This window comes from Lactuca sativa, chromosome 5, assembly GCF_002870075.4.
Source record: "Lactuca sativa cultivar Salinas chromosome 5, Lsat_Salinas_v11, whole genome shotgun sequence".
NCBI lineage: Eukaryota > Viridiplantae > Streptophyta > Magnoliopsida > Asterales > Asteraceae > Lactuca > Lactuca sativa.
The window spans coordinates 11,209,130-11,281,218 of NC_056627.2; positions in this window are offsets into that span (position 1 = coordinate 11,209,130).

A 72,089-nucleotide genomic window follows, 5' to 3' on the forward strand; every position below is an offset into this window, starting at 1 on the left:
AATATATTTGCGTTTTATGATATGATTTGGGAAGTGATATTAACAAGTGATAACGGGCAATCTGAGTCTGTGTAAAGTACAAAAACTGGATTGTCTAGGCTCTGTGTTTGATGCGTCGGTAGGCACGAAAGATTCTAAATGGACATGACTAGGCAAAGTTGAACTTATGAAATTTATAGACTTGACAAATCTTAACCTAGTTAGATCCGTTTAGCCTGATAATATGATGCTTGGATAGATTGAGCAGGGAGATATATATGGGAATCTACTTGTCACATTAAATGAACCCGTATCTGAAAACGTGGTTTAACTTTTCCTCGATGTGCGGATTTTGTCCTTAATTCCGGTATTGATGGGGCGACTGGTAAATTCTGATGAATTAGGTCTGTAGAAAATTATTTTCTTTCTTTCTTACTGTTAGTCATATGTTGCCTCCTTTGCGTGATTGGAAGAGATCCGACCTGGACTGTAACATATGCAAATCTATTTCTCTGTATATTATATCTATGAAATTCTTCTTATCTGTTAGCCATATGTTGTCTCCTTTGCGTTGTTAACAGTCCGACTTAGTACACAACATATCCATCCTTCTACTTCTCAATCCCTCTAAAACTATAAGTGATAATAATCTAAATCTATCTTCTCTCCTAATGATTTTCTGCTTACCCGATGTAAGGAGTACTCTGGAAGTCTTTGATTACTGGGGCATATCAGGAAGCGGGAAACATGTTCCAGTACAATTAAAATTGAACACTCAAAGATTGTCTATAGATCTCACTGCTCAATTTAGGTGGACAACAATATCCTTGGTTGTCGTCAGATAGATGGTCCTTAGGAATTTTATCTAGTAACATAGGGTCAATCTGTCTTGTCACTTATAGCATGTCCCTTTGTCACAAGATTTTTCGTGTTTAAGTGGACCACAATACCGGCGATTGACCAGATCTATTCATGAAGGAGAAGGAACTGATAAATGAACAACGATTGTCTAACAACTTTGATCCGTCATCTCAAAAGGTTAAAATAATTTATAGGATTAAAATTAAAATTTAATTTTTGTCGTTAATAGTATTTCCATTTTATTTTATTTTAGTCTATTCTATTTTTATCTTAGTTGTAAGTTTACTTTTAGTTTTATTTTCAAAATTCTTAGGAATAATAAATTTTAGTCCTTTAATCCTCAAAATGGTTTGTTTTTTTATAAATGCTTGAGTATGGGTATCGGTTTTTAATTATTAAAAGGTTGAGGGGGAGAAAATGAAAATTCTTTGTGTATATAAAGGTTGTGTGCGGTGAGATAATTCACCGGCACTGTTTCCATTTTTTTCTCTCAACCGCACACACAGCCCTCTCTCTCTCTCTCTAAAACTTTTAATATTCCATCATTTTTCTTGAAATCAAAGCACATTTCTGGTAATTCTCATGAACACGACTCTCATAACGAAGTTTTTATTAAAAATGGATCATCGTTTGTTGTTTAATCGAAGTAACTAATGTTTCGTCTACAAGTGCGACCGCACACGGTGTGTGTGGCTGAACCGTGTGTGGCTGAGCGTGTGTGGCTACGGCTGCACACTTGCACGTGTGCGGCTGTGTGCACTTTCATGTGCGGTTGCACCATCTCCGCCATAATCAAAATTAGTTTTGCCCTAATGATACTTGTGTTTCTTTTCAGATTAAGATGGAAGACATGGAATTTGCTAAGTTTCACAACTCTGCCATTTTTCTTGAAGATCCTCCTGCCGCTGACAATGACTTAAAGTTCATTGTTGATGGTTTGAAGAAGTCTTGCATGGTCCATGCATTAACAACATGCCCTGCAATTTACCAGAATCTGATCAAGGACTTCTGGAGAAGCACAGTTGTAAAGAAGGATAACAAGGGTGAAAAGTTCATTGAAGCGACAATTGAAGGAAAGAAAGTTCAAGTATCAGAGAGTATCATTTGGGAATCTCTCCAAATAGATGACAAATCTGAATACTCTATGGAGATTAACATTCATCAAACCCAGGATATTTTAGACCACATGGGGTATGAGGGAACTTTTCCCCCTACCATCAAGAAATTGCTTCCTCCTTGTTGGAAATATCTGGCTCACGTGTTTGTGAGCTGTATTTCTGGCAGGAGATCCGGTGCAAATGAAATCTCCTTGGCTAACACTGGTGCAATCACAGCCTTGGCTGCAGGAATCGAGTTCAACTTCTCGAAGTTTATAATGCATGAACTAGTTCTAAATCTTGAGGGAAATAAGAGACATAAATTCTTGATTTACCCATGATTTCTGCAAATCATCTTCAAAGTTATGCATCCCAAACTGCAAATAGGAAACGAAACTTTGGATCTTAAATCCGTTGGTCCAAGTGCTTTCGGACTTATGAAACAGAAGAGAGGCAGAAAATTCTGGTTTGAAGGAAAGTTCCTTTGATAAAATTTGGAATCTTTGAAGAGAGTCATCGATCATAATCAGAAGAGCAATCCATATCTATGGAATCTGAAGACATTGTACATTCAACCTCCGAGACAGAAATTGAGGAGGTTCATGATTCTCCTACAGTCGCTGTGGCTGAGGAACATGACTATCAGAAAGAAGATGAAACACCATCTGCTCAAGAGGAAGATGATGATGATCCATATGGTGACGTAGAGTTTTTGAAGGAAATTGACTTTACAGGGATTAGTGATGACATTCCGACAAAATAGGAATTTGATCTAGATGATGAAGAATTTGGTCCTTTTCCTGGAATCCCTAGCAGCTGCCTTAATAAAGTCGATGAAGTTGCTTCTTCAGCAACCAAGACTAGGGAAGAAGGAAACATTCTCAAAATTTTGCTCTCCACATTAAAGCCCATGGAGGTCGCATCAAGTCAAGGAGATGTGATATCAGAGATTCCTCCCTCTGTATCATCTATCTCAACATTTGCTCATTTTGTTCCTAAATCAATTCAGTCCCAGACCTCCCAGTCCTCTATGGAAACGAGTCAATCAATTGCGAGTCTGGAGGTTCCTATTGTGAGTAGTGCACCTCAAGTTTTCTCCACGGTCACTGCTACTACTGCTTACACTCCACCAAAACAACCTGATGAAGGCCCGAGAACCATGTTTGAAATAGGCGGGTCATTATCCATCCCATAATATTCTCCAACTAGACCTTCAATAGATGAAGTTTCAATTAGATTGGCGAAACACCTGGCCCAACATAGTCCAACCTCCTCTCGTGGCAAAGGAATATCATTTAGAGAGGAGCACACAGGTGATGACAAATCTTCCTCGTCTGATCTTCGTGAAGAAATTGGGATTCTCCGTCAAGAACTCATTGAAAAGACCATTCAGATGGATCAAATCACTTCTTACATTGAAGAGCTCAGAGCAAAGGATGAGGAAAAGAGAAAGCAGATTAAAGACCTACAAACGAGTCTTGGTTCAGTGACAGCTAGCCACTTCAATCTCAAGAACATTTTGTATGGCGCATTTGGAGACAGAGTTAAGGCCCTTTTCCAACAGCCTACTTATAGTCTGTTTCTGATGACCTTCCTGTCGATCCACCTACTCCTAGAACAACCATTATTGTCAATAGATTTGAAAAGGAGCCAGAAGGAAGCAGAGCCCGAATAACGATCAAACAGGGAAAAAGAACCGTAACAGCCAACAAGAGCGAAGGTTTACTATTCATGAAAAAATCAAATGAGAATCGAAAGGAAAAAGAACCTGTTTTGACCGTGACGGATCTAAAGAAAAGAAAATTTGGTGACGAGTTTGGAGACAGGTCCGGAATCCGAATGTGGGCCTTTGATCCAGAGACAAATTTATGGGTTGTAAAACAAAACTCAGGAACCTCTGAGTTTTACAAAAACACTCATGGCTTTAACTCTTGGACCAAACTTGATCTAGCTGAATTATCCAGAGCCCCATTCTACAATCCCTCGGAAGATCCAAGTGCTTCTAACTTCAAAAGGTTTCTTGACAGGCAAGTAAAAGAAATTTTTCCAAAGATGAAGACTGCAAGAGCCTTGTATCGAAAAGACAAAGAAATTCTTGATCCAGAATCAGGTGAACCCATGAAGATCATTCTTTGGCCTGCTACAAAACAGCAGAAGGAAATTCCTATCCCTCAACACTTCGTGGAGGGATATCTTGATAAAATGAAATTTTGGGCTTATGATGATGAAACAGCAACTGCTGCTATTAAATTCAAGGATCAAGAACAAGTTCTGAGGTTGATAAGTGCCAAAGATCTTCTTCGATTCAGCGAGAAGGATATCCACACTCTGGCTTGTCACCAGATTATTTGCAGAAAAGATGTTATGGAGGCTACTGCCAAAGAGTTTACTGCAATGGTGGCTACAATCATTAATGGAAGGATGTGGATGGGATCGATGGGAAAATTAGATCTAAAGCTGGATGAGAAGCTAAATGAATGAAGATCAAGACTATGCTAGCCTCAAACCAAGGGGGAGATTGAAAGTCCATAATATTGTGGTTTGAGCTAGGCATTAATTTTGTATAGTTCTTATTAGGGTGGCAATGTAGTGATTTAGACTTGATATATGTGTGCAGCCTCACTCGTGTGTGCAACTACACATGTGTGTGCGGCCACACAGTGTGTGCGGCCGCACACGCGTGTATGGCGAGTGTGCTGGTGAGGGTACTATTTATAGGGACTGATTTGTGTCAGATTATACAAGTGGCTGAATAGTGCAGTGGGTGTACTTTCTCAAGGTGTACTTGACATTTATGATATAGATGTGTGCATGCTTGATGTTATCTTTCTTCTACTCCTTCTACACTTCATTTTGATTTCTATTTGCTTCATTTATTACTGAATTGGATCCATATTTGGGGAGTAACAAAAAGAATTACACGATAACCTCATATTATTCATGTAACAAAAGAGATGCTATTAATAAAAATATGAATACATACCTTTATAAAAGAGACGAACTTAAGCATAAAATATTTGTCTTCTATTTTAAGACCTAGTTTTCATTAGATGCTGTCAAATGACCATAATCGATGGGCATCTTGGGCGTTGAACCAAATTATTAATAACGAAATTAAGGGCTGTTTCCCACCAAACCATCAAAAAGATTCTTTTGGGGACATACCTGATGCGATTTCAACTAACGTTGTCCCTTAACCTTAGAACCTAAAGTACAACTTATAGGAAATCAAATTAACAGAATTTTTGGGATAGAAATTTGAACCAATAATACAACTTAACATAAATCAAGTTAATATCAAACAATAAAACTCCCTAATGACTAAACCTATGATTATTACCTTAAAGAGGGCCAAAATCTTATTCGATGATTTTGGGTTGTCTTTTTGAGATATTAGTTGCATTTGACCTCTGTAAAATGTTAGAAAGATAACCAATAAAATTTGCAGTGTCATTACCACAAATATTTATAGATTTATACACAAAGAGCCAAAGCAGCTTACATATTTCCAGCAGCTAACAGCCAGCTAAACCTGGATACAAACATTCAAATGTATGGAGCCCTGAATGATGTAACTCCTGGATGGGTATTCACCACAAAATTCAGCCTGTCGTCAAATGCACTCCAATACTATTTCTTAATGATCCACTGATACATGCAACACATACTACCTCACAAATAATAATAATAAAAAACTTAATTGTCCCATAAACACAAACCGAGTGATAAAACCTCGAATACATATATGAGAACAGAGAAAGATATCCAGATAATGAAATTTCAAAATAGTTGAAATAAAAACTTTATTCCTCGATTAAAATGGAAAATGACAATAGGAAACATCGATCATAGATAGAAGCCCCGGATCTTAGATTCTTGTTGATCTCAAATTTTCGTAAAGCAATTCCAACAAACTCTATAAGCCATTAGTGGAAGAAAATCTATTAGAACTTTTTCATTATCATATCATATGGTATCAAAATTTGAGTTCGTTTTTTAAACAAACTTACATTGACATACTTGGACGTGTGTGTGCGTGATAAGGTGATAAGAAGTTAATGAGCGTAACTTTGATCCCACCTCACACATAAAGACAAATAAACCATGATCATCAATTAATTTGGCATTTAATAAGAATCAATTTTAACAATTTCTAATTTTTAGTGTTCTGATTATAATACTATGCAAAACACATAAAATCATATACACATAAGAGAACCATAAACAAATATCAGACTGGTAGCATGTCTGAAGGTGACATTTTTTCCATTTGCATAAAAATACATAAGACAAAGAAGCACACTATGAGAAATTGACCATCCATTTCTGTTTGGAACAAATCCGAGATAAAATAAAACAAAAACCTATTTTTTTTAGCAAATCAAAGATGAACAGAAAAAAAAGCAAATACGTTTTGAGCGAATATGAGATAACAAAAAGCAAAAAATTAAATCTATGAATGCCTACCCAACAAAATGTTGCTTAATCTCGACAATAAGTTCATGTATGCACTGAAACCTGCAAAAATTACAAAAAAAGAAAACACAAGAGTTGGGGATTTGTAACTCATTGATAAAAATGAAAGTTTCTTTGGGTTGTTCTGTGATGCTAAGCGGTGATGGGTGTGTATCAATGTGCTTTTATCGTGGTTTTAGGGTTTTTTAGACCAGTATGGAGAAGAACGGTTCGGCAGACGAGGAGGGTGACTTTCGCATATGTCTCCAGACGGGTTTTCACGAAGGAATAAGGGGCTTCGTCCTGTTGGAGGTATTTAATTGAGATGGTGGCGATTGGGTGGTGGTGCTCCAATGGTGTCAGGCGTAAATTGATTCATGTATACACAATCAAACACGCACATTGTTCAAGAGAGAGAAAGTGATGTAACTTTAAGGTTATGATTGGCCGACAAGAGGAGTGGAAGATATTGGGGAATGGAGCAGTTGATGCTTGGTAGTGGGCTTTTAGTAGGTGAGGGAACAAACGGACGTAGACTTTAAATTTTGAAAATTGAATTAACATGTGACATTTAGAATACACCCGGATATCAGGGAAAGAGATCAGATTTGTTGAATATTATAAGGACTTAAATTCGGATAAAAGTTAAATTTATATTTAATATTATTTTATTGATGGTTAGTTGTACTATTAGCTTAATTGTTTGGACGTCTTAAAAAATAATATTATTATATTCAATCTATTTTTAGAAATAGTAAGATTTCTTTTATAAGATAGTATATATATATATATATATATATATATATATATATATATACTTTAAAATTACGTGTTTAGTCCTCATCCCATACAAGACACTATCATACCATTATTTATTTTTTTAAACGTATTTTGTCGTTAGCTTTTATTTTTTATACCAATAATATCAAAATAAGAAATCCCAAAAATGATGAATGTTAAATCTGGAACTTATACCCCTTTGGTGCTAATAAAAATAATGCCCGGTAAAAAAATCCAAATTGTAACATCCAAAAAATACTAACTAAAACTTTTATTTTTAAAACACCTAAATCACATATAAATTTGTTCAAAAACCAATCATACTAAAATGTATCTCTTAAGCATCATAATAAAATCGTAATAATTAATGCGAAATAAGCTTTCAGAGGATGCAGTGCGATTAAGTTGGACCATCCCCTTCGGAACTAGAAGTACCTAAAACATTTAAACATAAACCGCAAGCATAAAGCTTAGTGAGTTCCCCAAAATATCAAATACCATACATACATTTGTCATGGGCTACCCCTATGGTCTCACATCCAAGTGTCATAGGCTACCACCATGGTCTTTCATATAGTTGCCATGGGCTACCCCTTTGGTCTTATATGCAAGTGCCATGGGCTACCCCTATGGTCTTTCATACAATTGTCAGGGGCTATCTATATGGTCTTCCATACAAGTATCACAAAGACAACTATCATCCTACATAGTATAGCGAGAAGACTCACCTCTCTTATGAATTCAGATAAACCACAACTGAACATCACGAAACAGGTCCTACAAACCACTTATCAAATCACAAAAGGTCACACCTTAGTCTACACTCTAGAATTAACAATTTAACTAAAATTTAACAAGGTAAAAAAGTCAAAGATCAAGGTTCAAGTCACACAGTCAAAATCATCATCAACTGGTTTCCATGTTATGGTCTGCCCATGGCCACGTCAAGGCTAACGAACCCAACCCCGATCCAAAACTTCAGTTACGAACAACTAAGTCACGAACAATTCGATCTCCACGTCGTGGCTTACTCCAGACAAAAGACTCATGGGACCCTGATCTACCATCTCTAGCACCCAAGTGGCCACATTGTGGGTACTGGATGAAGAAAACTTATTTATATAAGCTCTTAATCTGTTAATCCGTTAGCTTAAAGTTTTCCACGAGGCTTTTAGGGACCCTAGTGGTTCATAAAAATGACAACTTTATGGATATACAGGACCCATGTATGTGCTTCACTTAACTACGTCATAATGAAGAGAAAAGACCTAAAATCCCAAGCAAGATCAACAAATCTCAACCAAATCCTACATTTAAAATATCTAAGGCTCAAGGGACATAGGTGAGCCATAAAGTTGCAAACTTTATCTCAATTGACCAATCAAAACTCATTAAAGGACCTAAACATGCAAAACAACCCTATATCTACTAAGAAGGAATCAACAAGATTAGATCATGAAACCTTACAAAGGGTCTAAAAGGTGATTTGAAAGATGAAAAGATTTTTCTTTCTTGATTCTTGCACCGAATCTCATTCTTCTTCCTTCAATGAGTACCAATACACCAAAGATGAGCTTAAATATGGGAGGTAAATGATTAGGGTTTCTTTTAGGCTCTTGGAGGTGATGTAGGCTGAGGGTAGAGGAAACCGTAGTCATCACTTCCTTTAAATCCTAGGCTGATGGTGGATGAAATCCTAGATTTGAAATATATAAGGCTCAAGGGACATAGATGTGCCATACACTTGCAAACTTTATCTCAATTGACCAATCAAAACTCATTAAAGGACCTAAACATGAAAAACAACCCTAGATCTACTAAGAAGGAACCAACAAGATTAGATCATGAAATGCTACAAAGGGTCCAAAAGGTGATCTCAAAGATGAAAAGATTTTTCTTTCTTGATTCTTGCACCGAATCTCTTTCTTCTTCCTTCAGTGAGTACCAATACACCAAAGATGAGCTTAAATATGGGAGGTAAATAATTAGGGTTTCTTTTAGGCTCTTGGAGGTGATGTAAGCTAAGGGTGGAGGAATCCCTAGTCATCACTTCCTTTAAATATGGATTTAAGCTCGAAATTTAGGGTTTGCTAAAAAGAGTCACCACATTGTGGCCAATATATTGCCACGTCGTGGCGGCCAATTGAGATGAGCGATTTATGTGGCCATGCCACATCATGAGGATACCCCTACCACATTGTGGCTAACACAAAACTCATATATTACTTTAGTTTCATACCTTGAAGGTCTGGATGTTACAACTCTCCTCCATTTGAATCAGACTTCGCCCTTGAAGTCCGCTACTGCAAACAACTCGGGGTAATGCTCCCTCATATCTTCCTCAGGTTTCCAACTCCACTTGCAACCATTCCGGTACTGCCATTGCACCTTCACCAAGCCCACCACCTTATTGCCCAGTGTGTTCGTCTTCCTGGCAAGGATCACACTCTATCTATCTACATAATTCAGGCGCTCCTTAACCTGAATGTCATCCATGGGCACCACTATGGAATAATTAGCTACACACTTCCGCAACTGAGAGACATGAAATGTGTTGTGGATCTTGCTAAGCTCTTCTGTTAGATCCAATCAGTATGCAACTTCGCCCACTTGGGCGATAAGCATGAAAGCACCAATAAATCTAGGGCCCCACTTGCTCTGCTTCCTAAATTAGATGACACCCTTCCAAGGTAAAACATTCAGAAGCACCAAATATCCGAACTAGTACTCAAGGTCTGAACGTCACCGATCAACATAACGCTTATGACGAATCTTTGCGGTATGCAACCGATTATGCACCTGCTATATCAACTAAGTCTTCTTAAGTACTACCTACGTACTCCCCATAACTCGATGTCCGACCTCGCCCCAACAAAGCGGGGCTCGACAGTTCCTCCCGTAAAGCATCTCAAAGGGAGGTTGATCAATACTGGCAAGATAACTATTGTTGGAGGAGAACTTGGCCAATGGAGGATAGGTACCCCAACTCCCGTCAAAATCTAGCACATCCTTGAGCGTCTAAACAGTCTGTTCACTTTGACTATCGATTTGGGGCTGATATATTATGCTGAAATGCAACTGAGTACCTAACTTCTCATGAAACTTCCTTTAGAACCTGGAGGTGAAACGAACATCGCGATCGGAAAATAGAACTCCGTAACGAGCGACTTCCTCTCTAATGTTGATGCCGACCAACTTCTCGGCGGAAACACTCACTAAAATAGGGATGAAATGATCACTTTTGTTCAATCTATCGACATTGACCTATAGAGAATCAACCCCACGTGTTGTCCTTGGAAACTTCGCTATAAAGTCCATGGTGATCTCCTCCCATTTCCACATGGGAATGGGTAACGACTACAACTTTCTGTGAGGTCTCTGATGTTTGACCTTGACTTTCTTGTCAGTCAAGCACCGTTCTACGTACCATGCTATCTCTCTCTTCATACAATGCCACCAATCGCTCAGTCTTAAATCTCTATACATATTTGTGGCCCCCGGATGGATTGAGAAGTTCAACTTCTGTGCTTTCCTCCAACAATGTCTGTCTTGTTGGATTAGCTGTTTAAGCACATAACTATTATTGGTATGTACTTGACCTGAGAGTAGCATGGTCAATTTGGGTTGCATGGCATCAGAACAATTTGGATAGAATTTTGTGAGAAGAGGATATTTATGATTTATTAATATATTATAAGTTCTAATATATTAATATGAAATCATATTATTTAATTAGTATTGATCAAGAATTAGTTTGGAATTAATTTTGTGATCAAAAGAGACTAATTAAATAAATGAGGATTGATTTGGTAAATCATTCATTCTTATAAAGTGGGCTTATAATCCATAGTTCTTCTTGTTGGGCTAAACCCATGTGGTGACCCATGGATACTCCATGGAGGTTAAAACCCATGGATCATGAGGAATGTGGAAAGTCATGAGTTACATCTTGTAACCCTAATGTACACACTATATAAGAAGCCTCATAGTTCATGAAATGTGACCTAAGGGTCTTGGCAAGGAGGGCTAGCCGATTTCATGTAGTGCAAGTGTTCTTCTCTCAAGTTATTCCAATTGTTAGTGGTGTTGTGTGATTCGATTTGAGGTGCAACACTTGGGGCACTAAGCTCTTAAAGTTCCAAGCAACCAACTACAAGAAAAGGTATGTCTTCTAACTTGTTTTATTACCCTAGTATCATAGTTTTGTATGCTAGTTACGGTAATACCTTGGAATGTTCAAGTTTGCATGTATAACAGAGAAAACATAGATCCAAGGTCTTTAGGGTTCCATGTACACCTTAGGAGTGTTAGAATTCTCAAAACCCAACAGTTGTATCAGAGCCTAAGCTTCTTTTCAATTATACTTGATGCTACTAGCTTGGAAATGCTTTAAAATCGATTTTATGCTGTTCTGGATAGTGGACTCATCGAGTCCAAGTACAAATTCATCCAATTCGTTGAGTTAGTTCATACACTCAACGAGTTGGTGCCCCAGAATGTAGTTTTTCGAGTTTTTTTTGGCTGGAATTGGACTAGGATCATTACCCTAAGCTGTTATTGAACTTATAAACCTGTTTTTGATGCGGTAATGATCATGCTAATCCAATTTAAAAGATAATTGTCAAAGTTTCATGTTTTGTATTAGTTTATATGGTTAGGCTAATTACATGAAATTTGTTTGATATGAATTGTCTTGTTCTTATGAGTTTAATTTAGATCATAGACAAATTGTTTGTTTTTCTTGTTAGAATTTTTTTTGATATAAATGATTTTGATGAATTCCATAACTTGTCCTAAAGTTATGGAAAATGAAAAGTTTTCTTTTAAAGAAATCATTAAAGTCATAGGTTATGAACTTGAAGAGTCTTTTTCTCATAAATGTTTTCTTATGAACTCCGTAACTTGTCCTCATGTTATGGAATGTCAAGAGTCTTTTCACAAAACCTATATTAAACTCATAAGTTATGGATTCCCTAAGTTTTTGAATAGTTCAAAACTTGCCATCAAGTTTTGGAATTTGTAAATGTGAAAGTCTAACTTTTGAAACATTTAGTTCCAAACCCTAGAATTTTAAAAGTTTAAAATTCAATCCTTATACTATTATAATATTATAGGTTTAATATATATATATATATATATATATATATATATATATATATATATATATATATATATATATATATATATATATATATGTATGCATAAGAGTAAACTCAGTCTTACCGTTAGTAGGCCTAATTCACGAAGCTGGTCTATAAGGGGAGTATAAGGTTATTACCTATAAAATGACAGTTTAATAGGTGTCCACTCTTACCCACCGCTTCCTTAACTGGTGGAGGGTCGTTAGCTGAACGAGTAGGATATGACTCTAATTCTCCCTTCATTAAAAGTATAATGATAAATGAAAAGTAACTAAACACTTAGAAATTCACAATCTTAGTTACTTTAGGAAAATGTGAATATGGTGCTAACCCATGGAATTGCACTTTGCACCTTGTTAAGTCGTTAGTGTAGCGTATGTGGTTAACCGACACACTAATCGGGACCGATAGTGCGTGGCAAAGGGTAGATTGATGTTAATATTAGATCAATGGAGCGTGTGTGGTTAATCGACACATTGATTAGGTGGTTGTAACATTGGGTGTACGAAGCAAATTAGCATGGTTATTCACACCTTGTTTGTGATCCTTGGCATCCCAGTCACAAACTTGAAAGGCATAATCGAGATTTAAACATGCTATTGAAAGTCTCAATGAATCTCAAAGGATCTAGGAGTTTCAATTCACTTAAAACCTAAAATTCTTTTTTGTTTTTCGTGTTGGAAATTGGTAAATCGTCATTTACCTTCCTTCAAATATTTTACCGTTTGGATTACTGTCACACCCCCAAACCAGAACGGCGGAATCGTTCTAGGGCGGATGACTTCATGTAGTATCAAAACAATTGAATACATAGTAAAGAAAGTAAACACAACCAACATATATATAATTGAAAAAGTTACATCATTTCTAGGTATTACATGTTCCAAAATATCAATTACAATATGTTGTCAAAAGATTTGTTTAGAAGCCTAAGCATCCCTTCTGCAAAAGCTGAAGTTTACCTGTATTACTGAATCCCTGAGAAATACAAGTAGATTTGAAAGAGTAGATCAGCATTTAAGCTGGTGAGTTCATAAGTATTTAATGTCACTGTTTGAATAAAATCAAATGAAATTTGTTTGTAGATGTTTGAAAAACTCCTAGAAAATCCAATATTTCCTACTAGTATAAAAGTAGTCTTCTACAAAGACTCGACTGTTTTGAATGTTTTCTTTTAGAAATCCAATATCCGTTCATAAGTGTGTGGTAGTTTAAAAGTTCCAAAACTGAATGCAATCGTATTTTTCATGCCTAGAGTAGTAGATTTGTGTTAGTATAAAATCACCAAGGCATTTGATAACCCTGTAAATCAATGAGTTCTTAATACTCCATGTGATTTTTATAACCATACTAATGACCCAGACTGCCTGTAATAACGTTCTTTAGGCGTTGGAATGTTATGACGTTTGTCACCCCAGGCCTGCCGACCTAGCTGTAGCTAACAACTTAGGTGCGGGATTGTCTATCTCGTATAGATCTATACACATGTATCACGCTCCCCCTACAAGGGATTATGGTATATAATACATGACTTAAAATGCATACTAGAAAGTACGTGAAATGTCTCACAAAACTTAGTATAAAACAGATTTATGTATGAAAATGCCCATTTGTTCTTGTATATGAAAGTATCTCTTTGATATAGTGTTTCTAGTATGTAAATGTTCATGATTTCCTCATCAACTATACCTATTATAGTTATTCAAAGTGTGTGTTTTGTTCGTATAGTAAATCCTAGTGTAATGCTCAAGTATAACATTTAAAGTGGCATAAATGATCACATATACTTAAAGTATAAATAAAGGGTTTGATTCGCATATATATATATATATATATATATATATATATATATATATATATATATATATATATATATATATATATTGCATACAAAAGTTCCCATGTAGTAGTTATGAATCACATTTGATTCACTTGATAGAAAAGGGTATATAGTGAAACTTTATGTTACACACGATAATAACCGTGTGTTTACTTGTATTCCCCCCCTTCCTTAAAAGTGTATAAAAAGCATTGATAAACATTTGAAAGTGTAGTTTATCGGGGTATGAACTCACTTGATTGATTGGAGAAAACGAGATGATAATCGAGCAGAACTTCGACTTGGAAGAGTTGATTTTCTCGGGATTCTCAGGAATCTCAGGAATCTAGGGAGTGTAGAATCTTCCTTCGGAACTTGAGTGTGAAAACCGGGGCTTCGGGGGCTTAACCGCAGAGTTTCGGCACGAGAGATAGAAGAATGGAGCACCTAAACCCGACACCCCAAGAGTTCTATTTATATTGCTCATTTTTGGATGCCACGTCGTGGAAAAGGGTTGTCCACGTCGTGGTGGTCAAGTCTTATCTCCTTTCGTTGATTGGACGCCCTCAGTCACATGCCGGGTCGCGGCAAACTGTGCCACGTCGTAGCAGACCTGACAGCCTCGAATTTTGGACCTCGAACTTTTAAAATCCGTAACTTTCGCTTAAAAGCTCCCTTTTCAACGTTCTTTATATGCACACGTAACTGAAAATATACTCTACAACTCTGGTTTAGACTTCATCGGCAAATTTTGAATTTATTTTGAATTATTTATTTTTAACGGGCTGGGACATGAAAAGTCCGTTAAAAATCCATAACTTCTGCAATCGATGTCCGTTTTCATCAGACTTTTCGCCGTTGTGATACTATTGTTGAGACCTTCGATTCTCATTTAGGTTGTTTCGGTCAAAAGTCTCTTGAGCTCTGTTTCGAGTTTTTAGCTGTCTACTGCTATATCCGGATCTTGGAAAAATCATAACTTCCTCATACGAAGTCAGATTTGGACGTTCTTTTTGTGTACGCTCACGGTTTAATGTTATCAACAACTTTCATTTAGATACTTAAGGCTAAAAACTATTTTATTGAAACTTCGCGTTTTTCATTTAATCGGTGTTGCTGGTTTTGTCGGAAATCATAGAATGGTCATAACTTCTTCGTTATAACTCGGATTTTAGTGTTCTTAGTATTTCTATAAACCTTGACACATTATCTAGCGTAATAGATATCCCTATAGAGACTTTTTCACATTTTATTTTCTAAGTGAATTTCATTATTTCAAAAGTAGTTACAATACTTGACTTTTTAGGTCATTACATAGAGTCGAAATATCGGGTTGTCACAATTACAACATCCCTCTTCCAAATTTTAAAATATTGTATTGGGTCCCAGCCTTAATATTTCGTTTGGGTGTTATATTAAGGACTTAAATCAACTAACTTGAATTTCTCCTATTGTAGATGTCTAGTTCAGACAACTATGGTCTTCGTAAATCCTTTGGAACAAGCTTTCCTCTTGAAGATGATGTCCCGCGGTTGGATCGCGGATGTCATAATTCACTTCGTCCGTCTCCTCCAACAATTCTCCCTAACCCAAAAATTCAAAGACTTGAAAAATTCAAGGTCACTTGAGCCCTACTTGCAATGAAACTCAAGATGGAAGGCCTGTGTGTACTCAAGGCTTTGGATATGAAGTCACATATTGACGGACTGAGAGTATTGGGTTTCGAAGTCTCAAGGAAGTTAGCTTTTGACTAGGTTCTTGAGTCGCTTCCTAAGTCATATAGTGAGTTCATTAAGGACTACTATGTGACAGACCACGACATGACTCTTATTGATCTTTGCTATTTGCTTGTTGCTGCTGAATCAACAATGATGTGGCGCACTGGAAAAGCAAATTTGATGGGAAGATCTACTTTCCAAAATTCCAAGGACATTGAAAATAGAAACACTGGAAGTCCAGAAAAGATTTCTCTTTCCAAAGGAAAGAGAAAGACTAAGTCTGAGATTGTCTCGTGTACTATACCCAAAGAGTCCATATGTTTCTATTGCCAAGAGAAAGAGCATTGGTTGCGAAGCTTCCCTGACTACCTGAAAGATCTAAGAAAAGGTAGAATCGAAAAGTTTGACTCTGCTTTAGGTAACTCTACTGTCTAACTTTATTAAGTTCCTAATTGTTGATTCTTAATACATGATGTGACAAGGTTGCATTTTGATGTTTTGTAGGATCATGCAAAGGGAAGGAAGCTTAAAGAAAGAGTATGTTGAATCTGATCGCGAAGATGGATTTCAATCGCATGGTTTGAAGATCAGATTTTTAAGCTGCTGCTTTGGAGTTATGATAAATTGCTATGAATTATGTAATAGCATAGTTTTCATTTATAACTGCATTGTAAGGAAAAGTTTTTTCCGCATTTTATAAATAAATAAAATTATTGTTTTTATTTTATTATATCTCCTTACAATGGCATTTATGAAAAATTGATGTTTGTATGTTTCCATGTTAGCAATATGAATTTGATTCTTTCGTTTGTGGTAGTGTCTAAATTTACCAAATAAGGAAAGATTCTGAGCACCCAAGTTTCAATTGGACAGAAACTTGGAATCATGCAAGTTGTATTGTATGATGATTGAGAACTTTCATCTTTGGTAAATTAAGACTAATTCCTTGTTCACATGTATATGTGATTCAAGTGAAGGACTAGGGGATTAGGTACACTAGGTGTGCACTGACCAAGACCCACTACAAAGATCGATAAGACTATTCGTCATGATTTACTAAAGTTTAGTAAACATGGTTAGGCTTACAAGTTTAAGTATAAATCTGGAACATTGGAAAAGTTTCAATGTATGGCAGAATGAATGAGAATAATCAAATTAGGAAAAAAGATAAAAGTTTCTTCAATATGAAAAGATGGGAGAGTACTTTAGTATCGTGTTTTATGATCATCTTAATGATTATGGAAAACCATATCACAATTAATCCTCTAAGGACATCTTAGTGCATTTGTATGGCTAAGAAGAGGAATTGTGAACTGTTGAAATAGTTTAAATCAAGAAAATGAGTCATACTTTGTTCCCAAAACAAGTCTTAGAGTCATACTCCAAGATTGTAATCTTGAGTGACATAGTCTTAAGAAAGGTTTAAAACACTTATCAAATGTATAGTAAAAGTTTTCTACTCATGTACATTTGAAATTGGTAAGTTGTGATGTTTTGGATAAAACAAAGACTAACTAAGGCCAATTGTGTGAAGTGTTTGTCTTGATGAGAATCCGCACTAACTATTGAATATTTATTTGTCAAGAATGTTCCTTGACAATGTGAATCTTATATGTCAAGAGGTCAGTGGGAGTCTTAAAGATCTTGACAAGTTTCAAGAACTAATCAAGAATAAACATACCATTTATCACTATCACACGACTTGAGGTTTATAACCTATCGTGTTGACATATTCATATTTCTGTGCCTATTCCAGTTAAAGTTGACTATGTATGTGAGTTCTATGAGTTCTCAGTTGTTTGCATAACTACTTGGAAGCAATGGTAGGCCCTTGAGCTGCCAAGTGGCAAGAAATTATGATTGAACAAGTTCAGTCCATATGAGTTTGGATTTGTCACTAACCTTGTCTTATGATTATGGTTATAACAAATTCACATGGATAGGAACAAATACACCATAAAATCTAAGTGTCATAAGGTTTCTCTCAAATTCATGAAAATGATTGTGAGGAAATGCTTTCACTAAGTAGATTTTAAGGAGATAGCAATTATGATATTTGCATTTTCAAATTCGATTATGATTACGACATCCCTTTTCATAATTCGAATTGTGAGAAATGTCAAAACGTCTAAACATTTGAGACTTATTGTTGCAAGTTCTTAAATTGTTTAGACACACATGTGAGCTATCAGAGGAAAGGAGTATAAGTTTGAGATGCCTAGATAAAGTCTTATCAAAGCGTCTTACATCAGAAATCTAAACTGTGGTAAGAAAGTCAACAAAGTGTTGATTTCTAGAAGCCCACCTGATTTCTAAGTACATGTCAAAGCTAGTGGGAGCATATGTGTTATACAATTAAGGATGTAATTATTATGCTAGTGGGAGCATAATCAATTATGGTGAATGTTGCAAGTTAGCAATGTTAATTATAGAAAACAAAAGTTTCAATTTGCAAGTTGCAGAGTTTGAAAAATTGTTTTTCTATAATTAAGGGAGAGGAAATTATACTTCATTTCAATTCTTAAAGCTTAGATAGAGATTTTAATCACATTTAGTCAAATATATATATATATATATATATATATATATATATATATATATATATATATATATATATATATATATATATGAATGTTATGTTGGAATGGTTCAACATACGGAAATTCTGTATATGGAAATGTTAATTGCATTATGAAAAAATTCGATTATGATTACAGCATCCCACTTAATAATCTAAACTACGAGAACATGGCAAATAGATATATTATACCAAAAGATTGATCAAGTATCATGTCTTTATGTTAGACATTATGAATCATGTTATTGGGTTTTGTATACTACAACATCCTATGGTGCACATACAACCCTAAATACCTTGGATCTATGTTTTCACTAATTATACATGCAAATGGTTTCTAAGGCATTAAACCTATAACTAGCATGCATTTGACATAAACCATATAAGATACTAATTAGGGTAACATACCTTTTATGTCGCTTGAAGTCTTGATGTATTTGGCCTTAAGAGATTAGCCCCAATAGTGTGGAAGCCTCAAATGATGTCACAAAACATCATGGAAAAATTTAGACATTTGAGAGAGAATCTTAATACACCAAAAACCATCCATATGAACTCCAAGAACATCAGTCCCGTTTTTGGCTATCTACTCACCTATTTATATATAGGATTCCAAAGGTCATGGGTATAACCCAAATCCATACCCATTGGTTTTATGATTCATGGTTTATGTGGCCCAACTCTTTATATATCCATACATAAGCTTGGTACAACATGGATCATAAGCCCAACACATATAAATATAACTAATTACCATAATTAGTCCCCAGAGATTTAATTAGTCTCTTTTGATCACTAAATTTAATTCCAAATTAATTATTGATCAATACTAATTAAAACATATGATTTCATATTAATATATTAGAACTTATAATATATTAATAAATCATATATAACCTTCTCTCAAGAGTCTATCCTAACAAATTGTCCTGATGATATGCAACCTAAATGGACCATGCTACTCTTGGGTCGAGTATATACCAATAATAGTTATGGGCTTAGACATCTAATCCAACAGTCTCCCACTTGGATAAGTCTAAAACTATTATTGCAAATATGATTGCAAGACCCGACTAGCAATCTTAGCTCTTAAAAGCCGTTTTCGAACTCTGACCTAGTCAATAACTTGTCCATTAGATAAGGGATCATATATTCCTCCATTCTAGATATCATATGGATTGAGGCATGGATTATAATCATTATCTCTGTCCATATGTTGATTCCTGATTTCTGATTTATGATGACTGACTAATTGAACAAATCAAATCAGTCTAGGCCCGGCCGAGCACTTACGTTTATCATCACTAAATCATCGAGGCGCCCACATATATCACTTTTATCCCTATAAGGGTAAAAGGAACGGATAAACTTCAAATCATATGCTCGATCTATATACTTATCAAATCAAACACAAAAATGTGTTTTATAACACCAAGTTACTGGTGCGTTTTCACATAATCAACGTGTAACCGACTGGTAGACTACAACTCATATCTGTTGGTTTGAAGAATATAAGATATTATCGTATCATGATCACTTGTGATAAAATCCATGAAGTGAGTAAAATGAGCGTGGGTTTAATCCCATACCCGAATCTCATTCCAAGAGCACTCATGAACAATGAAAATATATCTAGGCCACCTAGACAACCTACAGACCCATTCATAAAAGTCTTTCCTCAATACCTACTTCCAAAGTATGTTTGACTGTGGATGGTTTAAATAACCTAGTTATTCGGGAAGTCAAAACATGCAAAGTGAAACACAATAATAATACTAATTCTATATGGCCCAAACACCTTTAAGTCATATTGATTACTCATTATTCATTGTATAATGTTTTGGATAATCAACTTAATAATCGAATTAAAACAATAGTTATGCCATGCTCCAAGCACACACACTATGTTTACCGATGGTCCTTTCTTGGTGGAATAGATCAATTGAAAAATTTCAATGATGCTCATTTCACAATTCCAAATCCTTATTGTAAATGTAAGAATACCAAATTCTTGCCATTTACCAAAATTTGTTAGATTCTAAACTTGTATGCATTGATCCTCTTGTGATGACTATGCACAAAAGTCACAAAGACTTGGCAACAGACATTAAAAAGTATTCCAATGTAGAGAAATTTCATGGAAACAATGTCTCACATTCAAAGTACATTCCTTTGAACATCCTTCTTGCATTACTTTTTCTAATCTTACACATATTTAAAGAATAATTTCTACTTATGGAAACATTTCCATATTCCTATTTTGACTATCACTTCTAAAAAAGTGTTGCCTCTTTTCAGAATATGTTAATATGTGTTAGATAAGGTGTCTCAGTCCATAACTATTTCTGGTAAATACTTGACCCGACCCGACATGGTCCATTTGGGTTGCATGGCACCATGCAATTGAATAAACTATATGAGAGAAATAACACATATGGTTTATTAATATATTATAAGTTCTAATAAATTAATAATATTATTTAATTAGTTTTGATCAAGAATTAATTAAGTGATCAAAAGATAACTAATTAGATATATGGGTAGATTATGTAAATCTTCCATATCCTATATAGTGGGCTAAGAGGCTCCATGGATTGTCAAGTTGGGTTCCACCCATAGGATGCTCCATGGATGCGCCATGGAGTTAACCCATGGATCAAGAAATGAAGAGTCGTGGAACATTAGGGTTTACCTAATGTAACACACTATATAAGCAACGTAACTCTCCCCAAAATCGGCTACACTAAGAAATAAGATGGCTTGGCTGATTTTGCATGTGTTAGAGTATTCTATCAAGTTTATTCTTTGCATTTGGTGTTGTGTGAAGCATTTGAGGCATCACACTTGAGGTGCTAGGCTCACAAGGTTTCAAGGAACACTTACAACAACAAGATATGTAGTTCTATCTATTATTCAAGTTAAAATTGTTCCCCATGTATACTAAATAGGATCATAGCCTTGGAAATCAACTTTGCATGATAATTAAACAAACATAGATCCAAGGTTATTAGGGTTGCATGTACACTTAGGAAGTGTTAGAATGCTCAAAACCCAACAGTGGTATCAGAGACTAGGCTTGTTTGTTTGTTATTTGTGCTAAATAGTTGAAAAAAGTCGATTTTGTGCAATCTGCCTGATGAACTCGCCGAGTCCATGGGGGGACTCGCCGAGTTTATGTGAATCTTCAACCTACTCGCCGAGTAGGTTAATGCACTCGGCGAGTAGGAGCCTCAGAATGCAGATTTTTGACTTTAGTTGCTGGAAATGGACTAGAAACATTACCCTAAGCTGTTTTGGTACTTGAAAACTTGTTTTAGATGGTGTAATGTCTTTGCTAATCCATTTACAACAACAAGTTATCAAAATTACAAAGTTTTAAGTGTAAGTTTTGATTCATGATAGTGTTCATGTTCATGTTCTTGATCTTATGATGTTTAGATGATCATAGGAATTGTTTGTAACCTATGTGGTAGATATTAATTCTTGATCATTATGTGTTTTAATGGAGTCCATAACTTGTCCTCAAGTTATGGAAAAACAAAAGTCACTTTGCTTTAAAACCATTAAAAGAACACATGGGTTATAAAAATGAAGAGTCTTCATTTTTAATACCCTAATAAACTCATAAGTTACAACAAATGAAAAGTTTTGAAAGTTTACAAAACTCGCCCTCAAGTTTTGGAACAAGTAAAGTCTTGATTAAAACTTTAGTTCCAACCCTTGGAATTTAAAAATTAAAATTCAACCTTATTCTTATAATACTATAAGTTAATAATAATATATATATGTATAAGATCAAAGTCGTCTTACCTCTAGTACACCTCATTCACGAAGCCAGTCTATAAGGTGGGTATAAGGTTGTTGCCTATCAAATGGCAACTTAATGGGTGTCCACTCTCACCCACCGCTTGCTTGACTGGTGGAAGGTCGTTAGCCGAACGGGTAAGATAAGGACTTATAAATTCTCATTAAAAGTATGATAAATATTATAAAGTAACTAAATGTTTTATTAAAGTCCCAAACTTAGTTACTTTAGGAAAAATAGGAATAAGGTGCTAATCCATGAAATTGCACTTTACACTTTGTCTAAGTCGTTAGTGGAGCGTGTGTGGTTAGCCGGCACACTAACTTGGACTTAACAAGGTAGGTAAAGGGTGACTTAATATTTATCATAGTATCGATGGAGCGTGTGTGGTTAACTGGCACATCGATTGAGGGGTAATACATTAAGGGTACCAAGTAATTTGCATGGTTACTTCACACCTCGTTTTGTGATCCTCGACATCTCAGTAACAAAACTTGGAGGGAACACTCGAGATTGAAACATGCCTTTGAAAAGTTCATTGAATCTCAAAAGAATCTAGGAGTTTCTAAGAACCAAATTAAATATTTTTAATATTTCGACTTTGGTGGAAATTGGTGAATCGTCATTCACCTACCTTTCAAATATGTTATTACTTAGATTACGGCATACCTCTTCTAAGTATAATATATTGTGATTGGTTCCTAGCCTTAATACTACATTTAGGTGTTTTATTAAGGACTATCTCTATTTCTAAACTAAACTTTTCTTCTTTTCAGATGTCTGCAAACACTGCTGCTTCTGGCTCTAATCCTAATGGCTCCTTTTCTCTAATGAACTTCTGTGGGAAAGTCTCTTTTGATGGATCCAACTTTAATGAATGGATCAGAAACATTCGAATGATTACCCGCTACGAGGACAAACAATATGTCCTCAATAAGGAGCTTAAGGAGATTGATGAGACAGTTGCTACTCCTCAAGAGATCGCTGACTTTAGGGCACATGAAAGGGTTGCCACCAAGGTGGCATGCATCATGATGGCCACTATGACAGCCGACCTCCAAAAGTCCTACGAGGACTACTACCCTTTTGAAATGCACCAAGATTTGATGGAAAGATACCATCAAAGTGCACGGCAAGAGAGGTATGAAATCATCTCCTCCATGATAACAACCCGAATGAAGGATGGAGAACCCATCACGGGCCACATGCAGAAAATGCAAAGATTTGTGGACCGCTTGCTGAAGCTTAATGTGAACTTCCCCAAGGAGCTAGCTATAGATATTATTTTGCACTCCTTTCCTTCATGTTATGATCAATTCTGCATGACATACCACATGAACAAGGAAGAGGTCACTCTCAGAAAACTTCAAGGACTCTTAAAGACCGCAGAAAGTGGTCTTAAGGGTAAGGTGGTTGTTACTACTCCTACTCCTACCAACTCCGCCCCTGTCTTGGCAATCGGGAAAGGACGAGGGACGAAGAGAAAGAGTTCTTCGAAGGGTATCAAGGTTAGGACCTTTGATGGCTCTTCTTCAAGTGGAACCAAGAAAGGTTTCATCACTCCTTCTTCTGACCCAAAAGAGGCTGAATGATTCTATTTCCATGAAAAGGCACATTGGAAGCGGAACTGCCCAAAGTACCAGCAAGATGTGAAGGATGGGAAAGTTAAACCCAACCATGTAGGTACTTACACTATCTTATCTAATAACTCACCCCATTCTAACTCATGGGTCCTTGATACCGGTTGTGGTATTCATATCTATTCTAATTTGCAAGGACTAAGAAGAAGTGAGAATGTGGAGCAAGGAAGAATAAACTTGATCATGGGAAATAGGAAAGCTTCACCTGTCACCAATATTGGAGTTTATACTTTATCTCTAAGTAGTGGGTTTAGTTTAGATTTTAATAAATGTTGTTATTCGCCAAAAATGGCAAGAAATATTATTTCCTTTCATGCATTGTATAAACAAGGTTTCACCTTTTCATTTGATAATGAAGTTGGTTCGATTAATGCTTTCTTTAATAATGTTCTTTATTTTAAAGCAATACCTTGTGATGGCGTGTATGAAACTGTTTCTATGGTTGATAACCTAGGAAATAATGTATTGTTTGTTGATTCTGTTAATAATAATAACTTGGATAAAGCATCACTATGGCATTGTCGTCTTGGACATATAAGCAAGAAACACATAGGCCAACTCCAAAAGGATGGAGTCTTGGAGTCATTTGACCTAAAGTCTGATGATAGTTGCGGATCATGCTTACTTGGAAAAATGACAAAGTCAACCTTCACAGGTTCTTGTGAGAGGGGTGAAGGTTTGTTGGATCTTGTGCACACGGATGTGTGTGGACCATTCAAACATGCCACAAGGGATGCTAATCGTTATTATTTGACTTTAACTGATGATTATAGTAGGTATGGATATGTCTACTTAATCAAGCATAAGTCAGAGACTTTCGAAAGGTTTAAGGAATTTAAACAGGAAGTCGAGAATCAATTGGGCAGGAACATGAAGATGCTTCGATCCGATCGAGGTGGTGAGTATCTTAGTTCAGAGTTCCTCGACTATCTTAGGGAATGTGGGATTTTCTCACAATTGACACCTCCCAGGACACCGCAGTTGAATGGTGTGGCTGAGAGGTGTAATCGAACCTTGTTGGATATGGTTCGTTCCATGATGAGTCGAGCTTCGCTACCAATCTCATTCTGGGGGTATGCCTTAGAGACTGCCACCCATATTCTTAATCTATTCCCTACAAAGAAAGTTGCCAAAACTCCTCACGAGATGTGGACTGGTAAAGTACCTAAACTAGACCACATCAAGCTTTGGGGTTGCGAGGCTTTTGTGAGGCGCGAGTCTCATGATAAGCTAGAACCCCGAAGCGAGAGGTGTATTTTCATCGGCTACCCACAAAGATCCTTTGGTTACCTCTTCTACAAACCTAGTGATAATGTTGTCTTTGTAGCAAGAAGAGGACTCTTGAGAGAGAGAGAGAGAGAGAGAGAGAGAGAGAGAGAGTTTATAAGACAAGGAGACAGTGGGAGGCAAATTGACCTTGAAGAACTTCAAGAGTCAAGTGGTGATGGAACTTCAAACCCTAGCCCTCAACTTGAGGAGGAAACTCCTGTTGAGCCAATTGATGAGTCTGTACCTCTGAGGCGTTCCACGAGAGTTAGGAATGCACCTGAGCATTACTATGGTTTCCATATTACTGCGGAAGGTGAGACACTTATTAGTGATGAGACACTAGTAGGTCTGGATGAACCTAACAGCTACACGGAAGCCATGGTAGGCCCTGAGTCTGCTAAATGGAAAGAGGCTATGGATAGCAAGATACAATCCATGTATGAGAATCAAGTTTGGAACTTGGTTGAGAATGTACCAGGTCGTAAGACTATAGGGTGCAAATGGATCTTTAAGAAGAAGACCGACACGTATGGTAATGTACGCACTTATAAGGCTCGACTGGTTGCAAAGGGCTTCTCTCAAACTCCTGGAGTGGATTATGATGAGACTTTTTCTCCAATAGCCAAGATTAAGTCTATTAGGATTATGTTAGCCATAGCTGCATTTCATGACTATGAAATATGGCAAATGGATGTCAAAACCGCTTTACTTAATGGAAAGTTGACTGAAGATGTTTACATGAGTCAGCTAGAAGGTTTTGTCAGCAACGAGTACCCTAATAGAGTGTGTAAGCTTGAGAAATCCATTTATGGATTAAAGCAAGCACCTCGCAGATGGAAACTTTGCTTTAATGAGAAAGTCAAGGAATTTGGCTTTTCTAGGAGTGAAGATGAATCTTGTGTGTATGTCAAGGCTAGTGGGAGTATTGTTAGCTTTTTGGTATTGTATGTGGATGACATACTACTCATAGGAAATGAGATCCCAACTCTACAGGAAGTTAAGTCCTGGCTTGGGAAGTGTTTCTCTATGAAGGACCTAGGAGAAGCTGCCTATATTCCAGGGATAAGGATTTTGAGAAACCGGAGTAAAAGACGAATTAGACTTAGTCAAAGTACCTACTTGGACAAAGTGTTGAAGAGATTCAGCATGCAGAACTCCAAGAAAGGAGAGTTACCCATCCAGAGTAACGCCAGATTGAGTAAGACACAAAGCCCGAGTATTGAGGATGAGATAGCAGAAATGAGTCGAGTGCCTTATGCTTTGGCAGTAGGTTCGATCATGTATGCTATGACGTGTACTCGACCTGCTGTAGCTTTTTCCTTGAGCATGGTTAGCAGGTATCAGGGGAACCCTGTCAAGGCACACTGGACTACGGTAAAGAATATCCTCAAGTACCTACGGAGGACTAAGGACTGGGTCCTTACCCTCGGTGGGAGTGGTGACTTGAGAGTTGTTGGGTATAGTGATACTGGCTTCCAGACTGATAGGGATAATTTCCGCTCTCAGTCGGGCTGGGTCTTTACCTTAAACGGAGGAGCAATCACTTGGAAGAGTTCCAAGCAGGAGACAGTGGCTGATCCACTAGTGAATCAGAGTATATAGTAGCGAGCGAGGCAGCAAAGGAGGCAATATGTCTAAAGAACTTCATTGGAGACCTTAGAGTTGTACCGGCTATAAAGGAGCCCATGGAAATTTTCTGTGACAGTGAAAGTGTTGTTGCCTTAGCCAAGGAACCAAGGGATCACGGGAGATCCAGACACATCGACATAAAAATATCATTTTATCAGACATCGCATAGAAGAAGGAATCCTCGTGGCAAAGAGGGTATCATCGGATGAGAACCCAGCATATCCCCTCACGAAGGGACTGAATAGGGTTAAGCATCTCCAGCATGCTCGGAGCATAGGGCTGAAGGATAATATAAGTTTTAGTAGTTAGATAAATCATGAAATTTGTAAAGTGTAATTGACATTTGATGATGAATAAAAGTTGTGTTTATTTATGAGTAAAGTGTTACTATCTTTTGTTAATCATTTACTATAATTTCTTTTGCATGTTTTGACTTCCAGAATAGTATGTTGTGGTTTCACATATTATTCAAACTTTCTACAGTCAGTCATATGTTGGAAGTAGATATGAAGTAAGATTGTCGTGAAGTTGGTTTTAGGTGTCTGGATATAAGACAACACTTCATGAGTGCTCATAAGTTCTGAGTATTGGAATCATCCCACGCTCACTGGAATCACTTTATGGAATTTTATCTCGAGTGATCGTGAGACGGTAATATCATATAAGTGTTCAAACCTAGAGATATGATTTGTTTCCTATGAATTGATTATGCATTGATTGTACGAAAACGCATTGGTAAATCGATGTTATAAAACGTGCTTCTATGTATAATTCAACTAGTAGTAGAACAAACATATGAGTCGAAGTTTATCTGTTCCTTGTTGGATTATAAGCTGATATCTGGGCCCCTCGATGATTTTGTTTTGACCTATGTTCCGGGCCCGGTCAGAACTAAGTTGATGTGTTCAATTATGTTCCGGGCCCGGTTAGACTTATCCAAGTGGGAGACTGTTGGATAAGGTGTCTAAGTCCATAACTATTTCTGGTAAATACTTGACCTGACCCGGCATGGTCCATTTGGGTTGCATGGCACCATGCAATTGAATAAACTATATGAGAGAAATAACACATATGGTTTATTAATATATTATAAGTTCTAATAAATGAATAATATTATTTAATTAGTTTTGATCAAGAATTAATTAAGTGATCAAAAGATAACTAATTAGATATATGGGTAGATTATGTAAATCTTCCATATCTTATATAGTGGGCTAAGAGGCTCCATGGATTGTCAAGTTGGGTTCCACCCATAGGATGCTCCATGGAGTTAACCCATGGATCAAGAAATGAAGAGTCATGGAACATTAGGGTTTACCTAATGTAACACACTATATAAGTAATGTAACTCTCCCCAAAATCGGCTACACTAAGAAATAAGAGGGGTTGGCGGATTTTGCATGTGTTAGAGTATTCTCTCAAGTTTATTCTTTGCATTTGGTGTTGTGTGAAGCATTTACACTTAGGAAGTGTCAGAATGCTCAAAACTCAACAATATGGTCCTTCCAAAATTACACTATACTTCCAAATGTCCATTAGCAACCAATCTTTGCTAAACCTCAGATTGTCCTCGACAATTACTTAATCATTTTAGTCGTATCCATTTTTAGTACTTTTTCCCTCTTAATGTCCTAGGCATTTGGAAAAATTTAGAACAAATGAATATTACATCACTTGTAATCGATCCTATATCCGAAGCATACGGGACACGATTCATGACATCTCACATAAATAAATGATACTAGACTAGTCTTTTGCTATAATATTTCTATTTCTATTTGCCATGTTCTCATAATTCAGATTATGAAAAGGGATGCCATAATCATAATCGAATTTTAGAACGCGAATAACGTAATTATGACTAAATTTTATTAAAAACTCACAATCTAATCTTTTAGAATTGGAATGAAGTATAATTTCCTCTCCCTTAATTATAGCAAACAACTTTTCAACCCCCGCAACTTCACGAATTGAAACCCTTTTGTTTTCTATAATTAACATTTCTAACTTGCAATACTAAACATAATAGTCACGCCCCCATTAACATTATAATTATTAGCATAGCACTTATGCTCCCACTAGCTTTGACATGTATCCAGAATTCAGTTGGACTTCTAGAAATCAATACTTATTGACGTTCTTACCAAATTTCATATTTCTAATACGCGATGCTTCGATAAAACTTTATCTAAGCTTCCCAAAATCATAGACCTTTCCTTAGATAGCTCACATGTGTGCCTAAACAATTATGAAGAGGGATGCCGTAATCATAATGTTTAGACCTTTTGCCATATCTCACAATTCAAACTATGAAAAGGGATGCCGTAATCATAATTGAATTTGAGAAATGCAAATATCACAATTGCTAACTATTAAAAATCTAGTTAGTGAAAGCATTTCCTCACAATCATTTTCGTGAATCGGAGAGAAACCTTATGACACTTAGATTTTATGGTTTGTGTGTTCCTATCCATGTGAATTTGTTAAAACCATAATCACAAGATAAGGTTAGTGACAAATCCAAACTCATATGGACTGAACTTGTGCAATCTTAACTTCTTGCCACTTGGAACCATAAGGGCCTACCAATGCTTCCAGGTTATTATGCAAACAATTGAGGACTTGTAGAACTCAGATGCATATTCAACTTTAACTAGAATGGGCACATAAATAAGAATATGTCAACACGATAGGTTACAAACCTCAAGTCGTGTGCCAGTGATAAACAACAGGTTTTATTCTTGATTAGTTCTTGAAACATTTTCAAGATCTTTAATACTCCCAATGACCTCTTGACATATAAAATTCTCTTGTCAAGAAACATTCCTTGACAAAACAAATATTCAAGAGTTAGTGTGGATTCTTATCAAGATAAACACTTCAGTCAATTGGTCTTAGTTGGTCTTTGTTTTATCTAAAAACATCACAACTTACGAATTTCAAATGTACAAGAGTAGAAAACATTTTACTCTGCATTTGACAAGTGTTATAAACCTTCTACGGATTATGTCACTCAAGTTACAATCTTGGAGTATGACTCTAAGACTTGTTTTTGAACGAAGTATGATTCATCATTTTGATTTTAACCATTTCAACAATCCACGATTCCTCTTCTTAGCCAAAAAAATGCACTAATATGTCCTTAGAGAATCAATTGTGATATAGTTTCATAATCACTATGATAATCATAAAACAAGATACTCAAGTACTCTCCTATCTTTTCAGATTGGAGAAACTTTTATCTTTCTGCCTAATTTAATTCTTCTTATTCGTTCTGCCTTACATTGAAACTTTTCCAATGTTTCAGAATTACACTTAAACTTGTGAGTATAACCATATTCACCAAACTTTATTAAACCATGATGAATAGCCTGATCGATCTTTGTGGTGGACCTGACCAGCGCACAACCAAGTGTACCTGATCCTATAGTCCTTCACTTGACTCACACGAACATGTGAACAAGGAATTAGTCTGAATTTTCCAAAGATGAAAAATTCTCATTCATCATACAATATAAGTTGCATGATTCCAAGTTTTTATCCAACTGAAAATTGGGTGATGAGAATCTTTCCTGATTTGGTAAATTATGACACTTCCACAAATGAAAGAATCAAATCCATCTTCCAATATTGCTATCAATTGAATCATATAAACAACAATTTTTCACGAATCCATATAAGAATATTTAAAAATAATAAAATCAAAAATTTTCTTTATTTATAAAATTTGTGGAAAATTTTTTCCTTACAATGCAATTACAAATGAAAAACATGTTATCTATTCCTATGCAATCTATCATAACTCTCAACAGCAGCTCAAAATTTTGATCTTCACGATCTGAATCAGCTTACTCTTCTTTTAAGCTTCCTTTGATTCTCCAAAACATCAAAATGTAATTACATTACATCATGTATTAAGAATCTCCGAAATGAATTTAATTGAGTTAGAAGTGGACTTTTTGCGAAGTAGAGTCAAACATTTTGACTTTACCATCCTTATGATCTCTCAGGTAAATAGGGCAGCTTCGCAACCAATGCACCTTCTCTTGGCAAAAGAAACATATGGACTCTTTAGGAATGGTACATGAGTCTATCTCAGACTTAGCCTTTCTCTTTACCATTAAGTCAAATGACTTGACCATGGCTGATACCTTTCCATTGAGAAGAAAAAGCTTTTCTGGACTTCTAATGTTACCAGTGTCAATATCCATGGAAGTTTGGGAAGTAGATCTTCCAATAAAATTTACTTTACGAGTGCTCCAAATCATTGCTGATTCAGCAACATCAATCAAATAGGTAAGATCATTAAGGATCATGTCATGGTCCGTCACATAGTAGTCGTTAAAGAACTCACTATGTGACTCAGGAAGTTATTAAAGAACCTAATCAACAACCAACCTCCTCAAGACATTGACACCCAAATCTCCTGGCCTGTCTATATATGACTTCATCTCCAAGATGTGAGCACATACAAAATATGCTTGCCAATAGGGCTTAAGTGACCTTGAACTTGTGGGTTAGCGAAAATAATTGGAGGAGGTAGAGGAAGTGAAGTATGATTTCCAGTCCCATTAATGTGAAACAAAGGGATTAATCTCTCACCTTGATCGCCATGTGGGATATCAACTTCATTAGGAAAGCTTTATCCAAAAGGACAAGGAAGACGATAGTTGTCTGAACTAGACATCTATGAGGGAGAAATTTCAAGTTTAGTTTATTTAGGTCCTTAATATAACACCCAATATGAAATATTAAGTCTAGGACCCAACACAATATTTTATAACTTGGAAGAGGGATGTCGTAATCTAAGCTACAAAATATTTGAAGGTAGGTAAATGACGATTTACCAATTTCCACCACGAAAAACGAAAAGAATTTTAGGTATTAAGTGAATTGAAACTCCTAGATCCTTTGAGATTCTTTGAACTTTTCATTTTCATGTTTGAATCTCGATTGTGCCGTTCAAGTTTGTCGTTGGGATGCCGAGGATCACAAACAAGGAGTGAGTAACCATGCAAATTAGCTTGGTACACCCAATGTTACAAGCACCTAATCAATGTGCCAGTTAACCACACACACTCCATTGATCTATGATTAACATCAAGCTAACCTTTGCCACACACTGTCAGTCCCATATTAGTGTGTCGGTTAACCACACACACTCCACTAACAACTTAACAGGGTGCAAAGTGCAATTTCATGAGTTAGCACCAAATTCACATTTTCCTAAAGTAACTAAGATTGGGAATTAATAAAGTTTAGTTACTTTAGGTTTATCATTATAATTTTAATGAAGGGAGAATTAGAGTCATGTCCTACCCATTCGGCTACCGACCCTCCACCAGTCAAGGAAGTGGTGGGTGAGAGTGGACACCCACTAAACTGCAATTTTATAGGCAGTAACCTTATGCCTCCCTTATAGACCGACTTCGTGAATGAGGCCTACTAACGGTAAGATTGACTTTGTTCTTGTACATATATATAAATGTAAACTACTAATATTATAATAGTATAAGGGTTAAATTTTAACTTTTAGAATTCTGAGGGTTTAACTTGGAATTAAAGTATTCATGGGGGAAACTTTACAAATTACAAAACTTGAGGGAAAGTTTTGAACAATTCAAAAAGTTTTAAATTTCATAACATATGAGTTTAATATGGGTTTTAAAGACTTTAATGAAGAGACTCTTGAACATCCATAACTTGAGGACAAGTTATTGAGTTCCTAAAACTATTTATGAGAAAATGACTCTTGAAGATGTGTAACCTATGGCTTTAATGAAGATTTAACACAAAAAACTTTTGGTTTTCCATAACTTGAGGAAAAGTTATGGAATCCATTAAAATACACCAAGATCATCAATTCAACTAATAAGCATGTCAAGAAAAACTATGATCTAGATTAAACTCATATGAACAAGACAATTCAAATCTAACAATTTTCATGTAATTAGCCTAACATTTAAACTAATACAAAACATGAAACTTCTGAAAATTATCTTTTGAATTGGATTAGCATGAACATTACCACATCAAAAAACAGGTTTATAAGTTCAAAAACAACTTAGGGTAATGTTCCAAGTCCAATTCCAGGTTTAAAAGTCGAAAAATTGCACTCTGGAGCACCAACTCGTCGAGTACATGAACTAACTCGATGAGTTGGTCAGATCTGTACTTGGAATCGACAAGTCCACCAGTGGACTCGGCAAGTCCATGGCAAAATACATACTACTTGACGCGTCTATCAGTTGAGTCAGAGAGTCAATTGTCTAGAGAGCCAAAAAATTTGATTTTCAAGCAATTTGCATCAAGTATATAAGAAAACAAGCCTAGGCTCTAATACCACTCTTGGGTTTTGTAGACTACAACATCCTATGGTGCACATACAACCCTAAATACCTAGGATCTATGTTTTCACTAATTATACATGCAAATCGTTTCCAAGGCATTAAACCTATAACTAGCATGCATTTGACATAAACCATATAAGATACTAGTTAGGGTAACACAACTTTATGTAGCTTGAAGTCTTGATTTATTTGGCCTTAATTGCTTAGCTCCAATAGTGTGGAAACCTCAAATGAAGTCACAACACATCATGGACAAAGGTATACATTTAAGAGAGAATCTTCATACACCAAAAACCATCCATATGAACTCCAAGAACAACAGTCCCGTTTTTGGCTATGTACTCACCTCTTTATATGTAGGATTCCAAGGGTCATGGGTATAACCCAAATCCACACCCATGGGTTTTATGATCCATTGTTTGTGTGGCCTAACTGGTTATATATCCATACATAAGCTTGGTCCAACATGGATCATAAGCCCAACACATAATATAACTAATTACCATCATTAGTCCCCATAGATTTAATTAGTCTCTTTTGATCACTAAATTAATTCCAAATTAATTATTGATCAGTACTAATTAAAATATATGATTTCATATTAATATATTAGAACTTATAATATATTAATAAATCGTATATAACCTTCTCTCAAGAGTCTATCCTAACAAATTGTCCTGATCATATGCAACCCAAATGGACCATGCTACTCTTGGGTCGAGTACATACCAATAATATTTATGAGCATAGACATCTAATCCAACACGTGTCCCATATGCTTTGGGAATAGGATCGATTGCATATGCTATAATACTCTCGTGTTCTAAATTTTTCCAAATGCTTAGGGCATTAAGAGGGAAAAAGGACTAGAACCGGTCATGACTAGAGTGGTTAAACAACTGTTAAGGATAATCTTAGGTTTTCCAAGGATTGGTTGCTTAAGTACAGTCGGAAGTATAGTAAAGGAAGGACCATATTGACATTATTATGACTAGACATGAGTCTATTAATAATGAGTTGTTGTATGGCAAACATGGAATGTTTCCATATGGGAGTTGAAGAATAGATGAAAAAGTTGGAAACTTTTATGCAAGAAGGATGTTTAAAGGAACGCACTTTGAATTTGAGACTTCATTTCCGTGGAATTGTCCTGTAACAATTTCTAAAGGAATATTTTGTAATATCATTGGTCAAGTCTCTGTGACTTTTGGCACTTAGACATTACAAAAGAATCATTGCATGATAGTTTAAAATCTAACACTTTCTAGCGGTGACAAGAATTTGGAATTCTTACACTTGCAATAAGGATTTGAAAATTTGAAATGAGCAGCATTGAAATGTTTTTCAATTGATCTATTTCACAAATTAAGGTTCATAGACAAACATATAGTGCATGGCATAACTATTGTTTAGAAAACATTGTGTGCATGCTTGGAGCATGGGACAACTATTGTTTTAATTCTAGTATTAAGTGGATTATTCGAAACATTATATAATGAATAATGAGTAATCAATATGACTCAAAAGTTTTTGGGACATATAGGATTAGTATTATTCTTGTGTTTCACTTTGCATGTTTTGACTTCACGAATAACTAGGTTATTCAAACTATCGACGGTCGATCATACCTTGGAAGTAGGTATTGAGGCAAGACTGTCATGAATGGGTCTGTAGCTTGTCTAGGACAAAGAGGTTGCAATGTTCATGAGTACTCCTGGAATAAGATTCGAGTATGGGATTCAACCCACACTCATTTGAATCACTTCATGGATTTTATCATGAGTGATCATGAGACAAGAATATCTTATATTCTTCAAACGAAGACGTGTGAGTTGTAGTTGCGAGTCGGTTGCACATTGACATATGTAAACGCACAAGTAACTTGGTTGTTATAAAACATATCGTTGTGTGTAACTTGATGAGTAAGTACGAGCAAGCATTTAGGTCAAATTTTATCCGTTCCTTTTACCCCATGTGGATGAAAGCGATATCTGTGGGCCCTTCGATCATTTAGTGATTACATCAGGCCTGGACTGATTTGATTTGTTCAGTTAGTCGGTCGTCATAAATTGGAAATAGGGAAACAACAGATGGACATATAGATTGATTATAATCCATGTCTCAGTTCATATGATATCTAGAATGGAGGAATATATGATCCCTTATCTAATGGACATGTTATTGACTAGATCAGAGTGCGACAACGACTTTTACGAGCTATGATTGCTGGTCGGGTTGGAGTCATGCTTGCAATAATAGTTATTAGACTTATCCAAGTGGGAGACTGTTGGATTAGGTGTCTAAGCCCATAACTATTGTTGGTATGTACTTGACCCGAGAGTAGCATGGTCCATTTGGGTTACATGGCATCAGAACAATTTGGATAAACTTTTGTGAGAAGAGGATATTTATGATTTATTAATATATTATAAGTTCTAATATATTAATATGAGATCATATAATTTAATTAGTATTGATCTAAGCAATTATCGCGGTAAAAAATATAATAACGGTCATCGACCGCTATTTGAAATGGAGGTTCTTGCGGCGGTATAGCGGTGATATAGCATTTTTTATATTATTTAGAATTTGTATATATTAAAGTATTAATCAGTAAATCATACTTTAAAGTTCAAACCAATCCAATTAATTAGTTAATCAATAAATCATAACCCACATATCATATTTAGTTAATCATACTTCACATATCATAATTAGTTAATCTTACTTCTCAAACCGGTTACCAATGCCCCAGTTAATCATATTTTAACACAGTCAACAAGAAAACATATGCAATACTTACTATTTTATCATACTTTAACACATTTACATTTATGAAACACAATTACAGTTATCAAATGAAATGATTAAGTAATTTGATAGTTAATCACAATGTAGTACTTCAAGTTTTCAACACAATTAGCAAGACAACATATACATGGTTTCAATGGAAGTCATGACACTCACAAAATTACAATTTTATTCAATAGAATGACACAAAAGTTTTGTTTTTGGCTAAGAAAAAACAATTCAATTCAATCGAATGACACAAAAAAATGTTTTTTATTTTTTTTTTTATTTTTTTTTAATTTTTTTTAAATTTTTTTTATGTAAAATAGCCCAAAAATGAAATTTATTCAAATAGCGGTTATAGCGCCGCAATAGTGGTGACCATAATCGCGGTAAATAGCGGTAAATCGCGGCGCTAATAGCGTCACCGCTATTCTAAACCGCTAGTTTGAAATAGAGTTTCCTTACCTCCGCTAACCGCTATAGCGCCGCTATAGCACCGCTATTGACTACATAGGTATTGATAAAGAATTAGTTTGGAATTAATTTTGTAATCAAAAGAGACTAATTAAATAAATGAGGATTGATTTGGTAAATCATTCATTCTTATAAATTGGGGTTATGATCCATATTTCTTCATGTTGGGCTAAACTCATGTGGTGACCCATGGGTACTCCATGGAGGTTAAAGCCCATGGATCATGAGGAATATGGAAAGTCATGAGTTACATGGTGTAACCCTAATGTACACACTTGTTGGGATTATTATGTTGCGTCATGGGCTCGGTGCTTAGCCCAGTTTTGATTGCCGGTATTGGGCCTGTCCAACCGTGCATGTTTTTGTTTTAGGGTTTAGTATATAAGCTGCATGCATGCAGTTTTAGGGGTTAACGCTTTTATAATTATTCTCTTTGAGTTTTGTAAAACCTAGCTCACCTCTACAGTGGAAGTTCTTCATCAAGCTCTGTTGAGGCGTGACTTTGTTGAAACATAAGCACATATTTGATTCTATTCAGTGTTCATACTCTTACTGTGTTTGTCTTGTTTGATTTTCATATTCATACCTGTGAAAGATCTTATCGATCTAGAGTTTTATTCTCATCAATACTATATAAGAAGCCTCATAGTTCACGAAATGTGACTTAGGAGTCTTGGCAAGGAGGGATAGCTGATTTCATGTAGTCCAAGTGTTCTTTTATCAAGTCATCCTAGTTGTTGGTGGTGTTGTATGATTCCATTTGAGGTGCATCATTTGGGGCACTAAGCTCTTAATGCTCCAAGCAACCAACTACAAGAAAAGGTATATCTTCTAACTTGTTTTATTACCCTAATATCAAAGTTTTGTAAGCTAGTTAGGGTAATACCTTGGAATGTTCAATTTTGCATGTATAGTAGAGAAAACATAGATCCAAGGTATTTAGGGTTGCATATTCACCTTAGGAGTGTTAGAATGCTCAAAACCCAACATTTCTAACCCCGCCAAAAACCAAAACCAATACTCTACAACACTAAGTCAATAAGCCATGTCTATCTCTAACAAATAACATAATCTGTCCTGTGATTTTCTCTTCCGTCACATTCTCCCTCTTTAATTCCTCTACCTGTGATTTCTTAATTATATATAATAGTGGTGAAATGATAACTATCCTCAAATATAGATCTCTCATCGGTGTACTCACTGCCTTGCGACTCAAGGCATCGTCCACAACATCAACCTTCTTAGGATGATACAAAATCTCACAGACATAATCATTCACCACTTTTAACCATCCGAGTTGTATCATATTCAGGTTTGGCTGATCCATCAAATATTTCAAGCTCTTACACTCTATAAAAATAGTACACCTGACCCAAACAAATAATGTAGCCAAATCTTGAGGGAAAAAAGCAGAGCCCCCCCCCCCCCCCCCACGCCAACTGCCGATTATGCATACGACAATTCTCCTTGCGAGGCTTCAACTTCATTGATGCGTAAACAATCAAATGAACTCTCTACATGAGCAATGCACCCAATCTTAAAATCGAAGCGTCACAATAAACCACAAAGTCGTCCATACCCTCTGGAAGGGTCTGAATCGGAGCCTCACACAATATGTACCTCAAAGTATCAAATGTTGCCTGCAACTCAGACACCTACTGAAAAGTAACATTCTTCTTCGTCAATCGAGTCAAAGAGAAAACAATCTTAGAGAGATCTTGAATGAACCACTGATAATACACTACTAACCCAAGGAAAATTCGAACCTCAGATGGTGTCCTCAGAATCTCCCACTGCATCACTGCCTTGATATTGGCTGGATTAACCAATATACCCTTTTGGTTGACAATGTGCCCCAAGAACTGCACCTCGCAAAACTAGAACTCACATTTGGAGAACTTGGCATAAAGCCTATCCTTCCTCAAAGTTTCCAAAACCTCTCACAGGTGCTCCTCATAATGTTCCTTTGTCGTAGAATAGAACAAGATATCAATAATGAATACTATCGTAGACCGATCCAAATTTGGCATGTACACCCGGTTCATGAGGTCCATGAACATTTTTGGTGTGTTGGTGAGCCTGAATGGGATCACCACAAACTCATAATGATTCATGAAGGCTTTCTTCTACATGTCCTCATCAATAACCCTCATCTGATGATAACTTGATCTAAAATCAATCTTGGAAAACCTAGATGCACCTTGAAGTTGATCAAAGAAATCATTGATCCGCAGGAGTGGATAACGATTCTTTCACCGTTAACTTGTTCAACTCCTGATAGTCAATGCACATCCTGTGCGAACCATCATTCTTTTTCACAAAGAGGATCGGTGCTCCCCACGACAAACTACTCGGCCTGATGAATCCCTTCTCTAACAGCTTTTGTAGCGGCGTAGATAACTCTTGCGTCTCTGGTGATGATAGGCGATACAGTTCTTTAGCTATTGCATCCACACATGGAAACAAATCGATACGGAACACAACCTGCCTCTCAGGAGGCACCCCCGGTAAGACCTCGGGAAACACAACTAGAGCATCTCAAATGATAGGGACATCACCCTCTGTCTTCCTCTTGATAACTTGTGAATCCATAACATAATCCATAAATCTAGAGCATCCATGATAAAAATATCTCCTTGCCCTTGCAGTTGATCAAAAAGTCAGTACTAGCTGAGAAAAAAGTTGGTACTCGCTGAGTGCCATCACCATGAATTATCAGTACTCCCTCACTTTGTGTTTGATCTCTCACTAGATGACACTCACAATCAATCATAACTCTATTCTAGCTCAAGAAATCCATGCCCATAATAATCTTAGTCCCTCATAGAGGAATAAAGACTAGATAAACCAGACACTTCTTGTGGAACAACTTGAGAACACAACCCCTATGAACACTCGGAGCACTTACTGTATGGTAGCGTATAATGTCTACCTCTAGCGGGTAATCCAAAGCTCTTAGAGTATCACAAAACTTCTTGCTAAGCGAAAGAGATATGGAAGATCATTTAGCACCCGAATCAAAAAGAACATGAGCTGTCAAATCATTGATTAAAAACATCCATATACACAGTAAAATAAAACATAAGCATAAACAATGAAAGTAGGAAAAATACATGATAAAGAGACAAAACGGCAACAACATCTGACACTACTTGGGTGTCCTCGGTAACCATCAACTAAAAATCTCTGATCCTCACCATGGAGCCTATACCTTGACCTGGTTTCCATCATTGATCCTCAATGTAGCGGGAAAGGGTGTCGTTACTGCTCCTCCTGACAACCTCAGAAAATCAGCCTTCTTGTGGCCCGTCTGATTGCAATGGAAGCAAATCAGACCCGATACCAGACTACAATCTTTAATAAAATGACAAGCCCCGCTACCCGAGTGCAATGGAAGCAACCACCCACTCGATATGCCCCATCATACAGTTTCTTGCACTTGTCTCAACGAATCCAGCCCTGTTAGCCTCTTGATCATGAGTCAAAATTATGGGGCTTCTTCACCGGGCCCACCGTTTTGTGAACCTGCTCGGATTGCATTTCAACCAAAGATCCAACTCAATCTCCAGTTCTCGGGATCTGGCAATCATATCCTATAAGGTCCTGTAACTCGACATGCTCACAAACTCTCTAATGTCATCCATGAGCATGTTATGATACCTCGTCTTCTTCATCTCCTCATCCGCAACATACAATGGAACTAGTAAAGCCCTCATCCCAAACATGATGATGATCTCCTCCGTAGTCTTGGTCATCTGGTGAATGTCCTGAAACTCCCTCATCAACTGTTGTACCTCAATAATAGGTGCAAACTCCACCCCGAATCTCGTCACAAAATCAGTCCAGGTCATGGCCCCCACATCCTCAACTCTCAAGGCATGACCAACCTCTTCTCACCAGTTGCAAGCTTGATCTCTCAGAAGGAAAGATGCAAACCACACATTCAATCGTTAACGGTAGAAACTCGTCCACTGAGCATTCTCCATATCTAAAATCCACTGTCTGCTAGTAATAAGGTTCTTCTTCCCAAAGAGCTCTAGGGATCTGCAAGCCTTGAACTCCCGAAAGGAGAGTGTACATGCCCCGAACTAACCAACTGCAATATATGCATAAAAGGACCCAACGCGATCATGCATCAACTCCATATTCCCTCCTTGATGGTACCAAACATCACTGGAGTCACATGCAATATATCATGAGTGATCTTTGACGTAATGAACTCACGTATCCTCTCATCAATCAGCTTAGCACCAAAGCCTGAACCTGAACCTCCTCCTTGAGTGCTCACCACCATACTGAAAGGAAAACATATAAACGGTCTAAACATACTCATGAGAAGCATCACACTAAAAGCTCCTAAGGATTTCCGTAATTTTCCTTGGTTCAAGTACGGATCCTGCGCTTTCAGTAGTACGAGCCCAATACTACTTTCCACACCTATCCATACTTTCCTCAAGAATCATCCTGAATCCTCTAAGTCACTCCACTATCGAAATTCTCAAGATCCCTATGCTATAGAACATACATATATCATTACAACACTCCCTAGGCTCTCTTAGGAATACACATCTCACTTGCTTCTACAATACTAGGAACCTCTACTAACACCGTTGGTTGACTTATGCTTGCAAATTATAAACACTAATGGATTAAATAGACTGTTTAATAAATGATTCTACACTAATCCCACAAAGATACAATGAACATGAAATAAGGCTAAATCAATCATTCTAAGGTTATATGGTCCTAATCATATACATTTTTTTAACATTCACTTAGTAATTAACCTTGTCAATCTAGACTCCAAATAACACATAACATTCACTTCATTTTAGGCTATCATGCATCAAACATATCAGGCCATTCTATCATGCAATTCCTGAAGTTATACTTAGCCCTAATCTAGCATGAAACTCATACAATAGCATACTAAGCACAATACTCATGCATGGTTGTAGAACTCGCTACTCGATACCTGTTTGGCCGATTACCGTGTAGCGAGTACTCGGAAGTGCTTGGAGAGTACTCGGATTCGGTAATTTCTATAAAAATACTTTTAGGGAAATTATATATGTAAAAATCATGAGTTAATTGAAATATATAACAAAATTAGATACATGTGAATACACAAAAACTAAAAAACATAAAATGGTCTCACTTTGTGAATAATTACTATAAATTTAAGATATATATATATATATATATATATATATATATATATATATATATATATATATATATATATATATATATATATATATATATATATAGAGTAAAAATCACATGTGTATGTGGTAAATAATAACTCGGGGAGTACTTTGATTATGTAACTCGCCTCAGTAGGGGCAGAAAGGGAGTACTCGAGAATTTTTGCCACACCATAGTCATGTATGGGTTTTGGGAATCACTTACTTGAGACCGACTGATTGCACGCATCACACCCTTTTTTTTGTTAAAACCCTTAAAAAAAATTCTTAATTTTTTTTTACCAATTCCACAGTTTGAGTTCAGACATACCTAAGAGTGTGCCCGAAACCCTCAAACCAAGGCTCAGATACCAACTTATAACATCCCAAAAACACTAAGTAAAAATTTATTTTTAAGACACCCATATCACATAAACATTTGTTCAAAAACCAATAATAGTAAAATGTATTTCTTAAACCTTAGAGTAAAATCGTAATAATCAATGCATAACAAGTCTTCAGGGGATGTAGTGCGATCTAGTCGGGTCCATTATTACATCCCCAAATTCACGATCATTTAAAAAACAATTATTTATGCTGATTTGAAAATCATAGTATCCTCTTTGAAAAGTAGTATTGCGGAATTTGTTCCCAGAAAACATGATAAATATATTATCAAAGCATTTCCGAAGAAACGTATTTTAAAACTCTGGGATGTGATCGTCAATACATAAACATAAGCATAAACATACCTTACATTTATTTACATTAGTGATCTACATACCCTTTAACCTCTCAGTGTAATGTGGCTTTGTATCGGCACCTGTGATACAATTAAACTGAGTGGGTCAAGTTGGGAAACCTAGTGAGTACATAGGGTTTTCAACCCACAATAATATAGTTAATTTGTTTCATAATTCATGTCAAACAATTAACTCGATTACACATCCCCATTTTCTTTATTTAATCTTCCCTAAAAATTTATCCGAAGGGTCATCTCCTATATCGTATTTACCTCTCATTTCCTTACATCGCATTTTATTATATATTTATTCCTACGGACTTTTCCTATGGCTCATCCCCTACATCACATAGACAATACTGATTCAGGGGTTACTCCCTCCTTTCATGTCTAGTAAGGGTTAGAGCATCATCGCATGAAAGCGTAGTTACAACATCGCCAAAACTCGTAATTCATAGTAAGGGTTAGAGTATCATCGCATGAATACGTAGTTAAAACATTTCCTGAACTCGTAATTGACAGTAAGGGTTAGAGTATCATCGCATGAATACGTAGTTACAACATTGCCTAAACTCTTAATTCATAGTAAGGGTTAGAGTAACATCGGATGAATATGTAGTTACAACATCGCTTGAACTCGTAATTCATCACCTATATCTCATCACCCGTCGCAACCCAATATATATTTATAAGTATAAAAATACATATACAGTTTAAATAATGTAAACATGTATAAATCATTCATCTAGCATAGATATTTGGAACACAAATAATATGCACACATAACACATAATTTATATTAAATATTTCATATCTATGTGTAAGATGAAAGTAACTATGCACTCACTTGTTAAAGTGATGATTCCCAACTCGGGCAGCGTTTTGATTTTAATATTTCTATTTTCCTTTTAATGAAACCCAAGATCTAACACTCCTAAGGTGTGCATGCAACCCTAGAAACCTTGGATCTATGTTTTCTCTATTATACATGCAAACTTTCATTTTTCTAAGGTTTCATCCTAATTATCATATCATGAAGTATATGTAATACACAAATCTAATAGAATGACATACCTTTTCTTGTAGTTTGATTTCTTAAGCCTTTAAGAGCCTAGCACCCCAAGTGTGATTCCTTAAGCCTTTGAGAGAAGTATCCTAGCACTCAAAATCGGCTAACCCTCTTTTCCTATCACTTAGGTGCCAATTTTGGTAGCCTTAGGGTGTCTGATATAGTGTGGAAAACTAGGGTTATAGATGTAAACCCTAATGACCTTCCATATCCCTCATGCTCCATGGGTTAAAACCTCCTTGGAGCATCCATGGGTCACAACATGGGTTTAGCCTAACTTGAAGAACTATGGATCATTAGCCCACTTTATAAGAATGAATGATTTACCAAATCAACCTGTTATATTTAATTAGTCTATTTTGATCACAAAATTAATTCCAAACTAATTCTTGATCAATACTAATTAAATAATATGCTTTCATATTAATATATTAGAAATTATAATATATTAATAAATCATAAATATCCTCTTCTCAAAAGTCCATCCTTCAGATTGTTCCGGTGCCATGCAATCCAAATAGACAATGCTACTCCTGGGTCAAGTACATACCAATTATAGTTATGGGCTTAGACACTAAATCCAACAGTCTCCCACTTGGATAAGTCTAATAACTATAACTACAAGTACAACTTAAAACACCGACTAGCAATCGTAGCTCTTAAAAGACTCTATCAGAACGAGACGCTCCATTTTTGATTAGTGATCATATAATCCTCTATTCAATATATCAGCTGGACAATTTCTTGGACCAACGTCATACTTATTGTCCAACAGTTTGTTTCCCGATTTTCGATTTGTTTGACATAGAACTTAATCGAACACATCAATTTAGTTCTGACCAGCCCCGACACATAAGTAAAGACAAAATCATCGAGGTGCCCAAGATATCGCTTTTAATCCTCCAAGGACAAAAGGAACAGATAAACTTCAACTCATATGCTTGTAATAACTATTCATCAAATTGTACACAACACCACGTTTTATAACATCGAGTTACCGATGCGATTTTGTACTATCAGTGTACAACCAATTCATAGTCAAAAACTCATATATATATATATATATATATATATATATATATATATATATATATATATATATATATATATATATAGGTTTGAATACTTATATGATATTATCGTCTCACGATCACTCGAGATAAATTCCATGAAGTGATATAAGTGAGCGCGGGTTGAATACAATACTCAAACCTTATGAGCACTCATGAATGTTGCAGCAAACTTTGCTATGTCTAGAACCATTCGGAAAAATCTACAAACCAAATTCATGACAATCTTGATTCAATACCTACTTCCAACATATGATCGACTGTGGATAGTTTGAATAATATAATTATTCTGGAAGTCAAAACATGGAAAGTGAAACAATAGCAAATGATTGACTCAAGACAGTACCATACTAGTAAATAAAATGCACCTTTTATTTAAACATTAAATGTCAATTACATTTCAACTATTACATGTTTCGAAAGCTATCTAATCATTAAAAATAATATCATCCTTCATCCCAATGTGCCTCAGATGCTGTAAATGCTTAACCCCACTCAGTCTCTTCGTGAGGAGATCTGCTGGGTTCTCATGTGATGATAACCTCTTTTCCACGAGGATTCCTTCTTCTATTCGATGTCTAATGACGTGGTATTTTCTGTCGATGTGCATGGATCTGCCGTGATCCCTTGGTTCCTTGGCTAAGCCTACTGCACTCTCGCTATCACAGAAAATCTCCATAGGCTCCATTATAGCTGGTACAACTCCAAGGTCTCCAATGAAGTTTTTCAGTCATATTGCCTCATTCGCCGCCTCGCTTGCTGCTATATACTCTGATTCGCAAGTTGAATCAGCTACTGTCTCCTTCATGGAACTTTAATAAGTTATTGCTCCTCCATTCAGGGTAAAGACCCAGCCCGACTGAGAGCGGAAATTATCACTGTTCGTCTGAAAGCTAGCGTCGCTATACCCCACCACTCTCAAGTCATCACTCCCATGGAGGGTAAGGACCTAGTCCTTAGTCCTCCGCAGGTACTTGAGAATGTTCTTTACTGCAGTCCAGTGAGCCTTGCCAGGATTCCCTTGATATCTGCTGACCATGCTCAAAGCAATGGCCACATCAGGACAAGTACAAGTCATAGCATACATGATCGAGCCAACGGCGGAAGCATATGGTATTCGACTCATCTCAACTATTTCAGCCTCTGTACTCGGACACTGAGCTTTACTCAGTTTGGCATTGCTCTGCATCGATAAGTCAGCTTTCTTGGAATCCTGCATGTTGAATCTTTTCAACACCTTATCCAAGTAGGTTCTTTGACTAAGTCCAATTAGTCTCTTACTCTTGTCTCTTAATAACCTTATCTCAAGAATATAGGAAACTTCTCCGTGGTGCTTCATAGCGAAACACTTCCCAAGCCAGGACTTAATCTCCTGCAAGGTTGGGATGTCATTTCCTATAAGTAGTATGTCATCCACATATAATACCAGAAAGCTAACTATGCTCCCACAAGGCTTAACATATACACAAGACTCATCCTTGCTTCTTGAAAAGCCAATCTATTTGACTTTCACATCGAAACAAAGATTCCATCTAGGAGATGCTTGTTTCAATCAATAAACGGATTTCTCAAGCTTATACACTCTATTAGGTACTTTGCTTTGACAAAACCCTATGGTTGACTCATGTAATCATCCTCAACCAACTTTCCATTAAGGAAAGAGATTTTGACATCCATTTGCCATGTTTCATAATCATGAAAAGCGACAATGGCTAGGATAACCCTAATAGACTTAATCTTCACTACTAGTGAGAAGGTCTGATCATAATCAACTCCCGAAGTTTGAGTAAAGCCCTTCACAACCAGTCGCGCCTTATAAGTGTGTACTTTCCCATCCATATCGGTCTTCTTCTTGAAGATCCCTTTGTACCCGACTGTCTTACGACCCGGTACATTGTCAACCAAGTTCCAAATTTGATTGTCATACATGGACTGAATCTCGCTGTCGATAGCCTCTTTCCATTTGGCAGAATCGGGGCCCACCATGGCTTCCTTGTAGTTGTTAGGTTCATCCAAATTTATCAGTGTGCTATCACTAATAAATGTATCACCCTCAGATGTTATATGGAAACCATATAACGCATGTGGAACACTAACTCTACTGGAACGCCTCAGAGGTATGGACTCCTCAATTGGCTCAACAGGAGTCTCCTCCTCAGGTTGATCGCTAGTGTTTGAGATTCCTTCACCTGTCTCCTTGGCCTATGAGCTCTCTCTCGCGAAAGACTCCTCTCCTTGCAACAAAGACAACATTGTCACTCGGTCTGTAGAATAGATAACCAAAGGATTTCTATGGGTAGCCGATGAAAATACACCGCTCACTCCGAGGTTCGAGCTTGTTGTGAGTCTCGCGCCTCATGAAAGCCTCGCAACCCCAAACCTTGACGTGGTCTAATGTGCGAGCCTTCCCAATCCACATTTCGTGAGGTGTTTTGGCGACCTTCGTTGTAGGGACTAGATTAAGGATATGCCTGGCAGTATCTAAGGCATACCCCCAGAATGAGATAGGTAACAAAGCTCGACTCGTCATGGAACGAGACGACAGAAACCGAACAGCCTGACTCAAGCGAACCTCCAAAAGATAGTTCTTATGTTCAGGGAGAGGGGTCATCTTCTCCAAATAACCAAGAATCACCATTCCAGGGGGAGAATTCTAAGCCTGAAGCTGAGGAAGTATCATCATTCGAGGGGGAGAATGCGAATACAAAGATGATGATATTCAGTCAGAATTCGAAGAAGAAGTGAATGCTGAACTGGATCCCTTTTATGATCTTAATTACCCTCCTCTATCCAAATGGACCAAAGATCATCCACAAAAACAAATTATTGGTAAACCAACTGAAAAAGTTCTCACACGATCACAACTGAAAGCAAAACAAACTGCACTATTCTCTAAAGTGGAATTTTGCATGTTTAATTCGTTCGTCTCCAAGGTTGAACCGAAGACGATTAACAATATCCTCGATCATTCTGATTGGGTACAGGCAATGCAGGACGAACTCAATGAGTTCGAGCGAAACAAAGTGTGGAGACTGATTCCAACACCAAAGGATGCTTCTGTGATTCGCAACAAGGCAAGATTGGTTGTGAAATGTTACTGAGAAGAAGAACGCATAGATTATGAAGATACCTTCGCTCCAGTAGCAAGGCTAGAATCAGTTCGTATTTTTCTCGCCTATGCTACACACAAGAACTTTGAAGTGTACCAAATGGATGTGAAGTGCACCTTCTTAAATGGAGAACTGGAAGAGACGGTGTATGTACAGCAACCACCAGGTTTCATGAATGAGAAGTATCCAGATCACTGCTACATTCTGGACAAGGCTGTCTATGGTCTCAAGCAAGCACCAAGGGCATGTTATGAAACTCTAACTAGATTTCTTAAAATGTCAAAGTTTAAACAAGGATCGGTTGACCCAACCTTCTTTCATAAGAAAGAGGGTGACCACCTTATGATCGTCCAAATTTACGTTGATGATATCATCTTCGGTTCCACAAATCCTGGCTTAACAGCTGAATTTAGGAAGTTGATGGAGAGTAAATTTGAAATGAGCTCAATGGGTCCTATTAACTTTTTCCTTGGCTTAAATATTAGTCAGGGACCTGAAGGCATTGTGATTAATCAAGAGGCTTACATGAAAACTTTGCTTGCTAAGTTTGGAATAATGGGAGATTCGAAAGTAAAGGTTCCTATGTCGTTTGGCACAAAGTTAACACCGTCTCTAGACAAACCGACTACTGACATGACCCTCTATTGTTGGATGATAGGATCCCTGATGTATCTAATAGCAAGTCGACCAGACATAATGTTCTCTGGTTGCTATTGTTCTAGGTTTCAAGCTAATCCATGCGAACCTCACCTGCTAGCTGTGAAGAATATCTTTTGATACCTGATGCGAACCTCTTCGCTTGGTCTATGGTACCCATCCAAGTCAGGGTTCTTTGTCCAAGAATTCTCTGATGCTGCTCTTGGAGGATGTGGACTGGACCTAAAGAGTACCACTGGAGGATGCCAATTTCTGGATGGCAAACTGGTTAGTTGTGCACATCTCAACTGCTCTTGGAGGATGTGTCTTACTCTCCACTACCAAAGCAGAATACATAGTTACATCGTTGTGCACATCTCAAGTCATTTGGATACAAAGTCAACTTCAAGACTATGGCCTGAACATGAAGAAAATCCCACTATATTGTGACTCATAGAGTGTAATTAGGATTTGTCATAATCCAGTGCAACACTCAAAGACGAAGCACATAACACTGAGGTATCATTTTATCAAGGATCATGTGGAAGATGGTAATGTAAAAGTTCATTTTGTAAGAACCACTGATCAATTGGATGACATCTTTACTAAGGCCATGCGTGAAGCAAGTTTTAATAAAATCCTACAAGGCCTAGGAAAGATGGAAGTTAAATCTGTACCAAAATCACTTTTGTCTCAATAAAAGTTAGAAGCGAAATCGAGCGAACACTCAGTCCATTTAGGGTTCGGTTCTTTTGGGAACCGAAATGAGCCGAATGCTCAGTCCATTTCGGGTTCGTTCTTACTGGGATTAGTTCGCTTCTCGTCTCCAAGTGATGGATTCGGTTGTATAGTGTGTATATTCTTTTTCTCGTAATTTATTTTATGTTTTTCTTTTTATTTTTTCATAAAATCCGAAAATATTTTTCTTTTAGTTTTTAATTCTTTTTCGGAAAATCTAATAAAATCCAAAAATATTTTTATTTCTATTTTTTTTCAGAAAACTCAAATCATAATTCAAAAACATTTTCTTTCATTTTATTTCAATTTGCTTCTGTCTTAATTTAATTAGTGTATAAGGTCTATTCACAATGATGGAGTTGGTGCAGGTATAATTCTTTTTCTATGTACTAGCTAAGTGTCTCTAGAAGCATGTTGTTGCATGTTGACCCAAGCCTCCAACGTTTTTGAGTAAAGCCTTAATGACTTGATACATAAAAATCACGTCTACCCAATCAGACTATCAAATTCACTCTATTCATGAGCTACCTTACTCTTCTCCAATTGAGTCAAGAGTTCTTCTGCTTGGTCCATCTCTTATAGCAGAGGTACATTTGGCTCTTTAACCACCTCAAACTTTTTCTCCATCACAATTCGTTTCATAAATGTAACCCTTGAGACTCTCAGAAACTACCACTGAGGTTTATGGTTACACAAATTCTGTGTTAATGATCTTAGTTTTGTGCCATTGTGAGCTAAGTGAAACCCAAAATTCAACACATATACGGCATTGACGGTGAACAATTAAATGTTGTAGCTATCAAATTTGATTTAACGAAACCACTTTTGTGGATGTACCTTGAAATCTCCTGTTATTTTTGAGAGATTCTTATGAAAATGTCTATCACCAAGACTTTTCTTCCCAAAGGATCCAATTTTAATTTTTCGTTGAGATTTCTAATTATCTATTGTCAACAAGTCAATGAATATGTTCCAAACCTACCTGTTTAATAGGCCACATCGGTCTCACAAGTACTTCGTTCCATTTTGGTCTTATGTCAAGTACCGAAACCAGAATTGAAGCGAAAGCCACCCTTAATAGCCTTATATACAAAAGATGCCTTTCAATGCTTCTTAACAAGTACTTGATCGTATTTCAATGGGAATCCAAACAAGCACATTGAAGTCTTTCTTGACTTTAAAGGAAGAGATTCGTGCCCGGGATCCACTACTTTGTGTCTTAAATGACATTACAAAATCCCACAAATAGTTTGATTTATTTCTTTATCTTTGACACTATCTTGCATGAAAATCTTGGATTTTCCAAAAGTCTAGTTCGGTTACTCACAAGCTATTCACAAATATATAGCTTCAATTCCTTATGGTGTAATGCAGTTATTTACATACAAAGGGATGCATTGGTATAAAGCCTTGGTTAATTATGGCGATAACGATTCTATTAAAGATTCAAGAGATGAGTCAGCAGGAAGCTTAATCGATTGGTGATTTGAAAAGAGGATAAGTATGGAAAGGCGCGTGAACTTGAACCGTTACCTAATCATGCGTCATCAGCTGCTTTATCGGGGTTGCTAGTTGTCCAATCACGCCTTTCTAGGTGCCGTGTCCCAAATTGGTGGAATCATTACTCCTGATTTTTCTCTCTCCACAAAATCGTATATAAGGGTTTTGATTACCGTGATATTACTCTTTACCACACTTCTACTCTCCCAAGCAAAAAGACGATTTCAGGCGATTTGGTTCTCACTGTTCATCTTCCTCTTCATCAGGCTTCAACAATGGAAGAGTCTTCTTCCGTTCAAGAAACCTCTACACGCTCCACTCTTCTCGCAATCGAGCTGAACCAAAACTTGCTGATTGATCTCACACTATTCCTCTACGATACTTACATGCATCACGTGGTGGAATATCTTAAGTATTCTAAACCAGAAGGCCTCAATCTCCAAGAACCGATTTTGCTCGCTACTAGGGCTCACTTATGAAGAATCCATGGTGAATCCTGATTCCATCTCCACAGGTCAGCTTTTCTCGATGTTTTACAACATGGGGTACACTGAAACCCTAACTACTGTGACAAAGATCAAGAAATTATGCGCTCCTCCTCAATGGAATGGACTCTTCACCCTGCTCTTCAAAGGGCTTTCAAAACGAAGTGCATGATCAAATGGTGTTAGCAAGTCTTTCATGAATCTACTTTGTGGGTTGTACCATGGTATCAACCTTGATTATGGTTTGGTTTTATGGATTCAACTAGTCCAAAGTTTGTCATCTGCTTCTCGCTACACAGAAATTTCTTGTGCCCGTTTTTGGACCATTGTCACTCAATGGATAATGGAGCGTTATCATGTTCCCATCATGGCAGATTCACTATTCTCTTCCATTGCTACATTTCATACCGCAAATATCATTGTCACTCATCCCTCAAAGTTTCACTTCATTGGATCAATTACAGAGTCAATGTATGCTTGTGTGTCCCCTGCAAGCAAGCTTATTCAGGAGTACAAGAAACTCCCTTCCTCGGGTCTAAGGGAACTTATTCCAGAAATTTTTTCTATTGAAGAAGCATAAGAGGGGCAAGAAGCAAGAAGCGAAAAAGGGAGAAAAAGGAGGTAGAGTATCAAAGGTTCACTCTCCAAAGAAGCGAAAGTCTGAGAAGGCAACACCTTCCTAGCCCAAGCAGAAGAAGGTCAATAAACCTGCGCGGAAGCTTATTCTTGCATGATTAAGCGACTCCGACTTAGAGTACGTGCCTAATGGTCATCAACCCATCATTCCAAGTGAATCTGAGAGCGAAAGATCAGATGATGATGGTTCGGTTCGTGGCGGCACACCACCTCGTTCGCCTACACCAGATGTATCTGTTCATTCCCAAGCACCTTCTCCTCCACCTGTTTCCATTCCTATTTCCTTTCCTTAAATTTTTCCTATCATCTCATCTCAACCTTCCTGCACCATTCCCATTCCTACACCTATATTTTCTGAAGCTACAACCACAACCACTACTGGAGTTCAGACCAATGTATCTGATACAAGGGTTCGTACTTCAGCATCCGAAACTCCTATTACTACCAAAACCTCCATCACCTAGCCAATCGACAGAGACCTATACCGTTCTTGGTGGTGAAGATGTCGATTTCGACATCTTCTACTATAGTCCCTACAGGGTGCAAAGCGACGATGATGAAGATGCCCTTGTTACCAAATGCCATCTCAAGGTGCTGAATGACAAGCTAGATAAGCTTATGGGCGCCTCCTCAACTTAGGATTCTTCTTCTGAGTCTACCATAAAAGGCTTAATGGCCACCTGGGTTAAAGAACACGAAGCGTCAATCACCAAATCCACTTCAGCAATTGATGCGTCAATAAAGGTTTGCACGAAATAGACAGAAATAGTCGATAAACTAATTTTGTAACACAAATATTTTCCTTGAGTCTTTACAGGGTGCTGCAGCGCAAAACGTCAACAAGGTCAATGCCTCAGTTCAGACCCTCACTCAATCTCTTCAACAAGAGAAAGAGCTCTTTGAGGAGTTTCGCAAGAACCTCACCTTTGATCACATTAAACATCAGGCATCTGTCTCTGAACCTTTGGATAAACTTCAAGTTGTTCTTACCTTGGAAAGCAAAGTGATGGATGAACTTGCTCTGAAGACCACTCAACTCAAAACCCAGACTCTGGAGCTCAATCAAGCGAGCAAGGAGCTTAAGCACTGTGTTCGGAGAGGTCTGTGGTAAAAAGCTCAGTTGGTACTGTTCACTCCATTCTTCTCCATCTTCTTGAAGCCTACGATTCAGTTCTTACCATCTCAGTTAGACATCATTTAACTGAGAAGTTACGGCCTGCTCTTGATATTCTAAGCCGGATGGAGGATCTTCTGGAGTCTGTTGTCTCTTCGCAACAAGGTGGAGAAGAAATGAAGTCTTCATCCTAACCATTGAAACCTCAACAACCGAAACCTCAACACCCGAAACCACAACAATCGAAGGTGGTTACTGAACCGAAAGGGAAATAAGCTTCGGGTTCGGCTATGCAGGATTCAGGAAAAGGAATTGCTAATGATAATGATGAGGAGGACGATGTTGATGATATTGAAGAAACGGTTCCTAAACCAAGTCCTCTTAAAGCCAAGCCTACTGCTAAGGAGATTAAGGAAAAAGTTACTGAAGCGATTAATAAGGAGAATGAGAAGAGAGAATTGAATAGGTTATTGAAGCTCGAAGTTCACATTGGCTAGAGCCTGTTCTTTTCTTCAATGTCGAGAATTCTAATGATTCTCAATTCGATATGCCAATCACTCATAAGGCTTTCATCTTTAACTACTTTAAGCCTACGGTGGCAATTCCTTCTCCTGACCTGAAGGTTGATCAAGACTTGCTTGACTACTATCATGAATTCTCTCAACCTCAGTTGTAACATCCCGAATTTGCAGGTATCTTTTATTCATATATTTGGTGTTTTGTGAGGGGACTCGGCGAATTAGAGCTCAAACTCGCCGAGTAGAATCGCAGTTCTGGACGCGGGTTCGCGCCTGGACTCGGCGAGTCCAAGCAATGGACTTGGTGAGTCCGCGTTATTTAATGAAACCCTAATTTCCCGGTCCTAAGCCCTATTTAAAGGACCTTATGGCCCTTCATTGCGGCTACCTTGACCTTGAGAGCACCAAAGTAGCTGAGGGTTCTTGTGAGTGAGATAAGAGGCCATTATTCACCAAATTTGTGTGTATTTGCAAGAAAAGAAGGATAAAGTCAAGCTAGAAGAGTTGGGGAACTTGGATCTACTTTCATTTCGTCAGGGGAAGCCTCTTGAGGTATCATTCAGAGCTTATTTCCGTATTTTTGTTGATATGGTCAAATCTAGGGTTTCTTCATGCCTTGTTTGCTTTGTAATTGAAGTGTGAGAGGTCCCATGGGGATATGGTACCTAGATCTGGACCTTAGCAGGTCCAGAGAGTCCCAAATTCCATGCTTTATGTCCTTCCTTTTTGGGTTGGAGACTAGGGTTGCCATCTTAGAAGTCATTTCTTCAAAAAGAGCCTTCTAGGTGTTGCATGGTAGCCAAGACTGTGACTTTACGTGATGAATGAGCTTAGGAGGGCCAAATCTATGAGTGGATGGAGCGGATCTGACATTAGAAGCGAGATTGAGTTGATGCATGGCATGGACTCGCTGATTCTGAAGAACAGACTCGGCGAGTAGCATGAAGATTGTCCTTAACCACTCAGCGAGTGGTCCTGCCGAGTTATGGGTTGACTCAGTGAGTCAGGGAGAGTTAGAGAGGGTTGACAGGTGGACTGAGTTCAGCTGGAACTCGCCGAGTTGTTCTTGAGACTCGGCGAGTTGAGTCGTGGTGGCCCCGCGATTCATGCCAGGTGGAACTCATCGAGTCAGGGGAGTACTCGACGTGTCAAAAGAGAATCCTAGAGATTGGTGAAAACGTTTAGACTCGCCGAGTCGCTTTAGTGCACTCGCCGAGTCTGGTCAAAGTTGACCGTTGAACGTTGACCAGAGTTGACCAGTGTTGACTTGATAGGGGTAGTCAACCTTAGTGGTAAAAGTGTTAATTAGAGATATATGATGTTATAGGAGGATTATAGCTCGGACGATCGAGCACGAGTGATTTCCAGGATTCACGAGTTATCGAGATATACGAGGTGAGTCTTCTCACTATTCTTTACCTTGAGTAGGTAATTAGAGTTATGTGACAGAGTATGTGTATGTTATGTGTTGTACTGCATGATGTCTATGTGATTTATGTTGTGCATGCTTATAGAGTTGGAACCGGAAGGTTCCCAGAGTTAGAACCAGTGGGTTCACAGAGTAGGGTCTACGGACCCACAGAGTTATAGCCTCGAGTGGCTAATATGTGTTATGTGTGGTATTTTGGGGAACTCACTAAGCTTTGTGCTTACAGTGATAGTGTTGTTTGTTTCAGGTACTAGTGATGACCCTGGGAAGGCGCCGACTTGATCTGTACACACGCATGGGATTTTTATGATATGTGATCTTGGGATTTTGTATGATGTGAATTGGAGTTTTAAACTTGATGTTTTATGAAAATTAAATGAAAAATGTTTTATATTTTGCGAAAAATTATTTTGAAATTCACAGTGTTACATCAGTACCTAACCTGGAGTAACAAGAAGATCACAACAGTCAAGGTGCTGAAACCTACTGCAGCAGGGAAGTTCATTAATATCAAGTTCAAAGTGACCCGATGATCAAATGGTTCGGTCCACATGGTCTTTCTTGCCGATTTGCCAAATCTGAATCCACTTGATTGGATTCTGCTGAATAACATTCTACTCTCCAATCAGAAGGAATATGAGCCAATCTTAGATCACGTCAAGCGTATGCTAGTGTGTTACATTCATGAAGTGGCAAAGATGGACCAGAAGATTGCTGCTGCTATACACAAGAGGTCCTTAATCAAGGCAATCTGGAAGGCAGGCGACACTAAGCTAATGGTGAATGGAAAAATTGATCCATAGTCTCAAACAGTCATGTTTCTCAGAGGCGAAGGTCAAAAATGCTTATTTGCTCTGGCTGACAAACATCTATTTTCTAATTCCTGCTTGGAGCACATTCTTGAGCTTATCCATGGGTGTGATCAGAATAGTGAGGCAAACAAGAAGAAGTTCTCTGATATGCTTTGGTATATATATGGCTTTCATACAGACTCTTCTTGCCATTATTCTACGACTATTCTAGGTTGTGAAGCGAACTCAACCTCCACCGAAGTGAAGTCTCGCCCCAATTGACGCAAAGGGGAGATTGTTGGGTCTAGAAGTGTTGTGCCCTTGGGCTCGGTCCTTAGCCCAATTTTGTTATCCGGTTTGGGCCTGTCCAATCGTGTTTATTTTATTAGGGTTTAGTATTTATGGTGCATGCATGCATCCTTTATGTTTAGGCTTTCATTTATTCTTCTTATTAATTGTACTACAAACCCTAGTTTGCCTCTACAGTGGAAGTTCTTCAACGAGCTCTGCTGAGGCGTGACTACATTTGAATCATTAAGCATTACTTGATTCTATATTGTGTTTATTGTGTTTGTTTGTTTGTATTGATTAACCTGTTGAAGATCTAATCGATCTAAGAGTTTTCAACTCATCAACTGTAATTAACATTGCTATCTTGCAATACTAACAATAATTATCATGCTCCCACTAACATGATGATTATTAGCATAATACACTTGCTTTGACATGTACTCAGAAATCAACTGGACTTCTAGAAATCAATAATTTATTGATTTTCATACCAAAGTTCAGACTTCTGATATGAAATGCTTTGATAGCAGACATGTGTGTCTAAACAATTTCAGAACTATGAAAAGGGATGCCGTAATCATAGTCTCAATTGTTTAGAACTTTTTCATTTCTCACAAGTCCTTGTTAGTGTTCCGGTTAACCACATATGCTCCACTACTGACTTTAAGAATGCGAATATCATAATTGCTATGTAGTTAAAATCTACTTAGCGAAAGTGTTTCCTCACAATCATTTTCATGAATTGGAGAGAAACCTTATGAAACATAGATTTTATGGTTTATGTGTTCTTATCCATGTGGATTTGTCAAAACCATAATCACAAGAGAAGGATAATGACAAATCTAAATTCATATGGACTGAACTCAATCTGAATTTCTTGCCACATGGCAGCTCAAGGGCCTGTCATTGCTTCCAAGTTGTTATGCAACCAACTGAGAACTCTAAGAACTCATATGAAAAACCAACTTTAACTAGAATGGGCACAGAAATAGAAATATGACAACATGATAGGTTATAAACTTCACGTCATGTGCTAGTGTTAAACTACAAGTTTTTATTTTTGATTAGATCTTGAAATTCTTTCAGGATCTCCAAGACTCCTACTGTCCTTTTTGACATATAAGACTATCTTGTCAAATATTCAAGAGATAGTGCAGATTCTTTATCAAGACAAACACTTCACCCACTTGGCCTAAGTTGGTCTTTGTTGAATCCAAAACATCACAACTTACCAATTTCAAATGTACAAGAGTAGGACAGTTTTACTCTTGCATTTGACAAGTGTTTTAAATCTTTCTTTAAGATATGTCACTCAACTTACAGTCTTGGAGTATGAATCTAAGACTTGTTTTGGAATGAAGTATGAATCATATTCTTGACTTAACCATTCCAAGATTCCTCTTCTTAGTCATAAGAATGCACTAAGATGTCTTTAGACGACCAATTATGACATGGTTACTTAATCATTAAGATGAACACAAGACATGATATTAAAGTACTCTCCCATCTTTTCAGATTTGAGAAGCTTTTATCCTTCTGCCTAATTTGATTCTTCTCATTCGACACTCTTGCAATGTTTTAGAATTATACTTGTAAGTGTAATCAAATTTACTAAATTTTAGTAAATCATGATGCATAGTCTTATCGATCTTTTGTGGTAGACTTGATCAGTGAACAAGAATGTGTACTCGATACCTTAGTCCTTCATTTGACTCACATATACATGTGAATAAGGAACTAGTTTTAATTTTCCAAAGCTGAAAGTTCTCATTCATCATACTGTACAACTTGTATGATTCCAAGTTTCTATCCAACTGAAAACTTGGGTGATGAGAAGCTTTCCTTATTTGGTAAATTGAGACAATACCACAAATAAAAGAATCAAATTCATATTTTCAATATTGCTAGAAACATACAAACATCAAGTTTTCATAAATTCCATTGCAAGGAGATATAAAATAAAGTAAAACAAACTATTATTTATTTATAAAAGAGTAAATTACTGAAATCGTCCCTATGGTTTGGTCAAAATTGCACGTTTGGTCCCTAACTTTTCTTTTGCACTCGGATCCTCCCGATGGTTTGATTTTGTTGCGTTTTTCGTCCCTTGAATACATAAATTTAGGGACCAAATGTGTAATTTTGACCAAACCATAGGGCGATCCGAGTGCAAAATAAAAGTTAGGGACTAAATGTGCAATTTTACTCAAACCATAGGGACGATTTTAGTAATTTACTCTGTATAAAATGTGGAAATTTTTTTCCTTACAATGCAACTTTAAATGAAAACTATGCTATTACATGTTTCCTAGCAATCTATCATAACTCCAAAGAGTAGCTCAGGAATCAGATCTTCAATCAAGCGATAGAAATCCATCTTCACGGTCAGATTCAACATAATCTTTCTTTAAGTTTCCTTCACTTTTCCTTTGATTATTAAAACATCAACATGTGACCCAGTCACATCATGTAATAATAATCTCAGAATAGAAACTTAACCGAGTTAAATAGTGGACTTTACCTAAAGTAGAGTCAAACTTATTAACTTTACCAGCCTTATGATCTTTCAGGTAAATTTGGCAGCTTCGCAACCAATGCCCTTTCCTTTTAGCAATTGAACCATATGGACCGTTTCGGAATGGTACATGGGACAATCTCAGACTTATCCTTTCTCTTTACCATTTGGTCAACCGAGTTGACTATGGCCAATCCCTTTCCATTGGGAAGAGAAAGCTTTTACTAGGTATCCAAGGCAACCATTGTCAATGTCCATTGAAGGTTTGGAAAGTTGATCTACTAATCAAATTTGCTTTACCAAAGCTCCAAATCATTGTGATTCAGTAGCACCAAGCAAATAGATAAGATCATTAAGGGTCATGTCATAGTCTATTTCATAGTAGTCGTAAAGGTAACTCACTATGTGACTTAGAAATTGATTGAACATCCAACTTTCATAAGACTTTAACACACAACTCTCTTGACTTGTCAATATGTGACTTCATCTCCAAGATGTCAGCACACATAGACCTTGCTTGCCAATAGGGCTAGAGTCACCTTGAACTTGTGGGTTAGGGAGAATAATTGAACGAGGTGGAGGAAGTGAAGTTCCAAGAGATTTGGGAAGATCATAGATGTCTAAACTTAGACATATTTTTGGGAGATATTCAACATAGTTGATTTAAAGTCCTTAATATAACACCCAATATGAAATATTAAGGCTAGGACCCAACACAATATTTTATAACTTGGAAGAGGGATGCCGTAATCCAAGGTATAGAATATTTGAAGGTAGGTGAATGACGATTCACCAATTTCCACCATGAAAAACAAAATAATTTATTAGGTTTTTTAATTGAATTTGAAACTCCTATATCTTTTGAGATTCATTGAACTGTTCAATGGCATGTTTCAATCTCGAGTGTTCCCTTCAAGTTTTGTGACTGGGATGCCGAGGATCACAAAACAAGGTGTGAAGTAACCATGCAAATTACTTGGTACCCTTATTATTTACCCCCTAATCGATGTGCCGGTTAACCACACATGCTCCACCGATACTATGATAAACATTAAGTTATCCTTTTCCTACATTGTTAAATCAAGCTTAGTGTGCCGGTTGACCACACACTCTCCACTAACCGACTTAAACAAAGTGCAAAGTGTAACTTCATGGATTAGCACCTTATTCACATTTTCCTAAAATAACTAAGATTGGGAATTATAAAAACATTTAATTACTTTATATTTATCATTAGTACTTTTAATAAAGAGAGAATTATAGTCCTTGTCCTACCTGTTCAACTAACGACCCTCCACCAGTCAAGGAAGCGGTGGGTGAGAGTGGAAACCCATTAAACTACCATTTTATAGGCAGTAACCTTATACCCCCTTATAGACCGACTTTGTGAATGAGTCCTACGAATGGTAAGACGACTTGCTCTTAAACATATATATAAATATTATTAACTTATAATATTATAAAGTATAAGGGTTGAATTTTAACTTTTAAAATTGTAAGGGATTAACTTGGAATTAAAGTATTCATATGTAACATCCATAATTTTCATGCCAAATTTAAACTTTTTCAATCATAAATAAAAACTGTAAAGCATTGTTTACAAAAATGTTTTCAAATCATTTTCCATCAGAGTGTCCCAAAAATCATAACATAAGGATGAGGAACGGTACGGTCACGCCTTCACCTTTCCATGGACTCCTTAAGTACCTGAAACTATAAACTGAAAACTGTATGTCCGAGGGCTTAGTGAGCTACCCCCAAAATACCAATACCACACTGACAATAACATATCAATATTAATCAATCAATCATCATGCATACTAGGCCATCGGCCTGACTGGACCGCCATACCGGGCCTATAGTCTGTCTGAATCTATCCCGAGCCTTCAGCATGACTGGTCCGCCACTTGGGCCTACAGTCTCCCCGGACCGCTCATAGGGTATGTTGGCGTTCAGCACAAAGCAGGACCACCTCAACCTAACCAATAAGCAAATAACCAGGTGTGCATAGTTATCATATACTGGCATAGAAAAACATCAAGCATATCTATCTCACTGATCATAATCATAGAATTCTCCTGTAACTAGAGTACTGACCTATCAGGTCACTAACACACCAATCCCTACGGATCATAAAAGCATAACATACTGTCTACCTCGATTCTGAACTAACAATTCATAACCACATGCAACATTCCATAACAATAACAACTAAAGGGCCGGCCTTGGTGCCGTAGACCCTATCGATATAGTGAGGATAACTCACCTCACAGATGTCGAAACGAAAGGTAAAATCCAACTCTCAGATCACTTGACACAGGTTCCACCACCTATCATCATATTACCTCATACTCATAAGTCCTTAACCTTACAATGTACTTTATAAACCACTAGCCAACCCCTGGTCAAAGTCAAAGTCCTCAATCAAGGTCAACAATACATATTGATCTTAACTTGCCGAGTACCCTTGGCTATTCGCCGAGTTCCCTGAAGTACATTCAACCTCGTCGAGTCATCGAAGTGACTCGTCGAGTTCCTTTGATCCTCGATCAAACTTAAGATCGCACGTCGAGTTCCCTCCTTGCAACTCGACAGATACGCACACATACAAAATCTAGGGAAAACTCATCCAACTCGCCGAGTTGTTCTTCAACTCGTCGAGTCTTACGGTGATCTTCATCGGGCTCGCCGATTTGTTCATCCAACTCGTCGAGTCCACGGCCATCTTCATATGACTCACCGAGTCATCTTGCGACTCGCCGAGTCCATTTAGTTCTTTTTCCATACAGACTTGATTTGACCCATGCAGTGGCTCCAAATCACAGATCCAAGCTTCTAGGGCATGCTTATCACGTAAAGTTGAAAACTTTACGTGCATGCATGGCTATAAAAGGCTCTAAATGTCTATTTTAAGTTCTTAATGAAGCTTCAAGTCTAAGAGGGGCCTCAATCACAACCAATACAACAACTTTATGATTCTAGCATCCAAGGAGGGTCCAGATCTGAAGTTAGAACCTCAGATCTAGCCCATAGCTCATCCTTTCAACTTAATACTACACAAAGACCCTAAAACTCAACAATGGAAGAGATTCACAAGAAGAAAGGTGATTTGGTTACCTCCAGAAGATGATGACTGATATAAGAGATGTTTTCCACACTCCACTTGCTCCAATACCGTTCTCCTCTTAGCCTTCTCTCTCCAAAATCCTCTTTTCAAGCTTCAATCACACAATGGCACACACACACACGTATTAGGGTTTTAAGGGCTATCAAAGACTACAAGGAGGCCAAAGGAGGCTGAGGCTCCTTTAAATAGGGGTGAAAACCCCAGGATTTAGGGTTTCATCTTCCAGCTCCTACTCGCCGAGTCCCAAAGTGGACTCGTCGAGTAGGTCATTTAACATGCGGTCCCACACCGCTGCTACTCGACGAGTAGGTCGACAGACTTGTCGAGTAGGGCTTCATCCAATAATTCTTACGTAATGAATACCTGAGAATCGGGGCGTTGCAACTCTCCCCCACTTGAACTAGACTTCACCCTCGAAGTCTGCTGGAATAAACAATGTCGGGTAATGCTCGTGCATCTCCGCCTCCGGATCGCATGTCCACTCGGATCCCTTACAATGTTCCAATTGTACCTTTACCAAAGGTATTTCCTTGTTCTGCAGAATCTTCTTCTTCCATTCCAAAATCTCCATAGTCCTTTCCACATAGTTTAGGCACTCATCGACCTGAATGTCATCCTACGATACTACTGCCTCCTGGTCCATAATGCATTTTCGCAATTGCAAAACATGAAATTTGTTGTGGATCCGGCTAAGCTCCTCCGGAAGCTCTAGCCTATATGCCACCCTGCCAAACCTAGCGATAATCCTGAACGGCTCAATGTAACGGGGACCCAATTTTCCCCTCTTCCTGAAGTGGATCACACCCTTCCAGGGTGAGACCTTCTGAAGAACCATGTCACCCAACTGAAATTCTAGCTTAGATCGGCGTCGGTCGACATACCTTTTCTGCCGGCTCTTAGCGGTCTGCAGTCGCTGTCTAATCTGCTGTATCATTTCGGTAGTTTGTAGAACTACCTCTGTCTGACCCATCACTTTGTGCTTAACTTCGCCCCAATAGACTGGGGTCCTACACTTCCGCCCATACAACAGCTCGAAAGACGGGGCGCCAATACGGGAATGATAGCTGTTGTTGTAGGCGAACTCTGCAAGTGGTAGGTGGGAATCCCAACTCTCACTGAAATCAATAACCCACGCCCTCAACATATTCTCGAGGGTGTGAATGGTCCGCTCACTCTGCCCATCAGTATGCGGATGGAACGCCGTACTAAAATGCAGTCGTGTACCCAGTTCCTCATGGAACTTCTGCCAAAAACGGGAAGTAAACCTGACATCTCGATCGGAAACGATAGAAACTAGAACCCCATGGCGAGAGACAATCTCCCTGACGTACAGATCGACCACCTTCTCTGCCGACGAGCTCTCCCGTATGGCTAGGAAATGGGCACTCTTGGTCAATCGATCCATAATGACCCATATGTTGGAATAGTGTCTAAGCCCGTAAATGTATTTGGTATGTACTTGACCCGGTTGTGCATGGTCCTTTTGGGTTGCCTTCACCAAAGCAACTTGATAAGGTAATTTAAGGAGAAAGAGAAAGTGTTATGATTTATTAATATATTATAAGAAAAATATATTAAAGAAGAAATAATATTTAATTAGTATTTGTCATAAATTAATTAGGAATTAATTTAGTGGCTAAAAGAGATTAATTAAATAAAGGGGTATAAACTGTCAAATGTATGATAGTTGGGTTTTTGGGCTAAGGAAACCTTATGGATTAAAAGGGGAACGAAATTATGATGGGGATCCATCATATTTTCGTCCAAGGCCTTATTCCAGAAGGCTCCTTGGGCTGCTTGGTGGTTAAGCTGTCCATTAGGGTTTAGACTGAAATCCTAGTAGCCTGTAAGTATAAATAAGACCCCTATGCTATAGGAATCGGCTACACATGCTTCTAAGAGAACCCTAGGGCCGATTTCCAACAACTCTCAACCTCTATCATATTGCCTTCTTGCTTGTGGGGTTTGTGAACCATTAGAGGAGTTATAATTGCGACTCTAAGCTCAAGATCAAGAAGATTACAAGGATTTCAAGCTACTTGGAAGAGGTAAACACTTAGATCTATTTTCATCATGATATTTTTGAATTATATATGTTAGATCTAGGTTTTCAAGTCTTGGAATCAAAGGATGTACAATAGAGAAACCTAGATCCAAGCTTTAGGGTTTGTATGAGCACATAGGATTGTTTCTTATACCTAAAACCCATCAATGGTATCAGAGCCATGATTGGTTTCAATTGTATGTGATGCTTAACTGTTTTGCTTGCTGAAAATAGATTTTTTTGGCCCCTGCCCGACCCAATTCGGCGAGTCAGTATCTAGACTCGGCGAGTTGGCCCTACTCGGCGAGTTCAGAGCTGACTCGACGAGTCCGTGCATCAGGCAGAAGATATTTCGGGATTTAGTTGCTGTTTTGTCTTGGATGTGATACCTAAATCATTTTGTAATGTTAAAATCCGAATTTTGACTTAAGTAAATGATTATCCTTGACATAAGAATAGATAATTTAAAATCTTTTGAGTATTGGTTATTTATATGATAAATATGGACTATTTAAAATTATTTGGTAATTATCCAATGACTAAAATTGGATTAGGTCAAATATAGATAATTATGAAATTAATTATTTAATTTAAGTTATTTGTTATTTGATCCCTTTAGTTTTGAAAAGTTCAAAATTTGTCCTCAAGTTTTGAAATTTTAATTTTGTGATTAAAAGTTTAATTTTGAAGAATTTAAATTTCAAACCCTTAGAATTTTACAAGTTTAAAATTCAACCCTATACTAGTATATTATTACAAGCTTAATGAATATATATGTATAATTAAAATGCTAGTCTTACTATTAGTAGGCCTCATTCACAAAGTCGGTCTATAAGGTGGGTATAAGGATGTTGCCTATAAAATGGCGCTTAATGGGTGTACACTCACACCCACCGCTTGCTTGACTGGTGGAGGGTCGTTAGCCGAACAGGTAGGATAGGGCAATTCTCTCCTCATTAAAAGTATAATGTAAAATACAAAGTAACTACATGTTTTTCAAATTCCCAATCCTAGTTACTTTAGGTAAAAGTGAATTGATGCAATCCCATGAAATTACACTTTGCACCCTTGCAAAGATGTCAGTGGAGCATGTGTGGTTAACCGGCACACTAATTGGTTCTAAGCAAAGGTGGCAAAGGGTGATTCATTGTTTGTTATAGTTCTATGGAGCGTGTGTGGTTTACGGGCACATCGAATAGGTGACTGTAACATTGAAGGCACCATGTAGATTTGCATGGTTATTCACACCCACTTTGTGATCCTCGGCATCCCAGTCACAAACGAGAGGGGCATATCGAGATTTAAACATGCCTTTGAAAATGTTCAATGAATCTATAAGGAAATCTAGGAATTCTCGATACATTTAAAACTTAAGCTTATGTTTTTCATGGTGAAGAATTAGTGAATCGTCATTCACTTACCTCCAAATTATTTGCATGTTGGATTACGGCATCCATTTTCTAATGTGTGAATAATGTTGTAGGGTCCTAGCCCTAATTTTTCATTTTGGGTGTTTAATTAGGGATTTAATTCTAATCAAACTTTGCTCCTTTCTATTTGTAGATGTTTAACGCGAACAACGCTGCTGCTAGCTCATTCACGCTAATGAGCCTTTGTGAAAAAGTGACTTTTGACGGATCGAACTTTAGCGAATGGATAAGATACATTCGCATGATTGCGCGCTACGAGGACAAAGGGTATGTCCTCAACGAGAAGCTCGAAAAGATCAAACCAGAAATCGCTACTCCCAAAGAAATGGCTGTCTTTGAGACCCATGAGCGTGATGCAACGTAAGTCCATTGCATTATGCTAGCCACAATGAACCCCAAATTCCAAAAGTCCTATGAGGACATGTATCCATCCGAAATGCATCAAGAGTTAATGGAGAGATACCACCAAAGCGTGAGGCAAGAGCGCTATGAGATCATCACGAACATGATCACCGCTAAGATGGGAAGTGGAGAGTCTCTAACCGTGCACTTGCAAAAGATGCAAAGATATGTTGATCGTTTTCGCAAGTTGAATGTTAACTTTGGGGAAGATTTGGGTATCAACATCGTTCTTCACTCCTTGCCCTCGTGCTACAACCAATTTCTGATGACCTACCACATGAACAAGGAAGAGGTCACCCTAAGCAAACTCCAAGGGCTCCTAAGGACTGCTGAGAGTAACCTCAAGGACAAGTCTGTTGCATTAACTCCCAATCCACCCGCTGCGCATGTTTTTATTATTGGGAAAAGAAGGGGCAAGAAGAGGAAGGCTCCTTCAAAGAGCCACCAAAAGGGAAAGTCCCAAGATGGTTCCTTTTCTAGTGGGACCAAGGTTGGCCCTGCTAAGCCCAATGCACACCCAAAGGAGGCAGAGTGCCACCATTGCCACAAAATAGGGCATTGGAAGAGAAGCTGCCCGAAATATCTGCATGCCACCAAGGATGGGAAGATCAAGTCGTCTTTCGCAGGTATTTACACAATTAAGTCTAATGATTCATCTCATGCTATTTCTTGGGTTCTTGATACAGGATGTGGTTATCACATCTATTCTAATTTGTAGGGACTAAGAAGAAATAGGGATGTGGAGCGTGGAAGAATAAATTTAATCATGGGGAACTGAAGATCGTCTCCTGTCACCAAGATTGGAGTGTATTCTCTAGTGCTTAGTAATGGATTAGATTTAGATTTAAATAATAGTTGCTACTCGCGAGATATGGCAAGAAACATCATTTCATTTCATTTCGGAGGACCAAGGAATGGTTTTTGGTCCTCGGAGGGAGTGATTGTGACATCCCCTAATTTGTCGGCCAGAAAAGACCGATATAATTTATGCTTTTTAAAATAAAATCAGAGAAATCTTTTTAAAAGATGTTGCGGAATTTGTTCCCAAAACAAAACATGATAAAAGTTTATCAAAACCTTCTTTAAGAAATGTATAGTTTCATTTCATATCAAAACCTCGGGATGTGATGTTCCGATACAGATCAAAAGCATAAACAAGACATTATAAGCCTTTCAACAGTTATTTACAACTACTGGCCTATAATCCAAAAATCTCTCATCGTCCTCCAACTATGCTCGAGGTCCACTACCTGTAATCATAAAACTGAGTGGGTCAGGCTTGGGAGGCTGGTGAGCATATAGGGTTTTCAACCCACATTAATAATATGCTTATTAAGTTCACCAATCAATAATAACCCTAATTACCCATTCCCGTTGTCCTCACTTTACGTCCCTAAACACCTATCACAAGGGACCTAGCCTAAGGAATATCATCAGGATGGACACTACTGCTAAGGGGTTTCCTCAGCCATACATGTCCTTAAGGCAACCATGAGGGGGATGGAGTACGCCAATGAACATTTAATGAATCAACACCTACAAGTTGCGAACCTGCTAGTGTTCCATTGGACTGTCTAGAAAAGTCTGTGGTCGTCATATATACTCCGCTAGATGACTACAACAACAAAAACAACAACAACAACAACATCGAGGGCTCTCACCATTTTAACACACATCAACTATTTCATCTACCTATGTTCTACCCAACATATTTTGTAGATAAAAGCATATACAGTTTAAAACTTGTGTAAAACATCAATTCAACAGTCACCTCAAATAAACAATTAACATATTTACACATAACATGTATTTCAAGGTAAATACTTGATACCTATGTGTAAATTGAAAGTAACTACACACTCACATGTTTTGATGAAAATCAGGCAGCAATTCGTTTCCTAAACCGATCGTTTCTAATAAAACCGGGAGTTTTATTGAGAAACCGGGCTCTGCAAAAGTCGGGCTTCGAAACCGAAAAGATAAATTTTCTGGGCTTCACGGGCACTTCATGGAGTATTCCGGGGGTTACAATCGATACCGGGGCTTCGGGGAAGGTTAAGGTGAGGAAAAGATGAAGAAAGGGGTGAAAAATTACAATTACTCAATTCTGCCCGAGAAGACTCGCATGTCCCCTTCTATTTATAAGGGCTGAAGTCGGCTTCGGTGTTGGGGTCCGCAGGCGAGGGTGCATAGGTGTGAGGGACTCAGTGGCAGCCGCTGACTGGACCGCAGACTCGTGACCCATGTGTGAGGCTCGGAGCTAGCCTATGCGAGGCTTGGTTCACGCGGCAGCAGGGCGAAGCTTCGGCCGGAGAGCTGGCTGCTTCGGATTGGGCCTCCTCCTCGGTCGAATCAGGATTCGACGAGTGGCTTCGCATGACTCAGCAGGACACGTGGCGCTCTTTCAGCGAGGGTGACGTGGCAAAGTGTTACTATGCGAATTTTCTCGATTTCCGCGCCAAAACTTCTAAAACCCATAACTTTCGCATACCAGCTCCGTTTTTGACGTTCTTTATATGCATGCGTAGCTAAAATTACGCTCTACAACTTCCATTTAGACTTCGTCGGCTAATTTTGACTTTAATTTTTTTATTATTATTTTTAACAGACCGGGACAGGAAATCCATTAAAAATTCATAACTTCTTCATCCGACGTTCGTTTTCGTCAGACTTTTTACCATTGTGCTACTAATGATGAGAACTTCAATTCTTGTTTAGGTTGTGTCGGCTGAAAAGCGCTCGATCTAAAATTCGAGTTTTTAGCTGTCTACTGCTAAGCTGAAACTTCGAAAAATCATAACTTCCTCATACGAAGTCAAATTTGGGCGTTCTTTTTATCGAACTTCTTGGTTTGACGAATACTACGACTTTCATTTAGATTACTAAGGCTAAAGAGTAGTTTATCAAAAACTCACTTTTTACGACATTCAGCACCGTGCCGGTTTTGTCGCGAAACTTCGACAGGTCATAACTTCTTCGTTATAACTCGGATTTTGGTATTCTTTATATCCCCGGAATCCTTGTTTCGACCACTAAAACTTTATGTAAAGATATCGGGCTTATATCACACTTTAATTTTGATGCTTATTTTTATTCTTAATTATTTAAGCCCTAATAATTAAGCAGAAAACACATAATTCACATAATATTCACATGATTCCTTTTCATTTATTCAAAATGACTTACAAAGGTTAACCTAGACTATCAACTCAATATAAATGCCTAGGCTAGAAACACGCGTGTTACAATTCTCTCCCCCTTAGGATGATTCCATCCCCGGAATCACATATCACCAAACAACTGCTGGTAGTGACTCATAATGTCGCTCTCCGTTTCCCAAGTGAGATTTGGTCCATTCGTATGTTTCCAACGCACAAGAACTAAATCGACCATCTTGCGTTGCAACTTCATAGTCTTACGGTCAACGATTGCCTCAGGTTCTTCGATCAACCTCTTGTTTTCATCCAACTTTAACTCAGAAATCGGAATTATGTCGGGCACATCTCCCGTGAACTTTCTCAAGTAACACACATGAAAGGTGTTATGAATACCCTCCAGTTCTTCCGGTAACTCTAGCTTGTAAGCTTGATTCCGGATCTTCTGAAGAACTTTGAACGGTCCAATAAACCTTGGACTTAACTTTCCTCATTTCCCAAATCTTATAAGTCCCTTCCACGGAGAGACTTTAAGTAAAATCGAATCTCCAACTTCAAAGGTTATCGGTTGTCTTTTCTTTTCAGCATAACTCTTTTGTCGATTTTGAGCAGCTAACATCCTTTCCCTTATCACTTTCAACTTTTCAGCAGTCTTGTGGACTATTTCAGGTCCCATAAACTGCTTTTCTCCAGCTTCCAGCCAACATGATGGCGTTCGACACTTTTCCCCACACAAAGCGTGATAAGGTGCCATCTTAATGCTTGAGTGGAAACTATTATTATAGGAGAATTCTACTAGAGGTAAGTGTTCATCCCAGTTACCTTGGAATTCTAGGGTACATGCTCTCAGCATATCCTCCAATGTTTGAATCGTTCGTTCGATCTGACCATCGGTTTGCGGATGGTAATCTGTACTCAAACACAACTTAGTACCCAATTCTTCTTGTAGACTCCTCCAAAACCTTGAGGTAAAACGGCTATCACGATTGGATATAATCGTTAGCGGAACACCGTGAAGCCTCAAAATTTCCTTCACGTAAGAATTTGCAAGTTTATCCATAAACCATTTCTCTTTGGCTGCTATGAAATGCGCACTCTTAGTGAAGCGATCAACGACCACCCAAATCATGTCGTGATCGTTCCTTGTTCTGGGCAGTTTAGTCATAAAATCCATGGTGATGTCTTCCTATTTACCCATGGGTACGGGTAAAGGTTCTAAACTCCCATACGGTTTCTGATGTTGTTCCTTAACCCTAGCACAAGTTACACACTCGGCCACATACTTAGCAAAATCGAGCTTCATCGTCGGCCACCAATAATGGGGATTTAGATCCCTATACATTTTTGTACTGCCGGGATGAATCGAGTACATGGTCTTGTGAGCTTCTTCCATCAGAAGATCTCTTACTCCGCCCGTCTTAGGTACCCAAATCCTATATTGGAATACCTTCAACCCTTGGTTGTTTGTACCGAACACTAACGTTTTGCCCAAACATTCTTCCTTTCAGTCACTTTTCTCTAAAGCTTCCTCTTGAGCTTTCTTTATACTTTCCACAATTGTCGAGACAACTTCAATTCTCAATGCTCTTGGCGTTTTCTTTTCAAGGTTTACCTTCCGACTGAGACCATCAACATCCACATTTGCTTTACCAGGGTGGTAAAGTATCTCACAGTCGTAGTCCTTGAGTAACTATAGCCAGTGTCGTTGCCTCATGTTCAATTCCTTCTGATTAAAGAGATATTGAAGACTCTTATGATCAGTGAAAAGTTTACACTTTGTGCCATAAAGATAATGCCTCCATATCTTTAAGGCAAATACTACCGTTGCCAACTCCAGATCATGAGTGGGGTAGTTCTTTTCATGTTCCTTCAATTGCCTCGATGCATACGCTATCACTTTATCCCTTTGGGTCATAACACAACCTAACCCAACTCCAGATGCATCGTTATAAACTGCGAAGTCATCAACTCCTTCAGGGAATGAAAGAATTAGTGCTTCACACAATCTCTTCTTCAACTTTTCAAAGGCTTCCTTATGCTTCTTATTCCAAGCATAAGTAGCTCCTTTGTGGGTCAAAGCTGTTAATGGAGTAGCAATCGAAGAAAAGCCTTGGATAAACCTTCGGTAATATCCAGCTAATCCTAAAAAGCTTCGAATCTCCGTAGGGCTTTTTGGTTGTTCCCACTTCATCACAGCTTCAATCTTTGCTGGGTCGACCATTATTCCTTCTTGGTTAACCATATGACCTAAAAATTGGACTTCTTGAATCCAAATTCACATTTGGAGAACTTTGCATACAACTTCTCCTTTTTCAAGACTTCTAGCACTTCACGTAGATGCTTTTCATGTTCTTGCTTTCTTTTTGAATAAATCAAGATATCGTCTATGAATACTATCATGGATTTATCTAAGAATGGTTTACAAACCCTATTCATCAAATCCATGAAAGCTGCTGGGGCATTGTTTTGTCCGAACGACATACCCAAAAATTCATAGTGTCCATATCTCGTTCTAAACGCAGTCTTTTCGATATCCTACTCTCTTACCTTTAGTTGATGGTATCCCGACCTAAGATCGATCTTCGAGAAATAGCTCGAACCCTGTAACTGGTCGAACAGGTCGTCGATCCTTGGCAATGGGTACTTGTTCTTTATCGTCACTTTGTTCAGCTCTTTGTAATCGATGCACATTCGGATGCTCACGTCTTTCTTCTTTACAAATAACATAGGGGCTCCCCAGGGCGATGAACTAGGTCGAATGAAACCTTTGTCCATTAACTCCTAAAGCTATGTCATAAGTTCTTTCATTTCCGTTGGTGCTAATCGATATGGTGCTTTTGCTATCGGCGTCGTTCCTGGTAACAAGTCGATACGAAATTCTACTTGTCGATCAGGGGGCAATCCGGGAAGATCTTCGGGAAAGACTTCCGGATAATCACACACCACCGGAATATTCTACACCTCCTTCTTTTCCATCTTAGCATCGATCACGAATGCTAGATATGATGTGCATTCCTTGGCCAAACACTTTCTGGCTTTCATTAGGGAAATGACTCCAGAATTTTACTTTGCGTTTGTCTCCATACACCATAAACGACTCTTTTCCTGGCGGGTTTACTTTTACTATCTTCTTTCTACATAATACTTCTGCATCGTTGGCGCTAAGCCAATCCATTCCTAAAACTATGTCGAATCCATTTAAATCGATAGGCAATAATTCCTCATGGAACTTATTCCCATCCAAGTCAAGGAGGATGTTTTTCATACGATGGCTAACAGGTACAAACTTGCCACTAGCAATCTCGACTATTATAGCATTAACTAGCATATCTACAGGCAAAGCTAGCTTTCTACCAAATTCATGTGATATAAAGGAGTAATTGGCTCCAGAATCAAACAAAATTTGGGCAGGCAATTCGTTTACGAGAAAGGTACCTGAAGCGACATCGGCTTCTTCATTCGCAGCTTCGAGTGTCATCTGAAAGGCTCTCGCCTTCGGCTTTGGTGGTAGATTGGGTTTTGTTGCATCCTTCTTCCTCGGGCAATCCCTCAAAATATGCCCTTCTTCATTGCACCCAAAACATACGTTCTTATTGAAGGTGCATTCATTGGCAAAATGCCCAAACTTTCCACATTTGTAACAAGTGACTTCCACGCTACACTTCCCAGCATGTTTCTTCTTACACTTGTCATACCACTTGGCTTCGGCTCCT